The sequence below is a fragment of the Setaria italica genome, chromosome I (genome assembly GCF_000263155.2).
Source record: "Setaria italica strain Yugu1 chromosome I, Setaria_italica_v2.0, whole genome shotgun sequence".
In the NCBI taxonomy this organism is placed as follows: Eukaryota; Viridiplantae; Streptophyta; class Magnoliopsida; order Poales; family Poaceae; genus Setaria; species Setaria italica.
The window spans coordinates 15,756,171-15,827,312 of record NC_028450.1 but is presented as its reverse complement, the minus strand read 5'-3'; the positions used below and the strand labels follow the sequence as shown (position 1 = coordinate 15,827,312).

At 45.5% G+C, this 71,142-nt stretch overlaps 4 protein-coding genes across 5 annotated transcripts; 3 read left to right on the top strand and 1 right to left on the bottom strand.

Moving 5' to 3' along the window:
* Positions 1-15,870: 15,870 nt before the first annotated feature.
* LOC101758839 (prostatic spermine-binding protein-like) lies at positions 15,871-23,294 on the top strand. Its single transcript, XM_004954798.1, has 2 exons — positions 15,871-16,041; positions 22,995-23,294. The coding sequence occupies exons 1-2, from the start codon at positions 15,871-15,873 to the stop codon at positions 23,292-23,294; spliced, it is 471 nt and encodes a 156-aa protein (XP_004954855.1).
* A 3,472-nt stretch (positions 23,295-26,766) lies between these two features.
* On the top strand, positions 26,767-35,530 carry LOC101760730 (general transcription factor IIE subunit 1). Of its 2 annotated transcripts, none has more exons than XM_022823311.1 (10): positions 26,767-26,992; positions 27,122-27,244; positions 27,660-27,780; positions 28,454-28,582; positions 31,432-31,541; positions 31,612-31,795; positions 32,621-32,803; positions 33,557-33,748; positions 33,844-34,030; positions 35,249-35,530. In XM_022823311.1, exons 1-10 carry the CDS (start codon positions 26,967-26,969, stop codon positions 35,332-35,334), a joined length of 1,341 nt encoding a protein of 446 aa, XP_022679046.1. In that variant the 5' UTR covers positions 26,767-26,966; the 3' UTR covers positions 35,335-35,530. The 2 variants fall into 2 exon arrangements, with proteins under 2 accessions (XP_022679046.1, XP_004952368.1); XM_004952311.3 differs by having other exon boundaries at positions 26,769-26,992; positions 35,240-35,530.
* Positions 35,531-44,930: 9,400 nt separating this feature from the next.
* On the top strand, positions 44,931-52,288 carry LOC101759500 (pentatricopeptide repeat-containing protein At3g25210, mitochondrial). The gene is made up of 3 exons (XM_022826391.1): positions 44,931-46,575; positions 47,505-47,646; positions 51,288-52,288. The coding sequence occupies exons 1-3, from the start codon at positions 45,270-45,272 to the stop codon at positions 51,676-51,678; spliced, it is 1,839 nt and encodes a 612-aa protein (XP_022682126.1). The 5' UTR covers positions 44,931-45,269; the 3' UTR covers positions 51,679-52,288.
* Positions 52,289-53,061: 773 nt separating this feature from the next.
* Positions 53,062-67,628, bottom strand: LOC105915068 (fatty-acid-binding protein 3, chloroplastic). The gene is made up of 5 exons (XM_012848728.3): positions 67,308-67,628; positions 65,254-65,352; positions 60,632-60,775; positions 60,342-60,556; positions 53,062-53,546 (listed from the first exon to the last, which is right to left on the bottom strand). Exons 1-5 carry the CDS (start codon positions 67,507-67,509, stop codon positions 53,385-53,387), a joined length of 822 nt encoding a protein of 273 aa, XP_012704182.1. The 5' UTR covers positions 67,510-67,628; the 3' UTR covers positions 53,062-53,384.
* Between the last annotated feature and the right edge of the window lie 3,514 nt (positions 67,629-71,142).

Below are 71,142 nucleotides of genomic sequence, written 5' to 3'. Positions count from 1 at the left end.
TTGATCATGTCCCAGTACGCCCCTTGGTGGGCCGTACAGGGCCTAATCGTGGGCCTGGGATGCATGCCCGACAAGCCCGTGAGTACTTTGTAGTCGAGTCGAATAGTTTCGAGTACTCAGAAGTCGTTACCCGAGTAAATCTTGGTGCTTACTAGGTTGTGATGTCTTCGAGTATTCAAGTATTGTCATGTGGCTGGAAGGTACTCTTCGTCTGCCTTTGCTTCGAGTTACTTTTGCCTTGGAGATATTATATGGTAGCGCGATGACAATCGCACTCCATATGGAGTAGCCCCTGAGCCTTAGTTTGAATTGAAGAATCAGGCTCACGGTCAATCCTGTGTTCGGATGTGACTGAAGATAATACAAAAAATGCAATCTTGAGTGATTGTTCGACAACTGCAAGTTTTATGCTTGGAATACGACGATGTAGTCATGGCTTTGTGAAGCCGCTTTAGTTTTGTGAAGACGAGTTGAGAACTCGATCTGGAGTAGCTGTGGGCAGCTGATGAGTTGTGGTAACTCAGAGAGACTTGATGAAATCAGGTCGAACTAAGCGGAGCACTGGGGCTTCGCAGAGCTGAAGAGCTCGAGTGGCCATGACTAGCTGTCGAGTTGTAATAACTCGAAAAGACTTGATGCAACCAAGTCGACTTGAGAGCAGAGCACTAGGGCTCGCAGAGCTGGAGAGCTCGAGTGGCTGTGAGTAGTTGGATAGAGGCAGTGTCGAGAGGACTCATTTGAAGTAGATTGGGGATGAAGACCCGAGCACATGTCCTATAGTCTGCTATGGGTAGTAGCAGCACAGATGTTGTATATTCCAAGAATTTGGTATTTCTTCGCCTGAGAGTTCCTGTAGTCGGTACGATCCTGGTCCTGTAACCTTGGATACGACGTAGGGACCTTCCCATGGTGAGTTGAGCTTGTGCAGTCTGATGTATCTTGGATACGTTTAAGGACCATGTAGCCTATGTTGAAGGAACGCTCTTTGACATTATGGTCATGATAGCGTCGTAGTCCGTCAAGGTATCTAGCTGATTGAACCAGTGCTGCGCACCTAGCTTCTTCTAGACTGTCGAGGTCTAGGCGTCTCGTTTCTTCTGATATTCTTTCATCATATTGTTCCACTGTGGGAGACTGCCACATGACGTCTGCGGGGAGGATGGCTTCTGAACCATATACAAGGAAGTAGGGGGGGTGCCCAGTAGGTTTGCATGGTTGGGTGCGTAATCCCCAGAGAACATTGGGTAGTTCCTTGAGCCATTTGCCTCCTTTTGTGTTGCCGACGTCATTGAACCTTTTCTTGAGAGCTTCGAGTAATATTTCATTGGTGCGTTCGACTTGGCCATTGGCCCTTGGGTGAGCGACGGAGACGTATCGTACGTTGATACCGCTATTCTCGCAGTATTCTCAAAAGTCATGATTGTTGAAATTGGACCCCAAATCAGTGATGATCCTATTGGGAAAACCATAACGGTGTACGATCTCGTCCAGGAAGTCGAGGACTCGGTCAGCCTTGGGCTAAGTGACAGGTTTGACTTCAATCCACTTGGTAAATTTGTCAATGGCTATGAGTACTCGGTTGAATCCTCCTGGCGCGGTTGCGAGTGGTCTGATCATGTCAAGCCCCCAGCATGCCAATGGCCATGTTGGAGGTATTAAAATGAGCTTGTAGGCGGGGACATGCTGTTGTTTAGCGAAGAACTGAAAGCTTTGGCATCTGCAGACTAGTTGCTTTGCGTCGACAAGTGCCATGAGCCTGTAAAAACCTGCTCTGAAAGCTTTGCCCACAATCGTTCGTGATGAAGCGTGATTACCACAAATTCCTTTGTGTATTTCTTCCAAGATTGCTTGGCCTTCTTCTTGGGAGACACACTTCATGAGTACCCTGGAGGATGCGCTCTTTCTATAGAGCTTGTCACCGACTATAACGTAACTTTTCCCTCATCGTGAAACTTGTTCAGCTTGATTTTTGTCAAAGGGTAGCTTTTGTTCTTTGATGTAGTGGGTGAACGGCAATCTCCAGTCAACTTCAATCATCATGATCTCTCGGTCGGGTTCTAAAGGTTTGATTGTTGCTGGAGTGGCTTGTTCTAGTATGGATGGTTTGTGGAGCTCGTGTACAAAAATTCCTGCTGGAACTTCTACACGAGTTGAGCCCATTTTTGATAATACGTCAGCAGCTACGTTGTTGTCGCAGACAACATGATGAAATTCCAAGCCTGAGAACTTGTTTTTTAACTTGCGGACTTCTTTGCAGTAAACGTCCATGTTTTCCTTGTTTCGATCCCACTCGTCATTGACTTGGTTAATGACGACTAGCGACTCGCTGTATACTAGTAGTCATTTGATTCCAAGGGAGATTGCGAGACGAAGACCGTGTAGCAGCGCTTCGTACTCGGCTTCGTTGTTTGTGACTTCCCAAAAGATTTGAAGGACGTATTTGAGTTGGTCTCCTTTTGGGGAAATTAAGAGTACTCCTGCGTCGGCTCCTTCGAGCTTGAGGGAACCATCGAAGTACATAACCCAGTGCTCTGGCCTCTCGACTGGTGTTGGTACTAGGTTTCTATCCATTCAGCCATGAAGTCAACTAAAGCTTGAGATTTGATAGCTGTTCTTGGTTTGAAGTCTAAAGATAGAGCTCCGAGCTCTACTACCCATTTGGAAATTCTACCCGTGGCATCCCTATTGTGAATAATTTTGCCAAGCGGGAAGTCGGTGATGACTGATATGCTGTGTTCTTGAAAGTAATGTCGCAGCTTCCGTGAGGTGAGCAGAATTGCGTACAACAACTTTTGTATTGGTGGGTACCGCATTTTGGAGTCTGAGAGTACTTCGCTGACGAAGTAAACGGGTCTCTGGACTTTATAAACGTGACCTGGTTCAGTCCGTTCCACTACTACTACGGTGCTGACAACGTGAGTGGTAGCAACTATGTACAGGAGCAAGTCTTCATTTGGGGATGGAGCGGTGAGGATTGGTGGTTTTGACAGAAAGTCCTTGAGTTGTGTCAATGCTTTGTCTACCTCTTTTGTCCATTGAAACTTGTCCTAACGTTTGAGAAGTTTGAAGAAGGGTAGTCCGCGTTCTCCAAGTCTCGAGGTGAATCGATTGAGGGCTGCCATGCAGCCTGTGAGTTTCTGCACATCCTTGATGCCAGCTGGTGCTTGCGTATTTGTGATGGTAGACATTTCTCCTAGTTGGCCTCAATATCGCAATGGCTAATGATGAACCCGAGTAATTTGCTAGAAGGTACACCAAAAATGCATTTGGTAGGGTTAAGTTTCTAGCGGAAAGCTCGCAGGCTTGAGAAGGTTTCCTCCAAATCGATGATTAGATCTTCCTGGTTTCTTGTTTTGATGACTACGTCGTCCACGTAAACTTCTATGTTATGGTGTAATTGCTTCTCGAAGCACATCTGTATAGCGCGCTGATAAGTTGCATCTGCATTTTTTAACCCAAATGACATTGTTTTGTAGCAGAATGCCCTAAATGGAGTGATGACGTTCATGTCACCGCATTGCTTCTTCCTGGGATCTTGAGCGTTCATGTTGCCGCTGATAAGTTGCATCTTCATGTCACCGCATTGCTTCTTCCCGGGATCTTGAGTGTTCATGTTGCCGCTGATATTTGTTGAGCAGGAATTGGGAAGTAATGCGTGGTTCTCCTGATTCGCCGTCATCGTCCTCCATCCGCCGCTTCCCCTTGACATCTTCAGGCACTGCTTGATTTCTGGGGTCTACGGCGCCACTCTTTTTAGCCGATTCGGATGTCAGTACCTTGGTTTGGAGCGAGTTCTTTCCCGTGTCAACCATGTTGGTGGGGAAGGGGTGCTGATCGATCTTCATCGGCTTGGCTGATTTTGTTGGCACTTCAAATTTGAGTCTGCCCTGCTCAATGGCCGTCTGTATCTGCTGCCGGAAGATTTTGCACTCATTAGTGTCATGGGAGGTAGCATTGTGCCACTTGCAATATTTTATTTTCTTCAGCTGTTCGGCAGAAGGAATAGTATGGTACGACGAGAGCTTGATCTGTCCTTCCTGGAGTAGGAGGTCAAAGATTTTATCGGCCTTTGATGTGTCAAATCCGAACGTTTCTGGCTCCTTCTTGCCGAACGGACATGATATTGGCTTCTTTCCTTTAACCCATTCTGCAAGACCGACTTCTGCATCTTCTTCGGCCTCAACCTCTTCTAAGTATGCCACCTTCTTCTGGAAGTTCCTTCGTGGATCGAAAGAACGTACCTCTTGACCAGACAATCAGTGGACGATTTGGCTCAAGCTCTCAAACTCCTGTGAGGTGTACTTTTCTTTGATGTGAGGCAGGAGACCTTGAAAGGCTATATCAGCCAGCTGTGCATCAGTAAGAGCTAGAGAATAGCATTTGTTCCTGATTTCCCGAAACCTCTGCACATATGAGGATATCGGCTCGTCGCTTCTCTGCCTGAGGCTGGTCAAATCGGACAGCTTCATCTCATGTACCCCGGCGTAGAAGTATTTATGAAACTGCCTCTCCAGATCGGCCCATGTAATTATCGAGTTGGGCGGTAAGGTTGTGAACCACTGGAAGGCCGACCCAGACAAGGACGATGAGAAAAGCCGCACCCGTAGAGCATCTTGCGCCGCTGCCTCTCCGCATTGGATGATGAATCTGTTCACATGTTCTACGGTTGAGGTGTCGTCCATCCCCGAAAACTTGGTGAAGTCAGGAACTTTATACCGATGGGGAAACGGCAGTAAGTCGTATGTAGATGGGTACGGCGTCCTATAGGTGTAGGTCTGCGCCTTCGGCTTCAAGCCGAATTGTTCCTGAATCACTTCTGCTATACGTGCTGACCAGTCCGGCTGTTGCTAGTAAATCGTCGGTTGAGGGACTGGTACGTGCTGGTATATCGGCGGCGGGATGACTTGATGCTGAGTGAAAGCATGTGGCATTTGATGTGTTATAGCCAGCTGCGCATTCAGGGTTGGCTGTTTGAATGAACCGCTCGTTTCATCATATAGTACGAGCTATGCTGCTTTGCTCATCTCTGGTGCGACAGGCTGGTACGGTGGCATGGTTGGTCGAGTGGCTGCCTGGAAAGACACCTGGAATTGGGGGCTTCCCTGATTAGCCGATTGATCCTGAACGGCCGTTGCTGATGGTGCCCCCCCAAGGCGCCGGATTAAACGGAGGAAACTACACAGAGGATAGCTGAACGGGATGTGGTTGGAGGTGTTGTGTGCCAGTAAACCCCATAGGGATCGATGATGAGGAAGCGCCTGAACCCCCAACTAGAAATTGGATCGGCTGAGAAGCCGAATTCGGATAACTCTTGTTTGGTGTAATCGGCGGAGCATATGCCGGTCCCTTGTACCCTTGAGATACTCCGCTAGCCAAGGAGCTGATGACGGCATTGTACACCGTATTCGCAAGCACCGGGGATTGATCGATGAAAGCTTGATAAACGGACTACTGAACCATCTCGGACATCTTGTCCGAGTCCTCGGTGATTGTGATCTGGCGAGGAGTTGGAAACGGAGTCTTTTTGATAGTCTCCCCGCTCCTGGTGCGACTGAAGGACTGCAGGCATGCCTTCCGGTAGTATGCTGTCTGCCTCTCTAGTTCTTCCTTCTGGTCATCCCTGAGATCTGTCTCTGTCACTTCGATGACGTTATCTTTGGAGACTTCAGCAGCTTTCGACATGGTGGCGGTTGTATTGGTCCCACCGGGCGTGCCAAAAGTGTGTTGGCGCTAGAAATCACTGATCATATTCCCAGCGTCGGACACACGACCCGGGAGAATCTGCTTCGCTCCTGTTCGGGTGATCGCCCTGGTACGGTTCGGGCGGCGTGCCAGCCAATCTGACCTATTGATTGGCAAGGAAATAAACGTATCAGTTCCCAGGGGTTGCGATCGGCTAAAGTTCCGATCTTGAGAAAAGCTTATCAGCGAATCGGCCGATTTGCAGTAATAACAGGATCGGCTATGGGGCAACCGATTACCAGGCAACGTTTGCAAAGAAAACTACTAGAGTAATCTAAACAACGCTACAGTAGCAACACTAGGAATAGATCTGAATCGACTATGGGGAAAATGGTAAATGGAGTAACAAAATATAAGAAAGCCGAAAGTTCTAATTCCAAGCTGGATAACTAGAGTAAAACTATAACAACAGGTAAAACCTAGAATTCTAGTAACTATCGATAACTGGTGAATAAATCTAAATGAAACGACAGCAATGCGCCCGAAGTTAAAGCTTAGAAATTACTCGATAAATGGAACTTACAAGATCAGCCGGAGGTCAAGTTGATGCAGCCCCGCCAATTCGTACGAACTCGTGAAAAAGGAGAAAAAGTATTGGCGAAGTCGCCTGCTTGAAAGTAAGTACGAGGAAAAAGTAGTTTGTTGTATTGAGTTGATTGTCTTGTTACAGATCCATAAGGGTGGCTATTTATAGCCCCGTACAAATGACTTCTTATCCAACTAGAACTCTATCTCTAAATTTAAACAGAAAAACTTCTTATCCGACTAGAACTCTATCCCCAAATCTAAACAGAAAACGAATATTTACAAGTACGATTCGTACTATCTTCACGCGCTTCATGGCCTGACCACCTCTTCATCTTCATAATCCTGTTTAAGCCCACATCGGCCCAACCATTCCAACCTCCTAATCGGTCGATCACCTCTTTAGCAAGGGGGTAACCGATCAGGACCCACACGTTAAGGGCTTAGACTCATCCCGACCCTGGGCACTAAGGTCGGACGAGGCGGAGATCCTCCTTTGTAGGGGTCGGGCGCGTCCGATCCTAAGCCTCAGGGGTCGGGCGAGGCGGAGATCCTCTCTTGGAGGGTCGGACGCGTCCGATCCCAAACCCTAGGGGTCGGGCGAGGCGGAGATCCTCCCTTGGAAGGTCGGACGCGTTCGATCCCAAGCCTTAGGGGTCAGGCGAGGCGGAGATCCTCTCTTGGAGGGTCGGACGCGTCCGATCCCAAACCCCAGGGGTCGGGCGAGGCGGAGATCCTCCCTTGGAGGGTCGGGCGCGTCCGATCCCAAGCCTTAGGGGTCGGGCGAGGTGGAGATCCTCCCTTGGAGGGTCGGGCGCGTCCGATCCCAAGCCTTAGGGGTCGGGCGAGGCGGAAATCCAAGGATCAATCGGCCGATCCTCGACTGTAGCATCAAATGGCCGATCCTTGACTGTAGCAGCAATCGGCCGATTTCCAATCGTCGCCCTTGTATCTCGCCGCATCTTCCAATCTTTTCTTCTCCTAACGCCGATTTTACACGTGTCAAAATCTGGCGTCAACACATGCTATTCTTTTTATGCAAAGTTAAATCATAGAAAAATATGAAAAATAGATGTCCTTCACCAAAAATCATGGAAACATCACAGAAGTCTCTGTCACACTAGTATAACCCACTGTGAAAATCTCAAGGCCAAACTCTCTGTAGAACTTGAGATAAAAATAGTTTGTTCCCTCAACCTTAGGTTAATGTTTTAATTTTAATAATTTTTGTAGTAATCCAATGAACCCCAAACTTTTACAGTAGCTCAGTCATGTTGGTAAGAAGTCTCTGTAAAATTTTCATCACCAAAGCTGATCATATGCAACTGAAACAAGTTAAGGAAGTTAAACCAAGGGGAAATGAATAAAGACAATTAAGTAATAGAAAGCGCAAAATGGGAAATATTGGAAGAGGTACGGAAAAACATTTAGAGATAGGATAACTTTCCGATCTAAGCTTGACCAACCCTAGGATGGTACTTTTTCTCTTTGGCAGTTAGTAATAACAAACATAATATATGTGTACACAATCACCATCAAATACACCCGAAGATTAAAACACGAAATTACTCATCTAGTATATAATGTTTAATGTTTATCTAAGTGTAGTGGTCGTTGCACTTAATGCGTTTGTTTAACTTGAAATGCATATTGCTTGCAACTCATGAAACTTGAACATTGCATATGCATCTCGTGTAGACGTGAACCTCGCAGACGAAACGTACGAGCTGACGCCTGCCGAGGAGGAAGGATCTACCGAGCTGCACCATACCGAGGCCAAGCAAGAGATTCCCGAAGCTTCCAACAACCCGCTTACTAACCTAGTCCAGGAAGGCAAGCCCCGGAGCATAACCCAGTTTTCTAAATTCATGCAATATCTATGTTAATTATGTTTGTGCATTTACGTTCATAGGAGTTGCTTGAAACCCTAGTTGCATGATCCTAGGTACCTATGTGCAGAATACTAGTATGTTAAGGCGAGTAGTTGCAATGCTAAATAGGGATACGGTAAAAGTTGAGTGATTTCCTATCACTCGCGAGCTATAGGAGTTGTCTATTTACTTATGTTGCAACCATAAGGATTGATGGGTAGGGCTAGGCTATATGTTTTGTTTTGGTGGATGGTTGATTGCCCCATCTATCTAGAAGAAACTGCTAAGGTCAAGATGTGTTAGAACAATGGTCAAGTGCTTGAAAGTACTAAGCTCATACACAGTATGGGATGGGGAAGCCTTGGACTTGATTGGTCTAGGACGTGGGCATACCTACCCACTCTGTCTGGAACTGGGTTCCCCTGCTGCAGCATGTGGGTATAAGTGCAGCCACGGTACGGCGTCGTTCCGAGACCATTGGGGCATTGTATCCAAGAGAAGTGAGACCTAACCACGTGCTGGGGATTGATGGGGACAATTGACATGTGTGGACCCGTCATGGTACGCATCTGTTGTGAGTTTAGGTTCACATTGCAAGGTTAAGAAACTTGATTCGAATCATCTACTGCTCACAGTTTGAAACTACTTGACTGCACTTCTGCACTGAGTAAGAAGAGGAACAAATGTTGATGAATAATACTAATGCTTGAATTAAATTGCTTAATCACATGATTGCTTAGAATAGGTGCTTACCTAGAATGGATAATCAACTAGAACCTGATGCTAAAACTTGAAAGTAAGGACCCACCTAGATGCTTTTGGCAAAACAAACCCCTTAGCCAAAAAGCCTTACATGTCTAAAAGTTGGTGGAGTAGTTAGCACCTGACAGTTAAGTCTTGCTGAGTATTAGTATATTCAGCCTTGCTTGTGGCTATATTTTCAGGTAGTGCTGATTTTGAGGAAATGGTTGCCAGTTTGACTTGGCCAACCCAACTCCCTCCGGGTTGGACGGTCGAGTGGAAACCATCCTCAGACGGCGAGGATCGTGGTGATTGATATCATAGTCGGCTTCGCCATGGTACTATGTATCGATGTTAGATGCATCATGTCTTTTTCCGCTGCTTAAACTCTAAAACAATTTTTACTTTGTGCACTTTTGGACAATGGTTGTGTAATAACTGAAATGGATTCTATGTATTAAGTACTGGAATGTTGTAATCTCTGGACTCACCTTCATGTGAGATGCATTTGTTTCGATCCGAGACAAGTGGTTTATCGGGTATAACCTGACATACTACCATTTTAACTTAATTAAAGTGTCAGTTCGCATGTGAGGCGAAGTTGAGTACACTTTAGCCAGGTTAATCTGGGTGGTTCTGCCACAGTCTCGATGTCACCGTAGATAGAGAGGACACTGTTTGGAGCTAGCATCTTGTGGACGAGGTAGGTGTGCGGAATCGCCATGAACCTCGCGAGCATGGGCCTACCAAAGATGGCATGGTAGGAAGTCTTGAAGTCGGCCACCTCGAAGGTAAGGTGCTCCGTATGGTAGTTGTCAGGCATGCCAAAGGTGACTGCAAAAACAACTCGGCTAATAGGATAGGATCCTTTGCTGGGCACAATGCCATAGAAGGAGTCTTCACAAGGCTGGAGCCGGTCGAAATTAAAGTCCATGCACTTCAGGGTTTTAGTGAAGATGATGTTGAGCCCACTGCCGCCGTCAATCAGCACTTTGGGGAGGAGAGCTCGGTCTATGGTTAGGCAGATCACCAACAGGTAGGACCTGGGATCTAGAATGTGTACCCAGTGATCTTCCCTAGAGAAGGTTATGGGCATCTCTGACCAGCGCAGATACTGGACTGGCCGTATGGAGATGAAGTGCACCTCTCTCTGGTGCAGCCTGTGTTTGCGGTTGCTACAGAACGCCCTAGAGCCACCCACAATGATGTTGACTTGACGGTTCGGTCGCTAGAACTCCTCTGCTCTGGTCGGCGCTGCCGTCGTGGGCGTATGGGTTTGGCTGGTCAAGATGCTATTCTATGTGCTGATCATTGCAGTCATCGTTTTGTCGGTTGTCGCGGTCATAGCAGTCATCACGGCGGCGGTCACAATCATCACAGCGGTGGTCGTGGTCCTCGCAGTAGTGGTCATTGTAGTGACGGTCGCCACGGTCGTCAAGGTCATCACAGCGGTGGTTGCCGCGAAGATTGTCATCCCTGTGGTAGTCGTTGCGGCGAGGTCACTTGTACTCCACCGGGGGGGACAAGCTCTTTCTTGAGGACTATGCAGTCCCAAAGATTGTGATGTGCATCCTTATGGAAGAGGCACGGAGCGTTCAAGATGTCATCAAACTCTTCCTAGAGGAAGGTGGTTGGTCTGGCAGGGTCGGCTTCAACAGTGAGGACCTCGGGGGCCCTTTTTCGAAGTCGGGAAGACTCCGGTCGTGCTTGGTATTCCTCATGGGTTGGCGGATCATGGTTGTCATTCTAGCGATGCTTGCCACCTTGGAGTTGTACTTGCGCCACCTCCTCTATGTCGGCCTAAACATTGAGGAGCTGCATCATCTGCTCGACCATCTTGGGGGCAGCCTCATACAACTTACAGAACATGTTGCGGTTCATTAGGCCGGAGCAGAAGTACCAGATGACGTCGCGGTCCTTGATGCCGGCTAGCCTGTTGCGATTCTCAAAGAAGCGGTTCACGTACTCTCAGAGAGTTTCGTTCTTCCGCTGGTGAACTTGCCCAAGATTTTCCGTGTTTCTAGGTCAGTTGTAGGTAGCCTAGTAGTTCTGGGTGAAAGCCCAAGCAAGCTGACCCTAGGAGTCGATGCTGCTCGGTAGGAGGTTCTCTAGCCATAGGAAAGGGGTGGGACCCATCACCACCACGAAGTAGGCGGCCATCTGGTCATAGGTGCTGTTGGCCGCTTTCACTGCGGTGTTGTATGTTTCGAGCCATATGGTGGGGTCAGAGCGGATGTCGTACTTTTTGTTGATGGCCAGCTTGAATGAGGTAGGCCACTCAATAGCCCTGACGCGGGGAGTGAAGGTGGTAAAGCCATCAATCGCTATGTCATCGTCGTCCTCGAGGTTGTATACGACGGGTGGTGCCCTGGGTCATCCACTGTTGTTCCGCTTGGGTGGGACGTAGGCATCTTTAGGGGCATCGCACATACGATCGTAGTTGGCACGACAGTGCATCTCATCTTCTTAGCGTCGACGGTTCTCCCGTTCTGTGTCACGGTCTAGCCTACCAGGAGCCCCGTAGTCGCGGCTGTACTCAGCGTAGCGGCGGAGCTCGGCTTCTTCTCACTCTTGGTGGTAGTTGTTGAGGTCGGCGCAGAGGTCGCGTAACTCTTCACAAAGGTCATGTTGCCGACCTTGTCTGCCACGGTCCTCGCCATCACCTCTCCTACCATGGTGGCAGTTATCGTGGTTGTTGAGTTGGTGAGCGTTGTTGGTGGGTGGGTTTGCGGGCTGCTCCATCTCATCTTCACGGACGGGCTCCAGCCGACCTCCCACGCGGTTACCGTGATCACCTTGGTGGTGACCTGATCTGCTATGAGCGGATCGGCTTTAGGAGTGCCGAGTAGATATGGACCGGGAGTATGCTAACCAGCTGTGGGCCCGCTCTTCAATCTGGGCATTGGTGATGCGGATACGTGCCCGGATCCGCTGGAGTGGCTCCGAGTCTGGAAGGTTTTTGAAGTTGGCTAAGGCAGCCCCCAGGTTCGCCTAGGGTGTAATGAAGATGTTGTAGCCGGCTTCCTCAAGGTCGGCTTGTAGATTACGGGCGCGCATAGGGCATCTGCGTCTGCCCCGGGCACTATCCTGGTTGGCGTTGTCACCATCGTTGGCGCACGGTGGGTCGGTGTTAGCGGCGGGTCATGGTCGGCGCTGGTCACCTACCGCCTCCGCTCCCGCATCAGCAGTAGGTTGTTGGCATTGCTGGGCGTCGGCTTGCTCTCGTTGGCGCCATACTGCACGGTCCCGATTCTTGATGTTACGACCTACTTCCTGAGAAGAGGTTTCGCCATCCCTGGGTGGATCGTCGGAGGAGACCACGAAGGCTTCATGATTCGGCGTGGTGGAGTTGCTCTCGACGTCGTCTCCACAAGGGTTCGGAGTCAGGACAATGCGGGGGATCTGGAACTTGCCACAGTCCAGAAACTGGGCGGGTACGGGTGGGCCTCCATATTAGATCTAAAAAGACTGTGCGAGTTTCACGAAAAACATGGTACCGAGTTCCTCAGACCAAATGGGACGCGGGAAGGAACCTGCACCGACCTTTTTGGGCGTAGCACCACCTCGGAGATGCCGATGCACTCAGCAATAGTGTTGCTGATGCGATCTAGCCCTGTGATCAGGTCAGAGGGCGTGGGTTGGAAGGTCACAGCAAGGATGTTGGGAATCCTCTCGGAGAGGGAGAGGTCTCCGATCTGCTGGGTGAGCGGCATGATGATCCTCAGGTCGAGGTCTTGTTCTGCTGGCACAGATCCAACGCTTGTTCACACTATTAGTGTGTTTGAGCAGTGACCACTGAGCTAGCGATGGACGCCGAGCTGTTAACGGATGCTGAGTTAACGAAAGAAGCGGCAAAATCGGAATTCACCGGCATGGTCCCGAAACGAAGCTAGATCGGGTTGGTGAGGATGTCCTTCATGCTCTCGGGGAAGATGACGCCAGGGCGAGATGCCATCGAGCTCAATGGGGAGGATCTCACAACCACCCCTACCTAGCGCGCCAACTGTCGGATTTAGTAGCCCGACAGTCCACCAGGGGGTTACCCAAGTGGTTGATTTGTAGGCAGGGAGGATTGCGAGACAAAGAACTCGAAGGTGATCATGAGAACATGAGGGTTTAGATAGGTTCGAGCCTCTAGAGAGTAATACCCTATGTCCTGTATTTTGGTGGATTGTATTGCTTTGCGCTGGTGCGTGGAATAGTTTGATGAGATGCGCTCAGGAGGCGCCCTTGGCCGCCTTATATAGACTGACGACCTAGGGTTACAAGTCAGTTTGAATCTAATCTAGTCGGTTGTTACATGGAAAGCAATCTAAGTCGGATTACAACAAGTATCCCGCAATATCCAGGCTGATTTGAATCGCCCGGCCTCCTTGACTTGTGCTCCAAGTATCTTCATGTCCTTAGCCCGCACGTTCTGGTCGGGTGGGCCCACTTGTCAGGACCGGTCAGTATCCTTGTCGGTGGGGACCCATGGGGTACCCATATCCCTCACTGTGATTCAACATTTAACACTACAAAGGAATTACTGGATGATGGCATCACAGATGACTATACATTTGACACCACTAAATTTGTCATTGAAAATCTAACACAGTTGTCCCAGCTGACGTGCATTAGGTACAAAGGTACAGCTGCAGCAGTTTGCGACTATGTCCTGTCCATTAAAGATGCAAATGCTTTAGTGTAAGTCACACGTATATAAATGACTTCATCACTAATTTGTACAAGTGTCAATTAATTATATCTATATCTACAATATCCATATCCATAATAGATCTATGTCTTGTCATGCAAACATTGTCTTTTAACAGGAAAGAATAGGCTTGGAGTTCAGATCCTTATCCTATAACTTTAAGTTTGAAAAACCTCTAAGACATACTTGATGTCCATAGATCTATGGACGTTGATGTGTTCAACCTAGCAGTGCGCATGCTTGCATGTGATATGGCTACGATGCTGAGGGAACCAAAGAGTCACTTTATGGACTTGCGTTTTACGTAAGTTATCTTCTAATAATAATATTAATTTGCATGCTCATATTATTTATTTGATATTGTTTTATTTTATAATTTTGCCTCTCTACAGTACATTTGCGGTTACATACGCCATCCTTGTAATCGTGTCAAGAATGATCCTAAGTTGCTTGCAAAGTTCTTTGATGATTGGTCTCGCAGTGGGGTTTCGTTTTCTGAATGTCGGCTAGTAAGTTGAATTCAACCTATTATCAGCTAACGTTGAATGGAACACATTTTATGTTAACATCTACCAATGTAGGTTGTGGTGCCTTACTATGCATGCGGAAGTTTCGGCATGGTTGCATTTGACAAACATGCTAAGAATGATATCTATAATTGACCCTTCTCCAGTTCATCACAATCCTGCGTATAATCATCCATCCTACTACTATCTTCTTAGAATACAGAAGATTTCTAGAACGTATGATCGTGCCATGGATGAAATAGATCCCTCTTGGAATGACGACATTTACGGTTGGAACCATATATATCTGTGCCTTGTTCCCAAGACATTTGATAGGTAACAATACAACTTTACCTCATAAGATGAATAAATCATTTTTTAGAGAAGTTTAAATTTAAATGTTTCTCTTAGCTTGCCTAGGTGCTTGACTGGATTTTTAGTAATTGAGCTCATGAACATGTGGGATGGTGAACGGATTCACGGTTTGATCAATGTGGTTAGTACTGACATTTCCTTATCCATCAATCTCCATCTCTACTTAATTTCCTAAGTGCTGATAGCTAATTTTGTTTTTTCCTCATTGAAAGGATTCAAGACTCCTCAGGAAGTGGCTTCTTATTGAAGTCGTAAAATGCAACTTTAATGAGAGCGCAGATAACATACTTGAAGATGTAAGAGTCGCTGTTTGCTCCATAAGGGCCACAGATGTCGAGAAATACATCTAGATGTAATATTATTTGTTTCTATTGCCTGGAAGCATAGCCATGCACAACTATAACTGTTTATTTTCCTAGCATGGCCAATTACTCCTAGATGAACGTCAGTCGATGAACTTGGATATTTGTTGATCCATCTATCAATAATACAATTATTTTTCTCGCTCGGAATTGAGCTTTTGTACTACGATCATTGACAAAACAGATTCAAATAATTGTTGATCCATCTATGAATAACTGGACATGGTATTGCATGTGTAACTCTGATACATACATAATGCCTACCTGATCTTGCATGCAATGAAACTTTGATAATTATAAACAGGATTCATGTAATTGACCAATAGTCATGGCAGCAATCAGTCTATATCTCATATTTCGCTGCTCACAAGTTCAAATACTTATCCACCATTACCTGATCCTACATGCTAGGAAACTTCACAAATTAAGCAGGATCGCATGTAGTTGATCAATAATCGTGGCAGCAATCAGTCTATACCTCTTATCTCGCTGCATACAATTTTAAGTACTACTTAAAAGGAACTTTACGCTCAGAGATCATGTAATTTTATTCACACAAGTCTGTGTTAGTCAAGTAATAAACAAGGTAAGTGAAAGTAAATCACCAATTATATGTTGTATGGAAACCAATATTCGGCATATTACTTCATTGATTGAAAGTAAATCACCAATTCATTGATATGTTTCCTAATCAATCAATCAATTGTATGGTAGGAAACTAATCAATCAATCATATTACAACGCAAAGGAAATTAATCAATCAATTTCGATAGTCAGCTAAAAATGGTTATGGGGCAAACTATATTTAAGATTTGTATACATCCTAATGACGACCAGTTTATTTTTCCCACCAGACACAAACTTACAATGGAGCCGGCTGACAAACCGCCTTCTCCCCCTAAGAGGAGCATCGAAGAGCCGCTTGAGTCTCCCACGGACGGCAGCAACATGCCGACTAATGTAGAGTATCATGAAGAAGAAAGCACCGAGGCAGAGCCAACAAATGAAGAGGATGGTGAATGGGTTCCAGAAGAGGATGAAGAAGAGGACACATGACCGCATCAGAAGAGGAGGAGGAGGATGAGCACGATGATGATTGGGACAATGATGAGGCAGAAGAGGATGAGGACTACCAAGTAGAAGAGGAGGAGGAGGATGGGCAGGATGATGACTGGGATAGTGATAAGGCTGAAGAAGATGAGGACCATCAAGCAAAAGATGAGGTCGAAGAGGATGAGGACGACTATGAAAAAGAAGACAATGAAGAGGAAGACGAGGACAAGCCACGTAAGAAGAGAAGATGTCTAGATCAAGATGGTGTTCAAGAGATGGCTGGAGCGGTGCATGAGCAGCCTCGCAGCGAGAACCAAGGTTCCAATAGCAAGGACAACATGGACAAAACAGCGGTGAAAAAGATTCTTAAGTACTTGAGAAGGACTAAAGATATGTTCCTCGTCTATGGAGGTGAGGAGGAGCTCGTTGTAACAGGTTACACCGATGCTAGTTTCCAAACCGACAGAGCTTTGATGAAGAGAGCCATGATGAGAGTAGCAAAACTCAAGGCACGGAAGATATAGTTGATTAGGGATTATTGGATAATATATTAATTCTTGAATTTCCATTAGTTTGGCTATACTCTGCACGTTTTGTTGAATTTCATTTTTAACTAGTTCGTCAATTTTGGCTAATTCTATGTGCCGTGTCATGATTTGGATAATTGGAATGGATAATTTGCTTTATTTTGCCCCTAAAAATGATGTTTTCTTTTTGAGATTATGATGAGGACACCACGAGTACATCTACACCAGCAGCACCTCAGGCGCCTCCAGTTGCTCATCCACCTCAGGCGCCTACAGTTGCTCATCTAGTTGGGCCAATCACTCGAGCCCGTGCGAGAGAATTAAACTTCATCATGCTGTTAAGGAACGAAGGCCCATCGGAATAAGAAGATGGCCCAACAGGGCAGCCCAGGTGGGGCGCCTAGGGTTGGGCGTCGTGACCCCTTCGGACTCCAGGGGCTGCGCCCCCTTTATTTAGTCCGAGTCCTTTTTGTTTACGACTTGAGTTTTGTTTTACATCTAGCTTTAGCTACTCTTGAACACGCGCAAATACGCGCTGTCCTTGTGATTCAGAACTCCACCTTCGAGTGATATTTAGATTGCTCGCCTCTCTTTCTTGTTCGTTCTTCGATTGCGGACAGGAATCGATCTTCGTGATCAGGCTGATCTCGCACCAGCGAGGTTGGTAACCATCGGGAGTTGGTTCAGCGATTGCATTGGCGCTTCGGGTTCGCTCGTCGTAGTCGGATCGTGAGGGTCTACTTCCACCAAGTCGAATTTATCTCCACTCACCGAAAGATCGGGCACTCCGACTCTATCAAGTGGTATCAGCTTTCCAGGTTGATCGGTGAGTTTTACCGAGTGTTTTTTCCCTTCCTACAGTCCACAAAAACCAAAACAAATTTTTTTCAGGTTAGATCCTTTGTCCCAGCAACCGTTTAGCCTCGCACATTCTTTCAATAAGTGTCTTTGTTGAATTTGTGTGCCTACTCGTTCAATTGTTGCTGGTTACTTGTGTTTACTCTTTTGTTTCTCGTGTTTCATCTAACCCTAGTTTTCGCCGCCGCCGCCGTTCCGCTGCTCGCCAACCCTACCAGCCGCGCCCACCGCACCTCCCCCCGCGACAACCGCGCCGCGCCATCCCACTACTCCGATCGCCCCTCCCCTGTCAAAAAAAAGATCGAAAGCAATCAAAAAAAAAAAGTGCAAAAAAAAAAGAAGGAAAGAAGCCCAAAAAAAAGAAGAAGAAGAATCCAACAGGGAGAAGGAAGGTGATTCGGATTTGTTTCGGTGGCACCTCCCTTTGCGCGCGCCGTGACTCCTCCTGGGTCACGACTCTCTGGTGTTAATTCCCCCCTCCCCCACGTATTCCGTGCCAGCCTTTCACATCCGTATCTCTCTTTCTTGGTCCTTTATTATTCTGAGGTCCGCCTTACTCTAGAGAGAGAGAGAGAGAGTATCTTTTTTTTACCGGAATACCCCTGTCCTTTCGGAAAAAGTGTGTGCCGCAATTGGATATTTGAGATCCTCTGTGTTCATATTATCAGTTTTGGGGCACCCTCTGTGAAAAAAAAAAAACAGAAAAAAAAAAAAGAGGTGCGCCCTCTCCACCTTGCCTCTGTTCTTTCGATTTTTCCTTGTTACCAGCAACTATTGTTACGTGTTTGGCACTATCTTTCAACTTTGCATTATTGTTTGATTGTGCTAATCCTTCATTTGAGTGTAGCCTTCCCAGAACTCCACATAGTTCTACGACGAGCATATTTTGTTTCTCCAGGCAATCGCTCCTCCAATCTTTCGTGAGTTCCACCGGTTGGTTACAGTTCGCCCCTGTGTGCGTGGTAAGAACGGATAAGAATTTGATAACAGCACTAGTGTGAGCGCCTTGTGAGCTGTTACACCCCTATTTTGTCGTCGCTTGTGTTCTTGTCTTTGCGCTAACCATGGCAGATGATGTCGACGCGGGGGCTACCCAGCTGGAGGGCATAGGGGCGCAAGTTGAAGGGCTTGTCACCGACATTCAGACGATTCATGAACGGCTGGACTCGACGATCTCCTCGACGACCGAGCGGTGTGATCAGCTCGACCTTGCACAGACGGCCGCTAAGGCCACACTCGACTCAGTTGTGGCAAGACTCGATGCATTGCACACTACAGTCGCAGAGTTGCAGCAGGGTTATGGTGGTGACTCGGACCAGGACGATGGCGACCGCCGAGGCCGTGCCCGCCGCGTGCCACGCCGCTCCGGTGGTAATGATTCCTTTTCCAAGATTAAATTTAAAATCCCACCTTTTAATGGCAAATATGATCCTGCTGCATATCTTGATTGGGAATTAGAAGTTGAACAGAAATTTTCATGCCATGATATTCTTGCTCATTCTCAAGTTAAAGCTGCTATTAGTGAATTTACTGATTTTGCTTTAATTTGGTGGCGTGAATATAAACACAAACATCCCAATACCATTCCAACCACTTGGGAGCAATTAAAAACTGCTATGCGCCACAGATTTGTGCCTTCTTATTATGCTCGCGATTTGCTTAATAAAATGCAACGTTTTCAGCAAGGTTCCAAATCTGTTGAGGAATATTTCCAGGAATTACAAATAGGAATGATTCGTTCTCCATGGGTGCTTATTCTGATTTTGTTGATTGTGATGTTATTCCCATGGAAGCATGCTCTCTGTTACTTGGGCGACCTTGGCAATATGATACTGATAGCTTGCATCATGGTCGTTCCAATCACTATTCTTTCATGTTTAAGGGTCAGAAAATAATTATACATCCCATGACACCTGAACAAATTCTTAAAGATGATCTTGCTAGAGCTGCTAAAACTGCTAAACAACTTGAACCATCGACATCTCTTAATTCTGAAATCAAGTTGAATGCTCCTGTTTTGCTTGCCACACGTGCTGATTTTGATGAGTTACGCGATGCTCCTTTGCCATGCTATGCCCTTATATGCTCTAGTGTGCTCGTTTCACTTGATGATGCACCATCTTTGGATATTCCCCCTGCGGTTGCTAACATTTTGCAGGAGTACGCTGATGTCTTTCCAAAAGATTTGCCACCGGGACTTCCACCACTTCGTGGCATTGAGCACCAGATCGACCTCATTCCCGGCACCCAGCTTCCGAACCGCGCACCGTACCGTACAAATCCGGATGAGACGAAGGAAATCCAGCGCCAGGTACAGGCGTTGCTTGACAAGGGTTACATTCGTGAGTCTCTTAGCCCTTGCTCCGTTCCTGTGTTACTTGTTCCAAAGAAAGATGGCTCATGGCGTATGTGTGTAGACTGTCGTGCTATTAATAACATTACCATTCGCTACCGATACCCTATACCACGCCTTGATGATATGCTAGATGAGCTTAGTGGTGCCATTATTTTCACTAAGATTGATTTGCGTAGTGGCTACCATCAGATTCGCATGAAATTAGGTGATGAATGGAAAACGGCTTTTAAAACGAAATTTGGGTTATACGAATGGTTAGTTATGCCGTTTGGTTTGACAAATGCTCCCAGCACATTTATGCGTTTGATGAATGAAGTTCTGAGGCCCTTCATAGGATTGTTTGTAGTTGTCTATTTTGATGATATCCTCATTTACAGCAAGTCTATGGAAGAGCATTTAGAACATTTGCGTGCTGTTTTTGATGCATTGCGTGCGGCCCATTTATTTGCTAACCTCGAAAAATGCATGTTTTGCACACAACGTGTCTCGTTTCTTGGCTATGTTGTTACTCCACAGGGCATTGAGGTGGATAGCAGCAAGATTGATGCCATTCGGGAGTGGCCTACACCGACAACGGTTACACAAATTCGAAGCTTTCTTGGCCTTGCAGGTTTCTACCGTCGGTTTGTTCGTGATTTTAGCTCCATTGCAGCGCCTCTACATGAGCTTACAAAGAAGGATGTTCCCTTTGCTTGGAGTGATTCGCAAGAGGTTGCGTTCAGCACCTTGAAAGATAAGTTAACCAATGCTCCTCTCTTGCAGTTGCCTGATTTTACTAAAGTGTTTGAGCTTGAATGCGATGCTAGCGGTATTGGGCTAGGTGCTGTTTTGTTACAAGAAGGAAAACCGGTTGCTTACTTTAGCGAGAAATTAAGTGGTGCTAGCTTGAATTATTCTACTTATGATAAGGAGCTTTATGCTTTAGTGCGCACTTTGCATACTTGGCAGCACTACCTTTGGCATCGCGAGTTTATAATTCATTCTGATCATGAGGCTTTAAAACATATTCGTACCCAAACAAACCTGAACCGTCGTCATGCTAAATGGGTAGAATTCATTGAGTCTTTCCCTTACATTATTAAACACAAGAGCGGGAAGGAAAATGTCATTGCTGATGCTTTGTCTCGTCGTTATACCATGCTGTCACAGTTAGATTTTAAAATCTTTGGCTTGCAAACTGTGAAGGATCAATATGTGGATGATGCTGATTTTAAAGATGCTTTCGCCCACTGTATTCATGGCAAACCATGGGGCAAATTTCACATACAGGACGGGTTCCTGTTTCGCGCTAACAAGCTGTGTGTTCCAGCTAGCTCGGTTCGTCGTTTGTTGTTACAGGAAGCGCATGGAGGCGGTCTCATGGGGCACTTTGGCGTCTACAAGACGCATGAAGTGCTGGCTGCCCACTTCTTTTGGCCCCGGATGCGCGCTGATGTTGAGCGCCTTGTTGCCCGCTGCACTACTTGCCAGAAAGCTAAGTCACGATTAAACAACCATGGTTTGTACATGCCTTTGCCTGTTCCTACTTCCCCTTGGCTTGATATTTCTATGGACTTTGTTTTGGGATTGCCTAGAACTAAGAAGGGGAGGGACAGTATTTTTGTGGTTGTTGATCGTTTCTCCAAAATGGCTCATTTTATACCTTGTCATAAGACTGATGATGCTAGCACTGTTGCTGAATTGTTCTTTCGCGAGATTATTCGTTTGCATGGTATTCCAAATACAATAGTCTCTGATCGTGATGCTAAGTTTCTCAGTCATTTTTGGAGATCACTATGGAATAAAATGGGAACTAAATTGCTGTTTAGCACCACTTGTCACCCTCAGACTGATGGACAAACTGAGGTGGTTAATCGAACCTTGTCCACTATGCTTAGGGCTGTTTTAGATAAACACTTGAAACGTTGGGAAGATTGCTTGCCTCATGTTGAGTTTGCTTATAATCATGCAACGCATTCTTCTACAAAGATGTGTCCTTTTCAAGTTGTTTATGGTTATATTCCTCGGGCGCCTATTGATTTGTTTGCACTTGATGCCGAGGACACCCCACACATAGATGCCGCTGCACATGTTGATCAAATGATTAGCTTGCATGAGCAAACTAAACAAAACATTGCTGCTGCTAATGCTAAATATCAGGTTGCGGGTAGTAAAGGGAGAAAACATGTTACTTTTGCACCGGGTGATCTGGTTTGGTTGCATTTGAGGAAGGATCGTTTTCCTACCTTACGTCGTTCTAAATTGATGCCACGTGCTGCTGGTCCTTTTCAAGTGCTAACCAAGATTAATGATAATGCTTATATCCTTGACCTGCCTGCGGAGTTTGGTGTTTCCACGAGTTTTAATGTTGCAGATTTGAAACCGTATGTGGGCGAAGATGAGGAGTTGCCGTCGAGGACGACTTCAGTTCAAGAAGGGGAGGATGATGAGGACACCACGAGTACATCTACACCAGCAGCACCTCAGGCGCCTCCAGTTGCTCATCCACCTCAGGCGCCTACAGTTGCTCATCTAGTTGGGCCAATCACTCGAGCCCGTGCGAGAGAATTAAACTTCATCATGCTGTTAAGGAACGAAGGCCCATCGGAATAAGAAGATGGCCCAACAGGGCAGCCCAGGTGGGGCGCCTAGGGTTGGGCGTCGTGACCCCTTCGGACTCCAGGGGCTGCGCCCCCTTTATTTAGTCCGAGTCCTTTTTGTTTACGACTTGAGTTTTGTTTTACATCTAGCTTTAGCTACTCTTGAACACGCGCAAATACGCGCTGTCCTTGTGATTCAGAACTCCACCTTCGAGTGATATTTAGATTGCTCGCCTCTCTTTCTTGTTCGTTCTTCGATTGCGGACAGGAATCGATCTTCGTGATCAGGCTGATCTCGCACCAGCGAGGTTGGTAACCATCGGGAGTTGGTTCAGCGATTGCATTGGCGCTTCGGGTTCGCTCGTCGTAGTCGGATCGTGAGGGTCTACTTCCACCAAGTCGAATTTATCTCCACTCACCGAAAGATCGGGCACTCCGACTCTATCAGATTAATAACCATATATAAGTCAATATTATATCCAAGATCTGATGTGTTTTTAGCAGTCCCACGTGTTCAGAAAGAACCGTATTGTGCAGTTGCCAGAAGCCACGAAAGGGCCACGTGAATCATTGGAACGAAACAACGCAGCTTCTGGTCATGCCGTTTCACCATTAATAAATATGCCATCGTACTACTGCGCCGATTCATAACCACAACATTTCCTTCTTGATTGTTCCATTCCTGAACTGCACCATTCTTTGCAGTGTAGGAGATGTAGAGCCTCACACGTACAACAACAATGTCAACCCCGCCAGATTCCCCGATTGATCCTTCAGGGTTGTGGCCTCCCAAGCTTTCGCAGATTGTCTCGGATGATGAGGAGAAGAACACTATCATAGTGTCATCTGATAGTGAGCGTGGGTCCTCAGCCGACGAATTCTATGGTGTCAAAAGTGATGAAGACATCAGCGAAGGTGTCGACAATGATAGCGACGACAGCAACAACGATGGCGAAGACGATGACAGCGACGATGGTGAAGACGATGACAGCGATGATGGTGAAGATGATGATAGCGATGACAGCGGACCACCTAGCAAACACCGTCGTGTGGACGGCTCGAGTGAGAATGGTGGAGGTCCCGGCTACGACGACACCGCGTAATCTCCTAGCCGACCTTCCAAAGGTTGTGATATATTGTATTAATTACAATCTTCTTTGTAAATAGGTTGTCTATCTGTAGTTGGAATGTTTATGAACATCGAGCATAATTACTTACATGTATTAACCGTTGTTTATGGAACATGTAATCATGAATGGCTATACTCTGCGTGTTTTGTTGAATTTCATTTTTAACTACTATTTCATCGATTTTGGCTAATTCTATGTGCCGTGTCATGATTTGGATAATTGGAATGGACAATTTACTTTATTTTGCCCCTAAAAATGATGTTTCCTTTTTTAGACTAAAAATGATGTTTCCTTTTTTAGATTAATAATCATATATAAGTTAGTATTATATCCAAGAATCTGATGTCTTTTTAGCAGCCACATGTGTTAAGAAGGAAAGCATGCACGAGACAGATCAAGTGAATCAATTAAATAAAGGAAATTAACTAACATGTTGCGGCCAACACAAAATCATACGCAGCAATTAGAGATGGATCCGCATGCATGCAAAGAAGGAAAGAATATAATATTTTGCGACAATTAGGTGTGAGCAATATGGCGTGCTAGTAAACTTGGCAAGTGCAAACATGGAAAAGAAAGAAGGCGTGCTGGTCAGCAGGCAAAAATCCGAGCAGCAATGGACAATTGTTTTATTACCATAAACCTTATACCCGATTATATATATGTGAGTCCTATGCTATCGAGGCACTTGCTAGCCCACTCATGCCCGTTTGGTTTTCTGAGTGCCAAAGCACTGAAAGTTGTGCCGTCCATTCATTGATGCTCTCGCGCGAGAATCCAGGATGGTGAAAAGTACTCCGCGCGTCAATTCAATTGTCTAGTTTAGTTTTTATATGTTTATATATATACTCATAGACATAGATTATAGAGGTAGAAGCCATTTTAAGGACCTGATTTTTTCAAATTAGTTTAACATGTTATTTCAGTTATGTTGTTTTCCTGTTGCTCTGGATGCCCTATCTTCCCATAGAATTTTCTTATTATCTTCCAAATCATGGTAGTGCCTGAACACTCATGATGTATTTCATCTGATATTTAATTGATCTTTCTTCTTTGACTATTGTAAACCTGATTACTCACACACGTGCACATCCACTACATCAACATCTGTTATATATTTATTCAAAACAATTCTGGTGATTTCATGAATCTGGTGACTGCGATGGCTCTACCTCATGGGATTGAGGTGGATGTAGTAGCGGTGGTAGCATTTGTTGGTCCAACGGACTATAAATTACTTTATCCATATGTAGCAAGGGAGATCAGTTTGACGGACACAAAGTTAGTTTTATTTAGTTACACAATTATCTAAATAAGAGCATGTCTTATTCTATAATTTTGTATAACCCATCTACATTATAAACCATCTTTGTTAAAGTACACTAGCATTACCATTTGGTGGTCCATCAAAATGATGTCGACGGGCATAAACAATTTCTTGTAGTAGATGTCCACAACCACATTGCAATGGTTGCTAAGGTTGTTGTAGACTAGAATATGCGTAAGTACCAACGTTCCATCTATTTTGTTGTGAATTATGTTTATTTTAACTTGTCATGTGTTTTGATGTTATCATGATCTCCAATTATAGGGTGCCTGGCGGGAATTGGATTCACTACAATCACTTTTTTGAAACTGCAGATGTTAGAAATTCTTACGCATGGACTTCGAGGTTCAAAATGCGTTAAAGAGGCGGTGGCCACTCGATCTAACTATATTAGGGTGTGTTTGGTTGGGCTTTCCAATCTGCTTTTATTTTTGCAAAAGCCAAAAGCCAACCAAAGAGTCTAAAAGCCACAGCTGCTTTAGGCCAAAAGCTGCTTTTGCTCTAGTACAAAACCAAAAGCACCTTCCCCTTGCTTTCAGCTTACTTTGGGGCAAAAAATTACCCGCCTGCCACTGATTATGAAGATACCGGTTTGTTTCCCCATTCTATTTCTCTAACTCCCGCACCAGCGCACCTGTTCGCCTCCTCCCGCCGCCCCCGGCTGCCCGTTTTGATATGCTGTAGTAGTAACGTAGTCTAAAAACATCTCTACGTCAACCCATGAAGATGCTTTTTGACAAGAATTCAAGGTCATGTCAAATTATCATGATATTAGACACGCTGCTTACAGCATCATTAGTTTTATAAACACAAAATTTAGCACGCTATTTAAATCGTCTTAAAATGACACGAAGTTAGACACGCTTTAAAGCATCATTAGCCTCTAGACATCTGTAGCCACATAAATATGTTTTTTTTGACATGATTATTAAAACATACCAAATTGATACAAGTTAGACATGCTTTCAACCGTGAATAGCATGTAGACATGTTATAAAGCGTATCAAACAACCGTCAATAGGCATGTAAAGATGAATTTTGATGCGAAACGGAAAACATCCCAAAATGACACATTCATTCGGAATAAGAGGACCTAATATTTGTAATTATTGAAGGATCGAGGAACAATATATTTGAATTAGTAAAACACGCAAGTACTATATAACCTTTATACTTTTATATAATCTAATATTTGTAATATTGGCAGGATGACACTATAGTTTAATTGGTATTGGAGGCTCAAAAAATATATTAACATTAGCTGTGTAACGGAATAAAAAATATTAAAAAGTGAAATAAAAAATGGTACCTCACAAGATCAAGCCGTGATCTCTGAATTAGAGACCTACAACCTAACCATTGAGCTAAGTTCATTAGATCCTAATTAAAATTATTTTTTAGGATGTCAATTTGTGCACAAATATGAGAATTCAATGTTTTTTTAACTCTTCGAGCCATGAAATCTATTTGTAATTTGCGGTTAAATTGCTCCTCTAGAACTCGTAGTACATACTTTGATACACCGCCCTTGCAGTTTGATATAAAATATGACAGATTCTTTAAAGTATCTGTATGACTGTATGACTATATGTTTAGGTCAAGTGAAGAAGACCACAAATGCATCCACGTTTTGTAGCCCGATCTGATAATTATCCAAATGTTTCATTTTTTCAAAGTTTCAATTCCCGTATCTAAACTTTTGTAAAACAGTGAAGAACAATCTACGCGTCCAACTGCTCGTACATGTGGTAGTGTCAATTAATCAATGTAGTTTGTTTCCTTTAATAAATATCTGAATTTGGATTGTTATTAGTTATATGTTATTTCAGTTTTAATTTCGATAATAATATATATACATGGTCTTGTATACCATCCTTTTTATATCACGTACGTGCACGTCCACTAGTTTTAATATAGATTAAAAACATCTATTAGCCTACGTCCCAGAAGATATCTATAGGTCGACAAAAGTGATCAATTGGTGTGCGATGATTCTTTTTCTGCAGTTTGTAAAGTACAAATATATTTAACATATATGCTAGTTAGTAAAAATTCGAATAGAAACTGATCTCTAAATTCCGCCAACAAAACGGCCTCGTGCTCCTCATAGAGAGAGAGAGAACTAGATCAGGAACGGAACCGCTTGCTTTGCCGGAGGATCACAGCCAACGTAAGGCGGCGGAGCCAGGCGGCAGGCGCACAAAGCAGGAGCCAGGAGGGGCGAGGGCACGGTCGGCAGATCCAGGTGGCAACACAAAATTCCCTGATTGCCCCGGCCCCTACAACCAGCACGCCGACGCGTCGGCGAAGCCCTCGCCATGGCGTCCCTCGAGCCCTTCAATCGGTAAGCCTCGACCCCGGCCCCTCCCTCCCACGGAACCCTAGCCATTGCCGCACGGCGCCCGCCGCCCGCTGGTTTGATTCGTTGTGTCGCTGACCTCCGCGGGCTTTTGATTGGTTTGTGCCGAGGCAGGGTGGTGAGGCTGACGGCGCGCGCCTTCTACGACGACATCTCCATGAAGGGAGACAACCAGCCCAAGTCCTCCCGGGGTGACAACCGCGGCGTTGCCGTCGTCATCCTCGACGCCCTCACCAAGTATCAGACTTTGCTCCTTCTATCTTTTGAGTGAATTTGGTGTCCATGAAAACTCTAGCATGTGTGTCTGGCTTGTTTATTTGTTACTTGTATTCTTCTAGGGTTTGTAATTTGGTTGCTAGCCAAAGCCGACAGGACCAAATTCGTGTAATTCCTGAGAAAGTTGGCTACCAAATATTGCAAAATTTAATTGTCATAACTCATATGCCTATAATTTGAGTATTTGACCACGAAAAAGAAAAAAAACGGTAGCACAAGTTGGTCTATACAATCAAAACGCCACGTTTGCATCTCCACCCTGCTTTCGTCTCCCTCCCAACACACTTGGTCTATGCGTCCACTGTAGCAACCCTGGTTTAGAGTTTGTTGGACCTGTTAATTTATGCAAATAAAAAATTTCTGCCTACTCCATCAGAAAGCAATGGTTCCGCGAGGAAGATTTGGCTAAAGCATTGAAGCTCCACTCAAAACAGCTGCGGCGCATTCTCCGTTTCTTTGAAGAAGAGAAACTAATCACAAGATATCATCGAAAGGAGGTTAGATTTTTCTTTTATTGATCTGTTGGTGCAGTTGCATTGCTAATGTTCTGAATTCCTGCAATAGATAGAGACAACTTTGCACACCAGCGGGATTAAAATATGCTTGTTGTTCATTTACTTATTAAATGTTGCTAAGCTGACTCGCTGGAGAAATTTTCATAGGGAAAATTTGTTTTGTAGCACAGAAAGATTGCCACTTCTGGAAATTATCATTGAAAGATCACCACCAGAAGTGGCAATCCATTCTGGAAAATAGCACCAGAGTGCATGTGGTGAGATAACCAAGGGCATTTTGGTCCAAGTTAACAGTCCTGATGGCAAATTCTAACAGAGTGCTATTTCCCGTAATGTTTGATATTTTAGTGGTATTTTACGACGATTTTTTTATGGCATTTTCCAAATGTGACTATCTTTCAGTGCTACATAAACATATTTTCCATTTTCATATGAGGCTGAACAGATAACTACTGAATTTAGGTGGCCATAAGTTTATTGACCTAAATTGTCTGTCATGAAGTTGATTATTAACTGAAGGCTATCCCAATTGCATGCCAACATGTATCAATAGTTATGTTTGTTGATATCTGAAAGCGTGCATGCTGGCGCATGTTGCCAGTTGCTGCGTTTCCTTTTCTTCTGTTTGATTTTGTGTTTTTCTTTGTTGCTGCAGTCCACAAAAGGAGCGAAAGGATGTAATGCTGCTGCTTCAGCTGCCAGTGATGATCAACCAGTAACTAAGGAGAGACAAGAGAAAGTAAAGATCCACACACATTCGTACTGTTGCTTGGATTATGCTCAGGTTAGTCATCTCTTTTTTCTCGAACAGCGCAGGAGAACTGCGTGTCATACTGTCATTTCATTAAGAAGAGGGAAAAAAATGTACAAAGGAGAGATTGGAAAGCCTCTCCCTAACTCACCCAACACACATCCAGATAGAAAATAAAATTACATTCACACCACGCTCTAGTATTTAAGCCACCATGACCAGCCCATCTCTTTACTCACAGAGAGTCCGGGGTAAGCGACCGAATGAGGAGCTCATGAAGTGCAGAGGCACAAGCCATGCACCACAATCTGCTCCCATTTGCCACTATTTGCAACACCACTTGAACATTTGGGCCTGCCCATTCAAACACACATGCATTTCGGTGCTTCCAAAGATCCCAGGCTACTAGAATAATTAGAGAGTTGAGACCTTTCCGTAGTTCCTTGGGAACACTTCTGTTTTTTCTTGAATATGCAGGAGAGCTGCATATCATTGCTAATGTAGATACCTGACCATGTAAGTCGCCATTAGTGCTGATCTGGGACATGTTGCCATAAGACAAGGTTATCAACCAATTCCCGTATGTGCAGGATACTCAACAACCTTGTACAGTCAGAGCTCCTTTGATATCTGCCACTCATATTCAGAGCTTGGTCTACAGTTTGCTGTCTGATATTCTTTTGGAGACGAACTTGATTAAGTTGGAGCCATCTCAGTGATTGTTAATTATGCCCTGCAGCCACCAATCTGACCAAAACTTAGATAGTGTTTGGTTCGAGAATGTAAACGCAAACGGTAATGAAATCGAATTACACCGGGACTGTAAACGATGTATCGGATTGCAGTCTTTGTTTGGTTCTGGTCTGTAATGGAATCAGATAGCTCTTGCGTTGCGTGCTAGGCGGATTTCAGCCTGATCTAATCATGCATGAGACCATTGGGGAAGGACGGATGTGTTGGACATGCATGCATGGATGCTGATGACGCAGGATATGAAATGGACAAGGGGCCAAGGGGGGCAGTTGGGCAGAAGAAACGATGCTGGGAATCAATTACGCTCGATTAGGAGCGGTATTGGTCTCTCTACTAGCCGGTATCTGATTATGCGGGATGTGATTGCGCAAGCGCTGAAACAAACACGTAACAACGCAATCGGATACCGTGTGTAATCAGGTTACGTTACATTTGACCCAACCAAACACTATCTTAGTTGTTTCTCCATTGCCAACATTAGATTCCACTGCCGCTCCAAATAGAGCATGAGGATTGTGTGGGACTTGAACAGGTAGCCCAGCCCAGGGACGGGAAGCATCTGTTTTTTCCAGCCATAACCATCGAATACGCAATGCCCATCCCAAAGTTTCAAGGTTGTGTATGCGGTATGCCCAGCGGCCCAACCCCCTGTACTGAAGAGGCTGACGAACTTGTTCCCAAGAGACAAGGCAATTGCCACCGTTTTCCTCTTCTGGACCCTTTAGTAGAAAGCTTCTACGCCGTTTATCAATAGCTTTGATCACCCACTTGGGTAAACCTATTGCAATCATGGTGTAAAGGGGAATGGCAGTTAAAACAACAAGACTACAATCAAATGACCAGCCCTTTTCATGAGGGAGGCTTTCCATCATGGGAGGTTATCAGCTTCCTTGTCGAACAAAGGTAGTAACTCGACCTTAGTAGGCTTGCGGATTGTGTGTGGAAGACCCATGTATTTCCTTTACCAGTTACCTCACATGTTAGCAACTCAGATATGATCACCATGGGTAACTCTTATGACATGTTTGTCCTGGGGCCTGACACATGACCAAAAAACTTCCAACAACTCCTTGGTAAGGCATGGAAACCTAAGACATGATTTCTTGTATAAATACAAGAGCCAGTATTTTTTTTTTAAAAAAAGGCAATGTTTCTATGGTGCTGTACATATAGAAAGTATCTTCTTTTATAATCTGTAGATAAACTGCCTAAATACATTCAGTTTATATACTTTGATAATGCATCATGTTTCTTCTCTTTCATGCCTTAGCAAAATGACTTTTTGATTGGCCATGATTGCAAAGAGGGTGAAGTTTATAGTATTATGTTATCATGAGAGTGATATATTATAGTCTTGTAGGAAAATGTTTCACCTCTATTATTTCATAAAAGTCTTCCTTTTAAAAGAAGGCTTAATTTACTAGCCTTATGCTGGGTGCTAGGGGGTGAGTGTGAAAAGATATATCAGAGTCATGCATAAAAAAAGCTAGTGTGCTTTGACATATTTCATCCTGTTTTAGTTCATGCATCTATAATGTTCAGTTAATAATTATCCAAGTATGGGCCACCATTTTATTTTTCTTTGCATTTTTACTACTTGCTTTCATATATATATTTATTTATTTGACGACTTCATATATTTAAAATTTTAGAAAGTACTGCAGTAGCCTATTCTTACCTGGAACCTACATTGCCGCATGTGATTGTTGTGAATATTGGATAGCTGAACTCAAGTCTGCGTCCTTCATTTTTCTTGTTGTACACTTATTAGAGAACTAGAGTGCGCAAAATGGTATGTAAATGTTCTTTTTCTTGTGACTACATACAATTGATGACTTTATATAATACTCTTTTGGACATGTATGCTGGTGATATTGTTTATATTTCTCTTGTTTCTGTTCCTCTCTAACCTGAAATTCCTTTTGTTTTTGGTCAATACCGAAACTTCTGTTTGTGATTGCCGCAGGGTAGTCATGATTTACATATTCATTCATTGGTCGATATTTACTGTGTATGAAGCTTTATGATTATTTATAACAACTTGTCCCATTCATCATTCTTCTACATTTTTCTGTTCCATAATCCAATGTAAATTATATTTGATGGGTGTATGTCTTCTGAAAACACAGCTCTGTGATGTCGTAAGGTACCGCATACACCGAATGAAGAAAAAATTGAAGGATGAATTGGACAGCAGAAATACAATTCAACACTATATATGTCCTAGCTGTAATAAAAGGTAGTAGGTATTCATCTAGTTTATTCATGATAGAAAACTGGGATGCTCAGCTAACATTATCTTTGATCAGATACTCATCCTTTGATGCATTACAACTGGTAAGCTACATCGATGAGTACTTCCATTGTGAAAGTTGCAATGGTGAACTGGTTGCAGAGAGTGCCAAGCTAGCTTCTGAGGAAATGGGAGATGGCATTGACAATGTAAGAAAGTGTAGGCATGAGAAGTTGAAGGGCATGCTCCAAAGAGTTGATGTTAGTATTCTATTCTTTGTAGAACTCTTAACACCCGAAATTTATATTCATAGTCCAAATATCATGAAAGGGGGAAATGTAGAGTTTTTGAGATGCTAACTTAACTGCTATGAAGAGGTAGCTGCATAGAATTAAAATATTTTCTTTTGAAACTATTGGTTGAATTTATCAGTGCTGCATGAGATTTTACTCTTAGTTTTTCCACTACATATGCCTATTGCCTTCCGGAACCAGAATATTGTTTACACAAATGCATTATTTGCACACCAGCACACATATAGTTGCACCAGTGCAACTAAAATACCCACTTGGCCACTTGTAAGACAAATGCAACACTAAATACACGAAGGCATGCCCTGTCAGTGTTGTGAATGTCACCAACTTTGCTATAATCTCTAGAGGTTATATACATTCTTCAAAGTCGACATTAACAGTAAGCATAATATATATCTGACCGTTGTTCTAAGAATATTTGCTTTGTTGCTTTGCTTATGAAATCCATCATATTATGTCCTTGGCTGTGCTTACATTCCAATGGAATTCCATTCATCTCTTGCAATTCCAATATGGTCACGAAATATTTTGACTGGTATGAGTAGATGTGCTTGTATGAGAAATTCGTAAATTAGTCTATTTGGTAATAACACTTTATTCTGTCCTTTTAGCGGGAAAAAAATGTCATGTTCGATGTGCAACTCTTTAGAGGTGGTTTTGTATACTGATATATCAGTAAGTGTCTCAGAATCTTGGTGATCTTAGGAATTAGAAATCTGGGATTTGTAATGTATACTGTTTTTCTAATTATTCAGATCCGTTCCACTTTAGGAGCAATTGAAGCCATTGATTACGCAACTTGATAGAGTGAAGAATTTGCCAGCACCTGAATTTGGAAGTCTAAAATCATTGGAAAGAGCAATTCTTGGTGCTTTTACAAATTGTGACATTGGTGCATCTGATTCATCTAGGAACTCACAGGGGCCGTATGGTATGCTAATCAGAAAGACAGAGGTAAGACTCATAGCACTGGATCTTAGTTGAGTCATATGCACATACATAATTATGATTTATCTCAGACCCTTGTCAACATTCTGATAAACTTCTCAGTTTATGTGTGTGTGTAAATATAGGGCATATCTTTACCCACCTGACAGCTTGCCTCACCAAACTTGTTGTATAACACAGATGCAACTTTTTTATATATAAATTCTCACCCTCCCACCTGCCACCTCATGGAGTACGAAATCATTTCATGATTCAAATTTCAAAATGCAATGTCTCTTGAACTAAGTCCGATTCAAACCTCTTGAAGCTTATTGTTGGAAAATATGTGCCGAACAAAGTGAGACCCATGAAGGCTACCTTTTGAGTTTTGACGAAGTTTTTGAAAAAAAAAAACTTGTAGTTGCAATGTATGCCAAGTGAGTTGGAACTGCCGATGGTAACTGATTACAATCAGTTTAACAGTGATGACAAGGTATAAAAAACCTGCTATTAGTGATATTAAAAATAGTAATACTACGCATCTATATGTTTAACATAAATTTGTAACTTGTTAAAAAAACAAGATCCAACTTAGGAGGAATTAGGGGGTTTGCTTTAAGAAGAAGAAATGGTTGACCAAATTTGAGTTTAAGAGCACTTGAACCTGGGTGGTTGGGACTTGGTGCGCAATCACACCTCCCATCCCAACCAGTTGATATAGTCAATTACTTTTTAAACATACTTTTGCCTGATCTGTCAAGTATCTGTTTCATTTTTCAGGTTGAATTTGAAATTATTGATGGTGTAAAAGAAGGTGCTGAATCTGGTAAAAATGGCACAGAGTTGAAAGTCTTACCTCCATGGCTGAATCTTGAAAAAAAACAAATGGGAGAGACCTGCATATTGGAACTGGTTGAAACAACAGAAGATAAAAATGACCAAAATCAGGACCCAAAAGATAAGAGTATACAGGTCAGCTTGGGAATCAACATAAACTTGATTCAGAAGTAAAAGTAATGTTTTTACTATCATGATTTTTTTTTTGTTTTTTCTTTTCTATCCTGCAGGAAGAATATGTAAAGGCTTATTATGAGGCCTTGATGAAAAAGCAGGAAGTGGAAGATGCAAAAGGGATAATGCAGGAGGAAGATGAGAAAGTTGTTTCTGATTCTCAATCTGAACGACAGTTGGGCAAGAAATACAAATGGCAGGATGCGGAAGAGGGTACTGAATGGGAAGAGGAGCAACCTGCAGGTTTTCTTTTGCTTATTTATTTATTTATTTATTTATTATTATATATTTTTTTGCGAAAGTACAATTATTATAGATGAAGCCTTGTATGGCTGGTAAATTGAATCCTCTATATTTTCCAACTAATCTTCAAACTATACCTGAGTTAGAACATGGCACACCCACCAATTTGGTTATAGTATGCATTGGGAAATCCAAGTATTAAACAGAGTTGGGAAATATGGCACACCCACCAATTCAAAAGATAAGTTCAACTGCCTCTTTGCTAAATGCCAATATAAAAATATGAGCCATATTTTCTCGTTGCTTTTGATCTCTTCTCCTGACCATGTGTCTCTATGGCATCAAACATCATTTGACTTCAATATAGTAACTATTGAAGGCTACCAATGTCATTTCATCAGCTACGTGTTTTGAAAAGAATTAATCTTTGAAATCCAAGTTTTTTTTTATGTCTTTGAGACAACATCGTTTAGACGTTGGCTAATTCCATGGCTTGGCTTTAGAAATGTCATTACCACGTGTGAGAATAGTTCTTGGCCTTGCTCTAGAAGTTGTCTTTTTATATTCATCGTTTGTTTTATTATAGATTTAATAATGTATAAATGCATGTAGAAGATCCTGGGACTAAAGAAAACAATTTCTAAACTTTTCCAGACACATGTGAAATTCAGAATAACATTCAACCTGATAGGGGGGAGGTAGCAGTATTGGTTCTCATCTTGGCATGTATTTACATATACATTCGAAAGGCAAGGATATTATATACAGTATATCCCTCATGTCTAAGGGGGCGTTTGGTTCCCTTTGCTTATTTTTAGCGTCACGTCAAATGTTTAGATATTAATTAGGAGTATTAAACGTAGGCTATTTACAAAACCCATTACATAAGTGGAGGTTAAACGGCGAGACGAACCTATTAAGCCTAATTAATCCATCATTAGCAAATGTTTACTGTAGCAACACATTGTCAAATCATGGACTAATTAGGTTTAATAGATTCGTCTCGCCGTTTAGCCTCCGCTTATGTAATGGATTTTGTAAATAGCCTACGTTTAATACTTCTAATTAGTATCTAAACATTCGATGTGATTGGTGCTTAAAAATAAGCAACCGAACCAAACCAGGCCTAAATCTCCAGTTGCATGACCTGTATGTACCATTGAAGATTGTGCATCCGCTACTGTGTCTAATCTGTGTAAACTCGTGTAGGAAATGCAGCAGAGACATACAAGTCGGCAGATTTTAGTGTGGATGTCCAAGAATCTGGTGATGGTGAAGATGGTATTGTCTGGGAAGAGGGTTAAACCTTGAATAGATGGTGTGACCACTTTGATTGCTCTTGAATTCATCGAGCTAATTGCTTATCCGAAAGGATGGTGAAAGGTTGCTTTGCTGTAATATTGTTAGAAAAAGACAATTGACACGGTTAATATGAGAAACCGGGCCCAAAAATCACATAACTACAATGTTTTTTGGCGGGAGAGAACCGGCAAAACTACACATGTACACAGCTTTCTGCCACTAAAAGCTGGCAACACCACGGCTTGAGTACAATTATGTCGGAACAACTAGCTGCTCCTAGCAACTCATGGGTCATGACACAATAAGCAGCTATGCATCACCACTTGCTCTGAACATAAACACAGCACGACTAACCCTACTATCAGACATTCAGACTGCACGACAACTGGTTGTGGAATGGCACGTAGAGCACAGTTGACAACTCAATGAGAAGCAGAGAGACAGCATAACTTGGTCATTACTGTCGTCTGTCGAGCTTGCCGCCTCGTGCAAGCAGCTTTGACTCGCAACAAGGGGCCATCAAAATAGGCCATCCAGGGCACCGAGCAACATTGACAGTACGAGAGAAAACTTTAAAGGCCATGCCGGGAGATAAGACGCACCGGTGCAACTGTCGCCTGTCCAGCACGGACTAGATCTTCACCCTGAAGGGTCTCGCAAGGTGAGACAGGAGACTCCTTTTTTTTGAGAGAGAACAGGAGGGGTACAAGACCCCTACTGATTATATGTTATGAAAAAAAAGGCCTACTGATTATATATTATGAAAAAAAAGGTACAAATATTTAAGGTTACAAACGAAAGATCGATTATATATTATGAAAAAAAAGGCCTACTGATTATATATTATGAAAAAAAAGGTACAAATATTTAAGGTTACAAACGAAAGATCTTAAGGGAACACTAAAAGTTACAACATCAAGAGGATCCACATCTCCATTAATTGTATCATCCTGGGTCGCGCCCTGTGGAGGAGCAAGGTGAATTCAGAGATAAACGTCTCTTTGCAGCTTTGAGGAGTTGGATCAACTGCATTAAAAATCCAATTGTTTCTTGTGGTCCAAATGCTTCATGTCATCATTATAATTATTTCCATGTAGAAAGGACTCCCAGCTTTTGATTTGTGTGATGATATTGCTTTGTGATCTCGAAGGAATGTAATTGGCCCAATGATATTCCAGCAGGCTTTAGCAAAGTTACATCTAAAGAATAAATGATTGATGGTTTCCCTTCGTCGGAGAATGCATAATTCGCACGTGTAAGAGTCAAGTTCCATTTGTCTTGTTCTTAGAAGGTCTCTTGTACTAATCCTGTCCTTTATTAGTAGTCAAAAGAAAACCTTATGCTTCCATAGCCAACGGTAAACTGGATGAACTGTTGTTTGCCCAATAATGGTTTTGTAAGCTTTCCCTATTGAGAAAAGGCCAGATCCCCAGATGTATGACCATCTATCGCCGTTTGTTTCAAGGTTCATGGAGGTTAGGCGTTGTTGTAGGAGTTCAAACTGGTCAAAGGCCTGCGATGAAAGTGGCAAGAAGAAGTTCTGGATTAATTGGGGTTCAAGAAGGACAGCTTTGCATGTTTCGTTTGGGTTCTTGGCAAACGAGAGAAGTTCCGGATATTCTTGAGACGGGATGATTCCATTCCAAACGTTGTGCCAGAATAGAATAGTGGAACCATCAGCTATATCGGCCGATGCAATTCTTTTGTATTTGTCCAACAGTTTAACAATATCCTTCCACCAGAAGGAATCTTTACTTTGTTGTCCCGGTTTCTATAATAATTATCCAAAAAAAGCTTAACCCATGGTACGTCAGCCTTTCAGCTCGTTCGGCAGCGCTTAAAGCCGCTGCTGCGGCTGCTGGCTGCCGCAGCCGCTGCTGTAGCGCTGCAGCTGCTGCTGCTGCCGCCGCTAAGCCTGGTAGTAACGGCCGTTTGGCCCGCCGGGTGTGCGTGCTCACGGGCCGTTTGGGCCACATTAGTTCCAAGGTTAAATTTAGTCCAGTTGCAACTGAACTTTATGCAGGAAACCAATTAAGCAAACCGAATTTGCGTACTCTTTTTTACAAAATGAAACAATTAAAAGGTGTGGGACTACAAATAATAATAGAATTGTTCATACTTGTAAAATATAAGGTTGTTAGAAAAACAGAAATTAAATTGTTCCTGTACCGAAACGAGCGAGGGAGCGGTAACAACTTATCCTTACCAATTTCCAAAGTGGTTTCCGTACTAATACGCTACTACGTTCGAAAATAAATTTTGTAGCGGTAAATGCAACTACAGTATCTAAATGGTGGGCGGCAAACATAACAAACACACTCGAGCTTACGAACATACACACAACATATTACAAATTCGTACATACAAATTACAACATGATTTACACACATACATCCCGCGGCTACATCAACGAGATTCCCGCCGCAATCCAATCTCGGACACTGCCCATATCAGGTGTAGCATTAGCTGCCACCCATTCGGACACCGCATAGTCCGGTTCTCGCGCCCTGGACGATCCTGTAGAACTCTCATTGGCAACGTCCAACAAATAATTATGCAGTGCAAAGCAAGCAATAACAATCTTGGTTTGTCATTCTCTCGAATATAGTGGCACTTCCCGCAGAATGTGCCACCTCGATTTCAGGACACCGAAGGCGCGTTCCACCACATTCCTAAGATTGGAATGGTGAAAATTAAATTTCTCCTCCAATGTGTCGGCCTCCCTTCTGCTAAACTCCTCGAGGTGATACCTGATATTTCTATATGGGCCCAGATACCCTTCGCGAACGGCGTACCCCGAGTCGACCAAATAATAGCGGCCTGCAGGTAATCACAAAAAATCAACATTAGTGCACCACATTTTCTTGATTAATCTACATGTGCCACTCTTATAAGTCACATACCTGCAGGTGGATGTGGGTACGTCCGTGCCGACATACAGTCACGCAAAACCGCCATGTCGTGACACGAGCCTGCCATGCCAGCTCCTACGTACGTGAAACGCATGTCCATATCGCATATGGCTAGCACGTTGAAGCTTGTGAATCCTTTTCTGTTTAGGAAATCCAAACGGGACTCACGGCCGACAATTACTGGAATGTGCGTACCGTCAAGAGCACCTATGCACCCATCAAAGAACGGTGCATATTGGGTCAGCTTGTGATTGACCGTAGAGTACGCTCTATCCTTTGGAGCGATGACTTGCTGGGCAAACGAATACATTACATTCGCCACATGCGCCATCTTCCTACTCACTGTGTCCAGACTCCGGTCAAACCTTTCTCTAATCTGCCGGCACGCCTGCTGTGTCGCACATGCCCACATAAACATAGCTAACGCCTCAACGGATTCTACCCCTTGCGACGTTTTCAACCCATGGTTGCTAACCAACATGTCGTGCAACTGAAGGAACGTGTCGGGATACATACGAAAATTGTCGTAGCACCACCTCCGGTCCCGGAGGTTCAGCTCCACCCACTGCCGACCAGTCAGGCGTGGCAGCTCAACTGGCAAGTCAACAGGTCGGTTCCGTCTAGCACGATTTATGCTGCGAAGCTCCGCATATGCGGCTGCAGCTCCTCCTAAACATCTCATATCAAACACGGAGTTGCTGTCGCTGCCGGTGTCACTGTTGTGTTCCTCTGGAGCACTCATACTTGAAATACCTGTCGAAAATGAAAACACAGCTTATAAGACAAGGTGAACAACGTTATGTATACTGAGAGCAGGTACAACTAGTTTGCAAAAAAATTGAACGTAACTTAACTTCAAAGTAACTTAGCAACATAACTTATACGTGCAACTGAACAGATACAACTAACTAATAGAATTGGTCAACAGTCAGATACACCAGAACATAAACAACCACTAACATACCAGAGAAAGGTTCAACGATTATTAACTTAAAAATGTTCAACTCAGCGCACATAGAAAGGTTGAACCTCATCTAAAAATTACAGAAGCTAAATTCATTGTTCAACACAACACAAGTGCAACTAAGCTAACAAATAACCAGGCCACCATCACTTCTTGTGCATCATGTTCCAGTAGAAATTGATCCAACTCAATCGGGCATCTTTTGTGTCTAACCCTATGAATGTGGTCCGACACTCCGAACTCTGCCCACAAGAAAACATGGCCTGGTTGTGAAGCTCCGACCCCTGCTCTATACCATCTTCTTTTAGGATCTCAAGACAACGATTTAGTTGTTCATGGGCACTCGGCGCACGTAGCAGGCTCCGCTTGGCCACACTCTCAGATAGGTCCCTAATGTACTGCTCCAAGTTGTCACTTCTTTTTTTGGTGGGACTGTCCACTGAGTACTCTCGGACCGGCCTTTTTGACTTGGCACGAGCACTGACACGAGCACTACTAGCAGGGGCGGGGTCGTCCTCCAAGTCCACGAAATTGCCCTCAGTCCCCATGCTAGGTGTGCCCTCACGAATCCCTCCGGCCGACAGCAATGTGCCCCTATCTTGGGGTTCGTGGCCATACAACTCGAACAGCAGGTCCAGGAAAGGTGGAGGCTTCACAGATTGCGGCTGTGACCTCCCCTGGGTGTCCTGCAAAGTCCCATAAAAGTAAAATATCAGCATCGGAAATTTAATAAATTACAAGTATGACGATCAGTAAGTTAGGGACGTCGCAAAGTCCGTACCTGTTGGTCCTGCTCCCAATACGTGGCATCAGCAGACACCCCACCAGTTTGTGTGTCGCGCCCTAAACCAGTTGAGGATTCCAATTGCCGCCAGCCGAAGAATTGCCTCCTCAAGTTGTTGAGCTTGTTCTGCAGCTGCTTCGTTCCCAGCTGCAATCCAGTTGCTGCCCTGAACCTGGAGTGGACATTCCTCCATCCCAACTTAGTGAGGCATCTATCGCTCCAGTTTAGCTGGTTCTTTTGTTCAATGCACAACTCCAGCAAAATTTTTGTCGTGGGCTCATCCCAGCTGGCACGGTTATTCATCTGAGCACAGAGTAGCTGCAATTATATGGCACCGATCTATGGACAACTACGACCTACGTACACAACTAAGCAATGGAAAATAAAGAATTTGTTACTTGCCTTAGCAGCTGTTTTGTGGTGTTTGTGGCGAAAATTGTACGGGCACACGGGGGGGGGGGGGAAGAGCAGGAACCAGTCGATGAGGATGCTAGTGTGGGCACCCTTGAATCTGCCTCAGATTTGTGGTCCTTGCACCCTTCCTCCTCAAGCCTGAAATGTGACAAAAATAAATCAGAAGGGCATATTTCACATATATGGGTCTAAGTACATTCTAAACATGTAGGACAGAATATGCTCTACTGCCAAAGGGAAACTTTAAAAAACTGATACAGATTAGGACTCTTAAAGTATGGAATATTGGAATATGCTCAAGTCATGATAATATATTTCAGAACACAAGCAGGACTAGGTCTAAGCTGTACGTGCTCATAGGGTAAGTGTAGCCGTCTTCAGCTGCCAATGATGATGATTTGATTAAATCAAAAGGGAAGCAAAGATTCTTTGATGAAGCAGATGTAGGAAATTAAAAAAATAAGGCACAAAATCATCACAATAAGGTGGCTAACGACCTGCACTTGAAGAAAAAAAATGTAGTCACCTAAAGTCTAAAACGAACAACCTACTCCTACTGCAGTCCCAGCTGTGTAGACTGAGTCAAAAGAACCACTGGGATTGGACCAAATGCTGGGTCTACAATTAGCATTTGAATGTGAAGCTACTAAAAATGCATCTGGAAGACATATTTGTACTGATTAAATGTGCCTTGCACATCTAGGATGCATAAAGATATGGCATACCAATAAATTCAAGACACAAAGAGAAATCTAGCAGAGGTAAATGTAGTGAAAACTAGAATCAGGAATTCAGGATAAAGGACAGAACCTAACACTTCATCGAGAAAGGCATCAGAACTACGGACTTTAGCCCTTTACTGAAATAAACACATATTGACACTTCTTGGTTGAAGGTAATTCAGGTTATCTATCAAATTTATCCACATTTCATCCATCATTTAGATGGCTGCCCCTTTGATTTCATACAATTGTCACAAAAAAAATGTCCACTCCAATCTCAATAATGACCTACAGCTTCAGTCTGCCTCTCAGATCCAAGTAAAAATCAGGAAGTGCATGTTATCAGGACCTTTTTTGTTTAGCTGACATTCCAGGAGCTAACAAGTAACTAATGTCTACTCCAACTAAGTGTCGAAGACATTGTCAATTCATACTGCATATATACTTATGTCAGCAAACTATGAAGTACTCTAGTATGTCACACGGAAACAGGAAGAACAAAGTATATGCCTCAGAAACCAGGGGATAAATTAAATCAACCATTGAAGCTATAAACTGATGTTTCACTTTCAGATACACTAGCTGTAAAGAATAACCCATGAAATAACCTCAATCCTAGTTTGAGGCCTTCCTTTTATCACAATGGGCAACAATACGCAATAAGGTATGTACTTGACCAGATCTTGTATGTAGTGAAATGTCTAACAGGTTTCATTCATTCACTAGGGGCTCAGGGGATGGGGTAGCATCCATACCTGTGAGCGGAGGTGATGCAGGGGGCGACGGCGCGGGAGAGGGTCCGTCCACCCGACGGCCCACCGGCGGCGGCAGCGCATGCGCCGGCTCGGAGCCGCGGCGGCGGATCCGGAGGGACGGGCGGCGGTGGATCCGGACGGCCCACCGGCGGCGGCAGCGCGTGCGCCGGCTCGGAGCCGCGGCAGCGGATCCGGAGGGACGGGCGGTGGCGGATCCGGACGGAGGGACGGAGGGGGCGCGAGGCAGCGAGGGAGCGGCGGAGCGAGCGCGAGGCACCGAGGGAGCGCGCGGCAGCGAGGGAGCGGCGGGCGAGCGCGACGGAGCGTGGGCGCCGAGGGCCCGCCGGCGGCGCAGACCGGGCGGAAGGGACGGAGCGGGGAGCGGAGGGAGCCACGGCGGCGGATCTGAGCGAGGCACGGTGGGGAGCAAGTGACGGAGGGGGCGAGAGGAGGGAGGCACTGGCGCGTCGGTGCGTCGGTGCGGCGTTAGCTAGACACCAACGGATTCCGCTCGTGACTAGCAGCGGAAGCCATCCGAACGGCTTCCGCTGATAAGCCGCAGCCGGAAAAAGAAGCCGCAGCCGCTTTAAGCGGTGCCGAACGAGGTGTTTGTGTAAAATTTGTGCAAGAACTTAAGTAGCGGTGCCTCGTTGTGGGTGTTTATGTTGAGAACTCCTAACCCCCCCCTGTTTTTTGGGGATACACACCATTGGCCATGCTGCTTTCGATGGTTTACGGGATGTTAGGTCTGATCCCCTCCAAAGGCAATGCTTCCTATATTTATCCAACTGCGCTATGACACCCTTATGTAACTTACCGGTGGAGGTATGAAAGACAGCCTAGGATGATAGAACCGAATTTACCATTTCCAATTTCCCTCCTTGGCTCAGCATTAAGAATGTGGCTCCTAGCCTCTTTTCAATTTTGTGGATGAGAGGGAGGAAGCTCTCGAGTTTGGGTTTGACTAATCCCAGTGGTATCCCCAAATAAGTGAAGGGAAATGATCCTTTTTGACAGTCAAATACTGCTGCTAAGTGCTCCAGCCGTTCTTCTGAGATATTTAGCGGCACCATGACTGATTTAGAGTAATTAACTTTGAGACTTGTTGAAGCAGCAAATACATTTAGGAGATCTTTAAGAATTAACAACTGCCTGGGACAGGCTTCCAAGATGAGTAGAGTATCATCAGCATACTGGACGATTGGGAAGTCTGTCCTTGCTGTATAGGGAGGTTAATATTGCCTTGATCCTTTTCTCTATTGGTAATTGACTGCAAGAGATCTGCTGCAAGGACAAATAACAGTGGGGACAGTGGATCTCCTTGCCTTACCCCTCTTCTACAGTGGAAGACCTTCCCTGGTACCCCATTGTGAAGAACCGAGGAGGTAGCTGACCCTAGGATTTGTTTGATCCATTGGAGCCATTTGTTTCCAAAGCCTTTGTGCTTCATGATTTGCAGAATGGTCTCATGTTCAATTTTGTCAAAGGCCTTTTCAAAATCTACCTTTAAGATGACCAGTTGATGCTTGGATGACTTGCATATGTGAAGGTACTCAAAGGCCCAGGCTAAACAGTCTTGGATTGTCCTAGTTTTGATGAACCCATACTGATTTTTGTGGATGAGCCTGATGATGACATGTTGTAGTCTTTGGGCCAGCAGCTTTGTGAGAAGTTTAATCGTTGAGTTCAGAAGGGAAATGGGTATGAAATCCCCAATCGAAGAAGGGTTGTCTATCTTTGGTATTAGAGAAATGTGCGATGCATTTATACTTTGAAGGCAAAGGTTACCCTCATAGAAGTCCTCCACCAGTTTGTAGAAGTCATGTGAGATGAGAGGCCAACTTTTCTTGAGAAATTCACCATTGAACCCATCAGGCCCTGGCGATTTGTCGTTAGGTAGCTCTGATATAACTTTGTCCATTTCTTCCTTAGTGAAGGGCTCCTCCAGCCATTGTAGGCTATCATCTGCTTGCAATAGCTCTTGTAAAGCAAAGTACATGTGTGTATAGTATGTTGTACCCATTCTATCTTTGAAAGCAGTCCACAAGAGTTTAGCTTTATCCTCATGATCAGTTAGCGATACGCCCGAAGTTAAAGCTTAGATATTACTCGATAAACGGAACTTACAGAATCGGCCGGAGATCAGGATGATGCAGCCCTGCCAACCCGCACGAACTCGTGAAAAAGAGAAAAGTAATAGCGAAGTCGCCTGCTTGAAAGTAAGTACAAGGAAAAAGTAGCTTGTTGTATTGATTGGTTGATGATTACAGATTTATAAAGGTAGCTATTTATAGTCCCGTACAGATGACTTCTTAACCGAACTAAAATTCTATCCTAATTCAAACAGAAAACAAATATCTACAAGCACGATTCGTGCTAAGTTGGTTATTCCACGCTTCATGGGCCGATCTCCCCCTCATCCTTTTACTCCTTTCCAAGCCCATACAGGCCCAACTAACCCATCCTCCTAATCGGCCGATTCCTTATCGGCTCAAGGCAACCGATTAGGACTCCGGCATGTCCGACCCGAAGCGAGACAGAAGTCACCGGCCGATCTCGCACTGTAGCACCATTCGACCGATTCCCAACTGTGCTTCTTGGCGCCGATTTTACTAGTGACGAAATCTGACGTCAACAATAAGAATAAAAAGATATTTAAAGTTTTATTAATTATCGGAGAATCAAGTTGAACCATACTACTCCCTTCCCTTCATTTCAAATTATAGGTCGTTTTACCTTTTCTAAATACATAAATTTTTGTTATGTGTTTAGATATGACCTATATTTAAGTATATAGAAAATTTACATATTTCGAAAAGTCAAATTGAGAAAATATAAAATAACTACGCTCCTCATTTCAAATTATAATAGATTTATAGATATGAATTTAGAAAAGTTACAACGAAACGATTATTGGACCTGCAATGTGCGGTTGGACGTTGTACGGTGCAGAAACTGTCGCGGGTGCGACCGTGCGAGGGCCCGTGGGATCGACGGAGCGGACACCGACTGCTCGGGTCTGCACGGATCTCCACGCAAATCACGCGGCTCCAACGTCGCGTCCTCCGCCCTCATCCAGCGCCGCCGTCCGTGCGGCCGCCGCCACCTCCGCCACGGCGGCAGCCGCCGTCCCCCTCAAGTTGGACACAATTACACGCCGCTATTCCCCTCCCTACTGCTCAGCTCCTCCTGTGCGGGCGCATGGCCTCCTCCGCCTCCACCCTCCTCGTCCTTCCCTCGCCGTCGTCCTCATCATCTCGCGACGAATCCGACGAGGCCATTCCCCTCCCGCCCACGCCCGTGCTGGTCCCGGAGGAATCTTCCCGGATCCCACAGCCGCAGCAGCAGTTGTGGCAGTAAAACGGGAGAACGACTGCAGCTTGGCAATGAAGGCGCTGGCGCGAGCGGTTCAGCGCTGCCGTTTCGTTCCCCAGTACCTCACCCAAACGCAAATCCTACCACGGCGCCGCCGCCACCTCCACTCCCACCGCCACAGCGGCCGCCGCCGTCCCCCTTCGTTGGTGACCATCGCGCGCGCAGTCGCACTCCTTCCCACCGCTCGGCTCCTCCTGCGCGGGCGCATGCTTTCCTCCGCTTCTGCCGCCGCCGCCCTCCTGCCCTTCCCGCCCCCATCTTCCTCCGACGAATCCGACGACGCCAAGACCCTCCGGTCCCAGCCCGTGCTGGAGCCGGAGGTTGCCTCCCCGCCCCCGCAGCAGCAGCAGCTGCGGCAGTGGCTGGAGCTGGAGCGCGACTGCAACATGGCAATGAAGGCGCTGGCGTGCGTAGGAGACGTCGATCAGGTGGTCAACCTCTTCGCCGAGCTCATGCTCTCCGCTTCAAGCGCCGGCGTTGTGCCTAGCGTGCTCTGCTACAACACGCTCCTCAACGCGCTCGTGGAGGATGGCCGCGCGGCAGAGACCCGCAAAGTGTTCGACGAAATGCTCGCAACGGGCGTGGCGCCCAACGTGTCATCCTTCAACATACTCGTCAAGCTGTATGCGTGGCGGACTGTGGAGTTCCATCTCGCGTACAAGGAGATCCATGGGATGCGGGTGCACAAGCTGGAGCCTGACGTTAGCACCTACTCCACGCTCGTCACGGGGCTGTGCCAGGTGGGGAAGCTTGACGAGGCGTGGGGCGTGCTTGATTGGATGTTACAGGAGGGGTGCTGCCCGATGGTGCACACGTATACGCCCATTGTTCAGGGTTATTGTCGTGAGGGCCGTATCGAGGAGGCTAGGAAGCTGATTGACTTTATGGAGGATTCTGGTTGTCCTCCCAATGCTGTCACTTACAATGTTCTGATCAGGGCACTGTGTGATGATGCCAGATTTGATGAAGTCAAGCAGGTGTTAGCAGAGATTAAAATGAAGGGCCAGAAGCCCAATACAGTTACCTATAATATATATATGGATGCTCTTAGCAAGAAAGGTATGGCTAAGGAAGCACTTCAGCAGTTCGAGGACATGCAAGGTGAAGGGTTGTATCCTACAGCTTTTACTTTGAGTATTATTTTAAATTGCCTTTGCTGTAACTCGAGGTTTTCACAAGCCATTTCCTTACTGGAGAGGAGCACAGAGTTAAATTGGTGTGCTGCTGTTGCTGCATACAACACTGTGATGAGCAGACTATGTGACACGGACAGATGCTCAGCTGTTCTGGAGCTCTTGGTAGACATGATCAAGAAAGGTATCATACCAAACACACGTACGTATAACATTTTGATTCAAAGTCTTTGCATGGACGGGAAGCTTTCTGTAGCCAAGAATCTGGTCTATAATCAAAGGTTTCATGCAAATGTTGTGACCTACAATACACTCATCCATTGGTTTTACTACAGTGGAATAGTTAGTGAGGCAGAGTACTTGTTTGCATACATGACAAAAGTAGCGAATATTGCTCCAGATGAAGTCACTTATACCATAATGGTTGATGGATTATGCAGACAAGGAAAATTTGATCAGGCTACTGATTTTTTTAAAGAATCTCTCAAGAATAGATTGTCAAAGGATCTTCTTACTGCCCTTATAAACAGGCTTGCTCGCAGTAATAGAATTGGGAACATCCTTGTTGCATTCGAAGAAATTGAAAGACAAGGTTTTGTCCGTGATTACATGATATTTTCCGATACAATTAGATCATTCTGTAGGGTTGGTTTTCGTCAGCACACAAATATTTTTGATCTGCAATTTCTTCTGGATGGAATTTTTGGGCCTGGCAAGGAAGTATACCCAGCCCATAGTGGTCGAGGAAAGACATAAATGATCATAGGCAAGATGGAAACCGGTAAATACCTCTTTCAAATTTGTTGTCAAATACATCTCAGTATCTGACTAGTGCTAAGCGCTTCCAGATGGATTCAACATTTATTTGTCCTACACTGAAGTACAGTTCTGTTTGAGAGACATTTCTGTGAACTTTGAAAAATTGAAGACAAGTCTTAAAGTAAGACTATTAGAGTGGAATAGTGACCAGTGGAGTGGTCATGATTTGCCCTTAAAGTGGTTCAACTTTTTGTCCAACATAAAATTCTGTATATAAAGAAATTCTTCAATGTACTTAATTTGGAAATTTATTAGCTCCATTTAAATGCTAACTATTCTTGCTTACAATTGCAGATGAACGTCAGTTCACTTCGCGAGGTACTGCCAGGAATATGCAGTTATATCATTTGTGTCGGTATGCAGAGTGTGGGAATTCAGAGACAAAAAGGACAAAAATGAGATCAAACACCTTGATCTTGTTCTTATTGATCGAAAGGTAAACAATAATTCATCTAATATTCAGCTATTACTGAACATAAATGCAGTTTGAATGGTCAATGTTAACATGATATTGACCAACTACTAAAATGAAGCAATAGGCTGAAGTTGCCCCTACCCCGGATAAGTTACTAGATCATCGGAAATTTCTTTCCTATGATGGTTCAGTTAACATTTCATTGTTCAGAGGATACTGGTAGTTTTCCTTCTCATTTATAGACATGGTTTTATAAGATGCTACCTCCGCCCTTAAATGTGAACTAATTTGCTTGTCCTTAACGTCATGTATTTAAGAAGGGAAGGAGTAATAATCTGCACATTATACAAATGATAAAGGATTAGAGACGAACCACATATCTCTATATTTTCACTTTTTCAGAGGAAATCGTGTATATTACTTTTATGTAACAGGCTGAACTTGTGTATCTGAAATTTGACAAGCCATAATCTGAAATGCTAAACTTCTATTTCTGCAATTTAACATGATATATACTCTAGAACTTCTGTTTTAAATGTAATATTAAGTCCAATACAGCTTTTGCTGTTTTGCATTTTTCATTTTCAGTTTTTAACATTGGAAAAAGTCCATTTACTCCCCTCATCAATCCACTTTGTCCACTTAACCCCTGAACAAAATTTAGGTTCAATTTACTCCCTCGAACTATTTCAATGAGATCTCTCTTTTTTATTTCTTCACGTACAAGTTGAATTTGAATTTCAAATTTTTTAGGTGACCTATAACATGATGCTCTAAGTTAGAAAACACATTAGAATTTTTTTATGATTACTTTTCATGTAATTTGTATCTCTAATATCAATTTCATATTAAATATTCCTAACCATGAGAATAACCATGAAAAATTCTTAGTATTTTTTTTTAACCTAAGGCATCATGTTCTCTATCCACTCAAAAAATTTGAACTTAAAACTCAATTCGCGCATGGAGAAACAAAAAAGGAAAAAAGTCAGTAGGGGGTAGATTGGACCAACCAAAATGGTTTGGGGGAGTAAATCGGGCCTAAATTTTGTTCAGAGGGTTAAGAGGACAAAGTAAATTGGTGAGGGGAGTAAAATGAAATTTTTTCTTTTAAAACTTTACTCCCCTCACCAATCTCTTTTTCCTTTAAACTTTTAATCCGAAACTCAAAATTTCTGGTTCTGAATTTAGCATGCTATGATCTCAATTCCCTTACCTGCAGGGTGATTCTATGTATGCGGGCTTGCTGAGATACCACTTGACGCAATACCATTGCTAGAGCCACATCTAGAAGAGGGAATCTAGAAGAGGGAAAAATCGCATAAACCAGGAGATAGAGCTGTCAAAAACCCTTATATGATCAGATTGAACAGGAGATCAAAGATTGCCAAAGCCAGAGATGAACCGTTAGACTCTCCAAAATAAACACTCATTTATTCACTTTCCTAACCTACATGAATACACAGGCAAAACAGATTGGATTCTGGTAATTGTCTAAATTATGAAATTTCATATAAAAAAGTAGTTATGCATGCTAATCACTTGAATGGCACATAATCATTTGTACTCATATTCTTAAATGTCTTATGTTTATCTGTCCAGATGTGATTGGGAAAGTCGTCACTGTTTCAAATGCAGCAAGGGTCTCTACAAGCACAGGAATTTTTGAGGCCAAAAAGAATTGTGCATCTACAAGATCTAAGGCATACTAAACCAATTGGACGAGCCTCTACATATAGTAATACCCTATATTCATTAATGTAGGCATGCAGAAAATAATAATTTGAGCTCCACCCCACTTTTAGCGAAGCACATGTTACACAGCTAACTATGTTTATAATATATAGTGAAGAAATATACCAATGTAGTTATGTAGACAACCATGTACATTCAGTATGAAGTACATGGTATCCTACTAACCTGAAAACTTCCTCATGAGGTTAGCAGCAGCTATAGAAAACAACTAGACTAATACTAAACCATGGATAAGCTTCAATCCACCACTTACCTATTTTCCTGTAACAAATCTAATTGTATTAGCACAAGAAAATTGAAAGGATACCATGTGCCTGGTCATACTTGTCACAAATTTTAGTATGAAGTCTATGTCCTGTGTTTTGTTGAAGAGAAGCAAATTGGTCAAAGTTTTTCCAATTGTGGGTTATGTGATATATTAGATTTAATAACATCCATGTGACTTAATGCTTATATGGATGTACACAATTGTGAGTGGTAATATAATGAGATTGTGCTGTTACATTCCATTTCCATGTTCTTTGTATGTTTCCATATAAGTGGCATGCTTCATGTGAGCCGCTTGTATGAAAGTTCATTTTTCTCGAATATGCAGGAGAACTGCGTATCATTGCATTAAGATAGAAGAAAGGCCAAAGTAGAAACTATATGAGGCAAAAACCCTAAACCCTAACTCCATATGTAGAAACTATTTGGGATCTTTTTTTTGTCAGATTCAAGGCAGTGGTTACTTACCATGGTTGATGTGTTCCAAAGATCTTCATGTACATCAATTGATGTTTTATCCACTTGATAATACTGCTCAAACCAGTTCACATGTTGTTCATGACATGATGGGTTAGCTGTACTAATTAGCTCTTTTTGGAAAAGAATCACAATAGCGCCAAAGATTTTTGGGTCTTAGTTTACCCTTGGGCCATCATGGTGACATGGTCTTATGTTTACTTCTATGACAATTCAATAGTTCTTTACACTGCTGAAATTTGCCACTTAATAAACTTGCTTCTTTGGTTTTGTTTACTGCCATTCTTTTAAATAGTGTCTATTTTATGCACTTTGTCATACATACATTTCGATTGCAGGAGCATGTTGTTGACTTTTTTATGTATCATAAGGAACAATGATACACCATATTTGTTGCACAATAGGGTTAAGTTTTCTAGGAAAGCTTGGTGTTGTTCACATCATTTTTCTGGCATCGTTTATGCTTATTAGCCTTGCTATTTTCGCCAAAATGTTCAATGTATAGTAATCTTTAACTCTTCTTTTCAGACAATATATTTTGAATTGTACAGGATAAGCATTAAGGGACCAACAGTGTGCTTTTTACTTGTCATAATATTGCCCAAGTAAATTTGAGTAACATTATTTCATGGTTCCCTTGAGTTGTTATGTCCGTCTACTATATTACCTTAATGAGAAATATGCATGATCTTTTTTGGGTGAGATGAATCATGTATTCTTTTTCTTTTTCCTTTTTCAGAGGCCAAATGCTCTGTTCTTAGGTGCTTGCTTGATGGTACTGTCAAGCTGAACAATCTGATGGTTATAACAAAATAACTTGAAACTATGGTGCAAAGATGACCCTGACATGGATAATATTACTGTACCAGTATGTGAATCTCCATGTCTATAATGGCTGGCCACTTTACACGAGAAATATCAATACAATAGTCATCTCTAAGCACTTGCAAAGGTGCAAGCCGCTACCAGTAATAAGGCAATAACAATTTACTGACTACAGGAGGTCCCTTAGAGTTGTGGTTGTCCTGGCAGTCGTCTTTTTGCCCTGATAATAATCAACTTTTATTTTTGAGACATCTAGAAATGAATGCTATTCAACACTGAGATCTCAAAGTAATACAATTCGTTACCTTGGACTCATATTTGCTTGCTCTGCTTATCAGGTGGTCTGCTCTTTTCTGGGAGCTGCTCTGCAGGGGCCGGCCATGCTCATCATACAGTATGAGCCCACTGAACCGTGGCAACTCGCACCGTGTCCCCATGAGTATCCTCCGCTGCCACAATGGCGTCCTCCTCGGCGTCATTGGAGTCCTGCACCCCTCTGCTGATGCTGCCGCTCCCCTACCATCAGCCGTCATGCCCCTGGACACCGGTGGTCTTACCTCGTCAGCTGCCATTGGCTCCACTGCGACGCTTCTGGTGCTTCCGCATGGGATCCTGGGGGGCTTAGGCGCACGAAGCCTCATAGTCAGCACGTCTTTGCAATCGTACCTGCACTTCTCATGCTTCCTGCTGTCCGCTCCGCCAGGTTTCTGTAACCCCGAGCGGCCATAGCTGTGTGGGTGGAACACCAGTGCCTCTGGCTTGGACAGCCTGCCATCGTTCCTGATGACGAAGAGCGCCTTGGGCGTGCCACGCCTGGGCTCGGGCTGTTCCCTCTTGGCCTTCCATGGCAACATGGATGCGCAGAGTCCCATGGGCGCTGTAGATTCAGGAATATGGTAATATGGAGAAGACAATTATGCAGAAGGCACGCGTTGGGAGTTTGGAGTGGGAATTCAGAAGAAACTGTCTTGTTCGCAGGTCCTTTGTATTGGTTTTTGTTTCATGGAGCAAGGAAGCAGAGCAAGATGACTAATGAGAGTGAGCTAGCTGGGGAAGTAAAGGAAGGTAGATTCAGCTATTTGGGCTTTCTTTTCCTTCCGTGCATAGGAGTATGTATCCCAAGCCTTGCTAAAGAATAAGTAAATTTGGGGGCGGAACGAATTGCTTCCCTACCATTTCTTGGAATTGCGGCGTAGGTTGCCGCCTGTGCGAGGCCATACGTGTTTACATGGAGGGCTCCACAGCCGCCTGGTTCGATCCATGTGCCTTCCTTGCATGGGACGTCAGATGGGTAGTATTTCTTTCCCAAAGTATTTTCTTGGTGGGCTGAGGCCAGTTACTACCTTTTATGACAAGAAAAAGGAATTACCAACGATTTTAAAATGGGAAGAAATATTGGGAAGAGTCACTCTTCCATGAGTAACATTTTTGCCATCTAATGATAAAATGTCCCCCTTTTTGTTTAAGAGGAAGCAGGGTCTAGGTCTAATAAGATCTAGGTTTGCAATGACCGTCCATAAGCACTGGGGCAAACAATCTCCAACGTATTGGAATCTGGTGCTCACGTGGACAAACTATACGTCTCGTTGTCGCGGGCAACTGCAACGAGCAATCTCAAAGTACTTGTTGCGCGGAGAAATGAGATTATCCATATCCAACTCTTTCAGCCAAACCACAATCAAGAACTCTTGCGCCGACAGAAATCATACAAGGGAAGAATTTACTAAGAACACACGCACACAAGGACTGAATGTCACATGATCGAAGCCTAGAAGGACTGAATTTAAAGCCGGCTGATGGGCCGGGCCAAAGACCGTAATTTTTCTTTGTTCAGATCTGCTAGAAACTTTCCAGTCATAAGTCATAACATCCAAACTCGCCATAGGTTGCAGATTTCTTCTTTATAGTCAGGACTTAAAAAACTCACATGACAACTCATAAAACTCATGTGACAACGTTCCAAGTTGTCAACAAAGCCTAGTCCCAAGTAGATTGGGGAATGTTCCAAGTTGCCAACAAAGCCTAGTCTCAAGTAGATTGGGGTGGGCAAATTGAATGATGAAAATGTAAGGAGGACCGGTAAGCAGACTGTTGTCAACGCAATGGCAAAAATATACATACGAACTGTCTCAGAATTAAATTAGTTTCCTGTATCAAAGAGGCTATTAATCATGGGTACCCGGACGCGTTTCTCGGGAATAAGAGGGACTACTCATCCGCACCTAGGGATACAAGTTATACATATTTTGGATCATTGGGTCGATAAAAAATATTGATAAAATGCACTAGAATGGCATTCTGTGTAAATAATTTGGGAGGGAAAATAAAATAGAGTGACATGCCATCGTAATTTTATCAGCTGACAACAAACTATTGGGTACTTGCATCCCTATCCGTACCCATCAACCACGTATAGGCAGACCATGACTTTACTGTCACTTTGTAAGAAGAGCTTCCAGCAACTGAGCAGTAGATGATCTCAGCGAAGGCGACACGGGAGAATTACCAAAGAAGCCATCGTATAGAGCATAATTAACAGTAGCAGATTTTATCTCTGCATCGACTTGACTTAGATCTTGATTTTCTGAAATGGAGATCTACAACAACAGAAGTTAAAAGGTATCAAACTCGTGTTCTCTGTCTACATAAAATCTCTACAGGTCATTTTTTTGGACTTTTATAAGTCTTCTTAAATGCAATGGTTAAATCAATGTCTGGCTAATAAGTAATAACTTACAAAACTAAATAAATCTACTAAACTAAAAAAATCAAGTAGCAAACAGCATCATCATGAAAAGAACTGCAGATCTCTAGTTAAGCTTGGATTAAATTCGAGCTATTTGTCAAGCTCAAGTAAACATCGAGCTCTACCATTTTGAAAGTTTGGCTCTAGTGAAACCAATAAGATATACATCCTGGTAGGTTAAAATATAGTCAAACCAATAAAATTTACATCCTGGTAGATTGAAATATAGATTATTGTGCACATAAAATTGGTGACACTGTGTCTGCCATTTTTGATTAATGCAATTTATCAGTTCTTGTACCAGTAGTGAACTATGTTAGGATCTGAACTGTAACTCTCATCGAGAGGATGGCACTAGGAAGAGTTGGAGCAATTTTCTGGGTTTTCTTTCCACAATACCATGTCCAACCAAGGGTTGGGGATACATATTTATAGCTGGCCAAGCAGCCAACCAGCCAAGCATCAAGGCATATGCTAGTCTAAGATGCCTTTTTGATGCTGTCCTATCTAGTCTAAGATGCCTAGGACTGTCCTACCCTAAAAGTAGTCAACAAAAGTGGTGCTGCAGCAAGCATATGCTGCAGCCCCACTGTCCTCCTTCAGTCAACAAAGGACTAGCAGTATCTACAGCAGCCCCACTGTCCTCCTCCAGTCAACAAGGAGGACAGCAGTCCCACTGTCCAGCAACCCCACAAGAAAGCCAAGACTTATCCAGCATTCTCCCCCTAAGCCTTGTGCGTCGTCTTGTGGGAACGTTGGACCATCCCGGTCCGGGAACAGAGCTCAAGGAACTTGATCCTCCCAAGGGGCTTGGTGAGTAGGTCCGCAAGCTGATCCTTGGTGTTGATGTAGCTCGCCTTGATACTTCCTTCCTCCAAGCAGCCTCGGATGAAGTGGTACCTCACCCGGATGTGCTTGCTCCGCTCATGGAAAACGGGATTCTTTGCCAGGGCCAGAGCGGACTTGCTGTCCACCCTGAGCTCCACCGCTGTAGTGTCTCTGCCAAGGAGATCACCGAGCAGTCGGGCAAGCCAAAGCGCCTGAGTCGAAGCAGTGGAGGCCGCTATGTACTCGGCCTCGCAGCTGGACAGCGCCACCACCTACTGCTTGACCGACTGCCAGCTAACGAGGCACTTGCCGAGGAAGAAGAGAATCCCGCTCGTGCTCTTGCTGGTGTCGATGTCGCCGGCGTGGTCGCTGTCGCTGTACCCGACGAAGTGTGCCGCCCCGGGACACCTCGGGTAGAAGAGACCGTGGTCGAGGGTCCCCGCCACGTAGCGGACGATCCTCTTCACGGCCTGCTGGTGCTCCATCGTCGGTCGCTGCATGAACCGACTGACGTAGCCGACGGAGAATTCCAAGTCCGGCCGTGTGTGGGCGAGATAGCGAAGGCTCCCCACAAGACGCCGGTACTGCGTAGCGTCTACCTCCTCCGTCGTGCTGTTGCGGCTCAGCTTCAACCTCTCCTCCATCGGAGTGAGAGCTGGGTTGTAGTCGGTGAGCCCGGCTAGCTCCACGACGCGCTTGGCGTAGGCGGTCTGTCGAAGCATGATCCCGGAATCATCCTGGTGCACCTCGATCCCCAGGTAGAAGGAGAGAGGCCCCAGGTCACTCATCTGGAAGGTGGCCTTCATTTCTTCCTTGAACGCCGCCACCTCCGCATCCTTGGTGCCGGTGATCACCAAGTCGTCGACGTAAACACCCACCAGCAGGGCATTTGCTCCATTGCCCCGCCGGTAGATGGCCGCCTCGTGCGGGCTTTGCTCGAAGCCCATCCCTTTGAGCGTGGAATCCAACTTGGCATTCCACGCCCTCGGAGCCTGCCGCAGGCCATAGAGGGCCTTGCGCAAGCGCAGCACCTTGCCCTCCTTGCCGGGGGTCGCAAAACTCGGCGGCTGGTGTACGTAGACCTCCTCCTTCAAGTCGCCGTTAAGAAACGCCGACTTAACGTCCATGTGATGAACGCGCCAGCCTTCCTGGGCGGCCAGCGCAAGGAGGAGTCGCACGGACTCCATCCGTGCCACGGGGGCGAAAGCATCGTCGAAGTCGATCCCCTCTTGCTGCACGAACCCGCGTGGCACCAAGCGAGCCTTGTGCTTGACGATGGCACCGGCTTCATCCCTCTTCAGCTTGAACACCCACTTAAGGGTGATCGCGCGGTGACCACGAGGGAGGTCAGCAAGCTCCCAGGTGCGGTTCTTCTCAACCGCGTCCATCTCCGACTGCATCGCAGCGCGCCATGCCGCGTCTCTCGGCCTCCGCGAAAGACCGAGGTTCGCCATCGTCGCATGCAAGGTGCAACTGTACCTCCAGGTCGCGAGGCACCAGTCCCGGCACCGGCTGGTCGCCGAGGAGGTCTTCCATCGTACGGTACCGCAACTGCTCGCCGTCGTGGTACGCGTCGATGCGCTCCTCATCATGAGAGAGCGGAGTGGCGAACTCCACCGGGCTGTGCTCGACATGAGCTGGTGCTGGAGTAGACGTGCCCGGAGGAGTGGCCGTCGGTGCTGGAGTACGTGGCGTCGCCGGCTGTGGTGGTGCCGGCGAGAAGCTCGTCGCAGCTGAAGTCGCGGCTGGAGAGCGTGGCACTGCCGGAGTAGCAGGCGTCGGAGTCGGTGGAGGTTCGGGGACCGGGGTAGGCACGCTCGATGAAGAAGAGTTGCCTACTCCCCCAGCTCCCTCGAAGTGGACGTACTCGACGGTGAAGTCGTCGTACGTCAGAGTCGAACCGTCATCCACCGCCTTGTCCCATGCCCATCCTCGCCCTTCGTCGAACACAACATCGCGCGCTGTGCGCACACGCTGCGTCTCCGGGTCGAGAATGCGGTAGGCCTTCGAGCCCTCCGCGTAACCGATGAACACTCCTGGAGTACTCCTGTTGTCAAGCTTGCCGATGTGGCCAAGCTCCTTGGCAAACGCGAGGCAGCCGAAGACCCGCAGGTGGGACACCGCCGGCTTGCGCCCATGCCAAGCCTCGTATGGCGTCCTGCCGTCGAGCGCCTTGGTGGGCGAGCGGTTGAGGATATAGACGGCCGTCACTACCGCCTCTCCCCAGAGAATAGCCAGCATCCCCCTCTGCTTGAGGAGGGCCCGAGTCATCCCCACAACCGTCTGGTTGCGCCGCTCAACGACGCCGTTCTGCTGCGGGCTGTACGGCGTGGAGTAGTGGCGCTGAATGCCCTCATCAGCGCAGTACGACGCGAACTCAGCCGCCGTGAATTCGCCGCCGTTGTCGGTGCGCAGCACGCGCAGCTTGCGGCCACACTCCGCCTCCGCAGCAGCCTGCGTGCGCCTGATGGCGGTCGCAGCCTCCCCCTTGCTGCCGAGGATCATCACCCACATGTAGCGGGAGAGATCGTCGACGAGCAGCAAGAAGTAGCGTCGTCCTCCGGGTGTGGCCGGTGTCACCGGGCCACACAAGTCCCCGTGCACGAGCTCGAGCCGCTCCTTGGCTCGGAAGCTCGCCTGCTGGGGAAATGGGAGCCGCCTCTGCTTTGTCAACACACAGACATCGCAGAACTGCTCCACGTGATCAAGACATGGTAGGCCTCGCACCATCTCCTTGGCACTGAGTCGCTTCAGGGCCTCGAAATGAAGGTGCCCGAAGCGCTCGTGCCACTGCCACGCCCTGTCGTCCCGACGAGCAGCAAGGCAGAAGGGTTGTGCCACCTGCACATTAAGGATGTAGAGGCGATTTGCGCCTCTGGTTACCTTGGCAAGGAGGCGACGACGGCGGTCCCAAATCCTCATGACTCCGTCGTCGATCACCACGCGCGAGCCGTTCTCTTCCAACTGTCCCAAGCTGATGATAGAGTTCCTCAGCGCGGGGATGTAGTACACTCCGGTGAGCAGCCTGTGCTCTCCAGACTCGGCGGTGAAGATGACGGAGCCGACGCCCTTGATCTCTACGCCGGAGGCATCCCCAAACTTGACGGTGCCTCGGATGCTAGAGTCAAGCTCGGTGAAGAACTCTCGCCGACCGGTCATGTGCTGGGTAGCGCCGGTGTCGAGGCACCACCCCTCAGTCCTATCGTTGCTGGAGCCGTCGCCGAGGAAGGCGTGTGCCCTCGGCTCGTCAAGGTGGAAGAGAACCGCTGCGGCCGATGCCGCTGGAGTTAGCTCGATGCTTGCATGTGCCAGGAGCAGAGCTGGCTCCTCCTCCTCCGCTAGTGCGACGTGAGCCTGGCCGCGTCTTGGCTGTCGACAGTCCTTGGCCCAATGGCCAAGCCTGCCACAGTTGCGGCACGTGTCGTCTCGTGGCGGCTTGTGCTCGCCGGCGGCACCACCCTGGGCGCCTCCTCGTGCACCGCCAGCACCACCCTGGGCGCCTCCTCGCGCACCGCCCTCGGCACCTCGTCGAGCCTTGGGCGCCTTGCGTGGCTTGCCGCGCCTGCGGCCGCCTGTCGAGGAAGAAGGCTCCCCCTTCTTCCGATCACCCTGGCGGGCCTCCCATTGCTCCTGAGTGAAATGGAGCTTCCCGTCGATGATGACGGGCCCTGAGGGAGGCTGTGGCTCGTCGCTGTCGACGACCTTGAGGCGACCTATCGCCTCCTCGATCGACATCCTGGAGAGGTCCAGTAGAGACTCGATCGAGCGAGCGATCTGCTTGTACTTCTCGGGTACGCAGCGGAGGAGCTTCTCGACAGCTCTCTCCTCGCCGTAGGTGTCGTCGCCGTACTGCACCATCTTCTGCAACAGAGTGTTGAGACGGAGAGCAAAGTCATCAACGTCCTCACCTGGCTTGAAGGCCAGGTTCTCCCACTCCTTGCGAAGTGCTTGCAGTGTGGACTTGCGGGCGCGATCGCTACCGATGCGTGCCGCAGCGACGGCGTCCCAAGCCTCCTTGGCAGTTCGCTTCTGGGAAAGCGAGAACTGCATCTCGGGCGGGACTGCAGCGATGAGGGCGTCCAGCGCCCGTCGATCCTCATCGTAGTCGACGTCGCCGTACCGGACTGCCTCCCACATGTGCCGCACCTGGAGCCTCACCCTCATCACCGCGGCCCACTCGACGTAGTTGGTCTTGGTGAGGGTAGGCCACCCACCACCGGGGCCAACTTCCCTGACAACAGCATGGGCCCCGTGGCAAGCCATGACGACGGTCCGGGGAGGGAGAGCCACGCTGCCTGTAAGGGCCGCGCTCTCCGTCGACCCGGCCGCCGTGCCGTCGATCGAACTCCATCTCCGCCTCCAGCTGGGCAGCCCTCTCCCGCAATCGCTGGACCTCCAGTGCGACGTCGATGTGCGGGTCGCCCTGGAAGTCGCGGTCACCATGTCCGCTAGGAACACGGTCGTCGCGCGTGCACGCCCATCGAGGCTGCCGCCGCCGCGCCCGCGGGGGTGCTCGGCTGCCCACTGCGCCGCCCGCTCCTGTGCCGCCTCCCTTGCTTGCACGAGCTCTACGTCGGTACCGCCATCGGCAGAGGTAGCGCTGCTGATGCTACCGCCACGTAGAGTCTCGAGCTCCGCTGCCGCCGCACGTGCGGCATCTGCCGCCGCCGCCGCTTCCGCTTCCGCCCTTGCTGCAGCCAGCTCCGCCGCCGCCAGCCTCGACGCCCTTGCCGCCGCCGCAGCGATCTCCGCCGCCACTCGGGTACGCTCCTCTGCCGCAGCGAGCTCGGCCTCCTGCCGACGTCGTGCGCTCGAGGCGACCGAGTGCTGAGACTGTCCTGCGGACATAGCGCGCTACCGGGGGGCTGCGTGGGGAAGAGGCTGCTTCCGACGAGCTGCCGCTCGTCTGCGTGGAGGGAGAGGAGTGAGCAGGGACAGCCGGTGCTTCTGCTACCGGCTGGGGACGAAAGGTGGCTGGGGAGGGTTGTGAGCAGGAGATGTTCAAGCTACAGGATAATACGGCTCTGATACTAGTTGTTAGGATCTGAACTGTAACTCTCACGAGAGGATGGCACTAGGAAGAGTTGGGGCAATTTTCTGGGTTTTCTTTCCACAATACCATGTCCAACCAAGGGTTGGGGATACATATTTATAGCTGGCCAAGCAGCCAACCAGCCAAGCATCAAGGCATATGCTAGTCTAAGATGCCTTTTTGATGCTGTCCTATCTAGTCTAAGATGCCTAGGACTGTCCTACCCTAAAAGTAGTCAACAAAAGTGGTGCTGCAGCAAGCATATGCTGCAGCCCCACTGTCCTCCTTCAGTCAACAAAGGACTAGCAGTATCTACAGCAGCCCCACTGTCCTCCTCCAGTCAACAAGGAGGACAGCAGTCCCACTGTCCAGCAACCCCACAAGAAAGCCAAGACTTATCCAGCAAACTAAACAAATTTACATCTGACCGAAAGAAGTTAGTTGGTCATTTGCATTTCATCATATCCAATTGTGCTAGTGCTACCATCTATTGCCAGAGGTGATGAAATTGGCCTCATTACCACGATGCACCTTGGATAGTGTTCTGACAGATTATCAGTAGTTCAACATAGGTAAATGTGAGCTCTAACCTAAGGACATCAAGCCCTAAAGAAGAATTGCTAACTCTTGTATGATCACAGTGTATTCACTGTGGCATCGTGGGATAATTGCCTCTTGACCTTGTAGCTCTAAATAGTTTATGAAATATTATATTTTAGACTTCTAGAAATTTAACATCATGGACATGGAGAATTCATAAGATTCACAGAATTGACTGTAACTCACCAGCATTCTTGAGGGTTCAAGCCAAGTTAAATATATGCTTGTGCCCTGTTTGAGATTGCGCCCAAGAAAGGTATTCTGGAACGTTGATAAGGAAGATGCTTCCTCAGCATTTGGGTTTTTTATTTGGCGAGCAATGACATCATTCAGAGCATTCACAAAGGTCTTGCCATCAACATCTCTAACAAGGATAATACTCAATGATTTCACAACCGGTGCTGCACAATAAAATACTAACATTAGCACAAATTATGCTTTCTTAAATCGTTTTGGCACTGTTAGTTGTATCTTACCTTTGAAAATGGAATTGAAAACAGAGTTAGAATCAAAGCTCTCAATACCAATCTTTTCTTTCCACTGCGCAGTGTCAATGCCAAGTGAGTAATCCACATAGAATGCTGCAGCATATACTTTGACAAAGAACTTATCTCTGTAACCTAGAAGTGACTAAAAATCAAATTGTGAACTGTAAACAATATAATACACGCATACATTAAATTAAAAAATATATTTCTACAGATATATGGTGTGGCCATGATATTAAGAGCAGAACCGATAACTTTGATTGTCGCCAGCTGCTAATGGGTCCCCACCTCCGACCCACACACACCCAAAACTGTAGCATGAGTGAGCTGGCCAAAGAAGATACGAGAGATGAAGAGGCTTCTGACTTCTTTGTTTGTTGCTTAAGAAAATCAGATTGTTAAGTGTCTTTTTAGCAAGATCCAGTCTAGCCTAGCAAACAAGCAAAGAGATAGCCTTGCTGAGGTTTAATTGTGTAAGCAATCTAACAAAACAAATCGAACTAATCGAAACAAGCATAGAGATACCATTGACAATGCTGTCCCCACATAACATTACATATGAACAAAAAATCTTTCCAGAATACTTCCATTTTCATTTTATAAATAGTACTGTAGTTTCAACTCCTCCTAGCCTTTATTGAAGGCAAAAAGTGGGTGCCAAGGCTCCATCTCTAGTCAAGTGTCCCTGGTCAGCTCCTAGAAATTCTTCCAAATGAATTTTTTTATTACGTTTAGAAAAGTTCATGACTCCATGGCACAGTAACCGTTCGGCTTTCACCCTCACATCACCTAAAATGGCAAACCGGATTTCTATGGATTGTCTCCAAAGGATTAGCTCTGACAGCTAGAACCAATCATGTGGGATTAAACACAAATTCCCACTACTGCAAGCCCTCACGTACTTCTCATTTGGGTAATGTATCAAAAAGGTAAAGCAAAAACTTGTTCTGGTGCACTTTATTCTATAGATCATCCTGCAAAAAAAGGTCATTTCTCTCTCTGAAACAGTGTGAAGATTTGGATAAGCTTGACATGCACAATTTCACAGTTCTATTGGCATGTGTTTGTGTGGGGTCTGTCAAGGGTTTCTACATGTTTACCTCTTCGTCTTAATATAAAGATATGCAACTCTCTTTTCGAGAAAAAAAAACTGTTTAGCACTTCTAAAGTTCATTCCAACTGTTTTGGGTCCAAAATATAAGAACTTTTCACATTTTCCAAGTCCTAATTTTTACTCTTAATTTATATTGTAGTATGTGAAATAACTTTTTCTTTAAAAAAATAAGGACATAATGGACATATTTCATAAAAATTAAAGCTACTTGTGGAATTACTACTCCGAGGGTGTGTCCGATGCAGCATATTTGAAAGATTCCATGACCCTGGAACCCTGTTTTGATATGTTGAGGTTACGATATCTCAAAAACAACACTTAAACTGAGTAATAACATAAAGCCCACCTTATTAGATTCAATAATTCCATGAGTTAGAGGCTTAAAGTTCAACTTATACCTGAGGTTTCCATTCTGAATACTCTTTAAATTGGCATATACTACCCAATTTTTCTCAACATACCATGTTTTTGGAAATTGAAAACTTTTGTTGAATTTACTCACTCCAACAAACTAAAAATTAATTGAGCAATTAATGCAAAAAATCTGATAAAGGCCACTCTGACAAACTAACACGTTTTCTACTCTAGCTAATTTCTTTGCTCATGTGGCCACTCAGTTCGGTGCTAAGATAAAGGCAGTCCAGTGCGAGAACGGGCGCGAGTTTGACAACTCAAGCACCCGCACGTTCTTCCTCACCCATGGCATGCACCTGCGCATGCCATGTCCCTACACATCCTCCCAGAACGGTAAAGCTGGGCGCATCATTAGATCCACTAACAATATTATCCGCTCCCTGTTGTTCTAGGCCATCATGCCGCCATCCTACTAGGCTGAGGCCCTCACGACTGCCACATACTTCCTCAACATCCTCCCTACAAAGACGCTTCAGTTTGCGACACCGCACTTTGCACTTCATGGGAAACTGCCATGCGTCTTCGGGTGCTCCTGTTACCCGAACCTGTCCGCCACAGCAAGCCACAAACTCCCCCCCAGGTCCACTCTTTGCGTTTTCCTTGGCTACTCTCCCCACCACAAAGGATACCGCTGCCTTGGCAGCACGTCCAACCGTGTCATCATCTCTCGTCATGTCATTTTCGACGAGACAGCTTTTCCCTTTGTGGGACAATCGCCCTCTCCATCAGCTGACGACTTTGGTTTCCTGGATGAGTTTACTAACACTATGCTGGCCCCCATAGGACCATCACAATTTCTTCTGCCTGCAGGACCTCCCGACGCTGCCCCTACCGCATAGCCACGTGCGGCCAGTGCCTCACCAGCTGACGTGGCCTCCACCAGTCATCAGCCGGCCCTCGCCGACCCTCTGCTGGCGCCAGCACTCTCTAGACATCTGCCGGCCATAGTCGGGCAGGAGGTGACCACGCTACCACCTGCCAGCCCAGCTACCGGCTAGCCGGTGCCCAAGTCACCAAACGCCAGCCCTCTGGCACCTGCCGGCCCACTGGTGACCCCCCTGCGCCACCACTACACTCGCCGCCCTCCGGCGGCCCCGACGCCCCCTCCTGTGCCCGCCTCAGCACACCCTGTGCCCGTGGCCCCAGCGCTCCCTGTTGCGCCTGCCCCGGCGCACCCTGCGCCCGCTGCTCTGCCTCTGCTGCCTCGAGGGGCCGTGCCGGTTTCCCCAGTGAGGAACCAGCACACCATGACGATGCATGCCAAGCGCGGTTTCCGTCTTCCGGCCCTGTACCACGCCGCCCCGCTGTCGCCTGTGCTGAAGTCCTTCCACAGCACCCTCGCCGACCCCAATTGGCAGGCTGCTATGGAGGAAGAGCATGCCGCCCTCTTACAGAACCACACATGGGATTTGGTTCCCCATCCCCCTCGCGCCAACATCGTCACTGGTAAATGGATCTTTAAGCACAAGTTCCTATCTGATGGTTCACTCGAACGATACAAGGCTCGGTGGGTTCTTCGTGGTTTTACTCAGCGGCCAGGCGTTGATTTTGAGGAGACTTTCAACCCTGTTGTGAAGCCTGCCACAGTCCATACCGTTCTGTCACTGGCTCTCTCTCACGGCTAGCTCATTCATCAGCTCGATGTGAAGAATGCATTTCTTCATGGCACCTTGTCGGAGACCGTCTACTGTGCTCAACCTGCAGGTTTCGAGGATCCGCCCATCCTGACTTTGTCTGTCAATTGAACAGGTCCCTATATGGCCTCAAGCAGGCACCTTGGGCATGGTACAGTCATTTTGCAGCTTACCTGGTGACCCTTGGCTTCGTGGAGGCCAAGTCAGATACTTCGCTGTTTGTCTACAGCCATGGCTCTGATCTGATTTATCTGTTTCTCTACGTTGATGATATTGTGCTTACAGCCTCCTCCCCCGACCTTCTTCGGCACACCATTCTGGCTCTGCAGCAGGAGTTTTCCATGAAGGGTCTTGGGGAGCTACATCGCTTCTTGGGGATGCAGGTTCAGCAAAGTGGCACTGGTCTTCTCTCCCAGCGTATATGATCGACATCCTCGACCGTGCTGGTATGACGGATTGCAAGCCTTGCTCAACTCCGATGGATACTAATCCTAAGCTAGTGGTTGATGGTCCACCTGTTAAGGATGCGTCTGGTTTTCGCAGTATCGCTGGTGCCCTGCAGTATCTGACTTTCACCAGGCTTGACATCGCCTATGCTGTTCAGCAGGTTTGCTTGTTCATGCACGATCCACGTGAACCACACTTGGCTGCTTTGAAGCGGATTCTTCGGTACATTCAAGGCACTTTGGATCTTGGCTTACTACTGCGCTTGTCTCCCAGTGCTGAGTTGCTTGTGTATTCCGACAATGACTGGGCCGGTTGCCCAGAGACCCGGAAATCCACTTCTGGCTATGCGGTTTTCCTCGGTGACAACCTGGTGTCCTGGTCTTCGAAACGCCAGAACACGGTGTCCCGTTCTAGTGCTGAAGCTGAGTACCGCGTCGTTGCTAATGGTGTTGCTGAAGCTGCATGGCTGCGCCAACTTCTGGTTGAGCTTCATGCTCCCCCTCGGCGCGCCTCCTTGGTCTACTACGACAACATCAGTGCTGTCTACATGTCCTCCAATCCGGTTCAACACTAGCGCACCAAACACACTGAGATTGATCTTCATTTTGTTTGGGAGCGTGTCGCCACTGGTGTTGTTCGTGTCATGCATGTGCCAACATCTTCGCAATATGCTGACATCTTCACCAAAGGCCTTCCTTCCTCGGTGTTTTAATTCAGGTCTAGTCTGAATGTCCAACGACTCGACGATCAGACTGCGGGGGGGTGTTAGACAGCTTGATTGTATAGGCCAACCCTATGGGCCTTGGCGCTGGGCGCACAGGCCCATTGCCATGCGCCGCCCCTAGGGTTTAGGTAGGTGTCCTATTAGGCTAGGATCTCCTGATTGGTGATGTTCCTATAAACCTTGGAGACCCTAGCCTATATATGTAACCTCGGTGCTTTGCATCAATACATCTACTATTCCCAAGCCATATTACTTTCAATATGGCAGAAAAATGTACCTGTGCCAAGTATAACCAAAGAGCCTGTGTAGCCTGGAACTATTAACTCCTGAGGAAACTTCACATTTGTTGAGCCCTCTGTAACAAAAACATCACCAACTACAGACAGAAAGAAACTGAGCCATTATAATACTAAAGATAATTGAAGAGAAAAAAATCAAACAACATTTGAATAGAATAAATCATTACAGATAAACTTAAATTATAGTGCATAAAACAATTGACATTACAAGGACTGCATTTAATCAATAACAATATGTCATCTAAATCATGTATATTCATGTCTAATGTGAAGACAAATAGGCCAACTATTTTGGATATTTCTATAAGTGTATACTTTACAATTTACATGGCACTAAGCTCAGGTCCAGGTGTCCAGCGGTCTGCATGTTTTAGGGGAACAGGAGAAGCAGGTGTTCCAGCGATCTGAATGTGGCCATAATGATTAGTACTTAATGGTGTGAGCCCAGATACCAAGGAACAAAAATTATATGAACTACATGCATTGCTAGCTAACATGTGAAAGCAAACAAAAGAAAGAAACAGTAACGAGGTATCATTCTCAAATTGAACACTCCTCCACCACCTTAAAATTATTTTGATTTTTGCATCCCTTGCCTAGGACACAGGTTGCTGGCATTAATTATCTAGCATCAGAGAGACGAGCTTTATTAAAAAAGAAAAGGGGGGCAAACCCCAACGTTCTTTGGACGCCAGTTGTGGCTGCTGGGAATCGATCCATGACAGGTAGGCTACCACCCGTGGTGCCTTACCACCACACTACGCCAACGTTGGCTCATCAGAGAGACGAGCTGAAATGTGGAAGAAATTACAAACACATTACTCAAAGCCAGTTTGGAACACTGACAAGAAAATGGTACACACCAGAAGTTCTATGGTTGGCACAAATGAGTGCCACATGTCAGGTGAGCTGGCACTCCTGATTCCCTGAGTGCTTATAAGTTGAATAAAAGGTCTCCAAAGGCAGATCATCATGATAAAGTATCTGAACTGGCTTTGGCTAGTATACCATAAATACCATGTTAAATACCATAATAAGTATGATGACACGCTAGTATACACAAATAGAAATACCCAGGAATAATTGGTCCACATGTCTTCACATTAGACATGATATTTTTTTTCAAGACGAGGCTCAACCCCCATTTCCAATTATGCAACAGAAATTCAAGAAGTTCAGGATACAGACTCAAGCAAGAGGGTGAAGAAGCCTAGACCATCTACACCTCATTGAAGCAAGATGGCCTAAACAGAGAGAAAGACACCCAGAATTCCTCATTTTAGACATGATGTACACGGTTCAAATTACATTGTTCTTTGTTGTATTAGGTTATCAATCATGGTATATGCAAAACAGACGAATGATTGTAATAACTGACCATGGTAACCTAATATCACAAGAGCAAATCATTAATGATGACCATTGCATATACAAAAGAGTTCTTTGTCATGGAATTCCTGTCTCCTGATATGTTGATCATCATGATAAGCTAAATACCATGTTCTGAACTCCTGATATTATTTTTCTCTATTAATTGGATGCCCATTTCATCCATGTTGGCAATGCATCACAAGTACTAATTCTGCTGTCCTTAGGGAAAACGAACATTGTGGTCAGATTAGTGTGCAGGTTTTGTGACCCCCACTGAACCTTTATTTTCTAAGCAAACTGTCAGTCCATATACCAGCCATTTTTGCCGATTGCCTCCTAATAACTTCATATAATTATCTTGAGATCCGATGACGCCTAAGAGAGCCCCAATTATTGGAGGGCCGTTGTACAACACAAAATCACAACGAATAGAGCTGCAATTCAGTCAATTCCTTCCAAATTCCACAACAATTTATTCAAACATAAGCTTGTACTCTCTCTCAAACATTCCGTTATCCAACAAAAGAAACTACATTAACGCAATTTTGAAACATAAGAGACCAAACTGAATTTCGCAACTAGTTCAGACTGCACATTGCAGGAAAAATTAGGCAGCAAAACTTGGGGCGAAAACAACGAGACAATTAACAGGAAACCTCACCTGAACTGCCCCCAGCCGCAAGAGCGACCGGCAGCCGCCGTGCGCCGCCACGCGTGTAGCGGCAGGCTAATCCGCACGCGGAGCGCACCTGCGCGCCACCGAGCGGATGGTGGCGTATGCAGGCCCGACGACAGGAGCCCGCGGTGTCCCTCGTCAATGCCGGGGATGCCCACGCGGAAGGAACGGCTGAAGCCAAGCTCATCCTACGGCGGCGCTGCCCGCCTGGCGATCCGAGACTGGATTACTGGACTGTGGAGGTGGAGTGGGGGACTGGAGAGCGCTGGTGCCACGCAAGGCGATGCACATGGGCATCGCCGCATGGGCTTATCCGCCTCCATCCAGTTCACGGGGCGTGTATCACTGACAGTAACAGACGGAGCTACAGATTTGCAAGGGGACCCATCAGCGCGTTTTTAACATGGACTGCTTGATCTTGGTGAAATCAGATAGAATATGGTTGGACAAAATTCGTATAGCATTTTCCCATATTTCTATCTAAATAAAAATACGACTCTAAATACATTCACTTTTTTCTCCTTAGACAAATTAAATTTAAAGTTTAAATTTTGTGAGTTTTTTTAGAAAATGGATGAGGTTCCGGCCTATACGACCGTGTTTACAATATCTTCAGCTTACAACCTGATCACGAATAAAATGGTAAATAGTACCCAAGTGAAGGAAGAAATCAAAAGCAAAATCTATTATTACTTCTGCATCCATTCTTAGCAAATATATCCAAATCGACCATATCCAGTGCCTTGCTTGCTAAGAGGTCAGTCTCTCTTGCATCCTCACGTTGTAATAGGGACCAAAATCGTAATCAATATGCTCCCCTGAAGATAGCCTGCATAAAAGAGGTAAACCGTTTTTTCTCAAAAACCAAATAATTACGCGTACGCTAAATTGCCCACATAAGAGCTGCCACACCCAAAAAAATCAAATGTCGTTCTTTCTTGCTTATGCCTATTAACCTTATACACTTTGGTAGGGTTAACTCAGTAGCTATATTAATAACTCTCCAAATGATGTTAGCTTGTTGACACTTAAAGAAGAGATGCTTAATTGTTTCATTACTATCACAGAAGCAACATTTTTTTGCTCGTGGACCATATTCTTTTAGTAAAATTATCCTTTGTTAAAATAACACCTTTTAGTAAAATTATCCTTCGTTAAAATAACACCTCGTTGGAAGTACCAAAGGAATATATATAAGATATTGGTACATAGACTGCATAATGAAACTACCATGTCTATGTGTTTGCGCTAAAAATCGGCCGATGATCCTCAGCGTCGGACATACGACCCGGGAGAATTTGCTTAACTACTGTTCGGGTTATCGCCCTGGTGCGGTCCGCACGGCGTGCCAGTCAATCTAACCTGTTAATTGATAAGGAAATAAAAATTGATAAGGAAATAAAAGTGTTACATTCCAGGGATTCCGATCAGCTAGAGTTCGGATCTGTCTTCAGAAGTATATCGGCGAATCTGGCGATTTACTGTAGCAGTAACCAGCTATAAAACAACCGATACCGCGTAGCGATCGTAAAGGAAAGCTACTAGAGCAAACTAAACAACGCTAGAGAAACAACACTTGGGATAGATCTAATCGGTTGTATGATAATAAAGAAGGAAAGCAATAAAAGTCGACAATTCGTATCTCAAGCTGGATAATTGGTGATAAAAACTAAAATAACAGGCAGAACCTACGATTCTAGTTATTATCGATAACTGATGAATAAATCTAAATGAAACAACAGCGACGCGCCTGAAGTTAAAGCTTAGATATTACTCGGTAAACGGAACTTACAGAATCGGCCGGAGATCGTATCGATGCAGCCCTACCAACCCGTACGAACTCGTAAAAAGAAAAGTATTTTGGCGAAGTCGCCGACTTGAAAGTAAAAGTACGAGGAAAAAGTAGATTGGTTGTATTGATTGATGTGTTGTCTTTACAAACCTCTAGAGATGGCTATTTATAGCCTATTACAACTGATTTCCTAACCGACTAGGATCTATCTCTAATTTTAAATGATAAAAATATTTACAAACACAACTCGTATCGGAGTTGGTTATCATATCCACGGGCCAACCTTCTTCTTTAGCTAATTTTTTCTCCGGCCCACTTTAAGGCCCACACTGGCTAAGCCGCTCCAGCTCGCAATCGGCCAATCCTTGCTAACCCCTTTTGTCAATCGGCCAAAATACTGTACCTTCAATCGGCCGATTCCCAACCGTAGCTTTTAGCTTGCCGCATCGGACAATCCTTTTCTCCCTTGACGCCGATTCCAAACACGTGTCGAAATTTGGCGTCAACACATGCCCCCCAGTTTTGAAATAAAACATTACTTTTGCTTCGAAATTCTTTTTAATCTTAACTTTCTCTCCGAGACAAGCGCGGCAAAGACTCCTTTCTATTTTGCAACCTTTTTCCAGATAATTGCAATCTTTTCGAACTGAGCGCCTAAGGCAACCGCTCCTCCGAAATTCGTGTAGACGGTGTGGTAAAAATCCCGCCTTTACCCCTTCTCTCGAACCGTCCTTAAATACAAGCATTCTCTGGCGCTTCTCCACGAGCTCAGAAATTCTCATTTATTCGGCGAATCATCTTCCATCACATTCCGACGCCCTTTCACCTCCCGGTCGTAACCTTCCGGCGGTCCTTTTCTCATCTTCACCCCGCTTCATCCTTTCTGATGACGGCTCCATCAGCGACCATGAGCTTTATTCCGGAGGTAAATATATGAAGCTTTACCCTTTTACCTTTCACCGCTCATGCGCTTTTTAGATCTATTCTCAATTTCCCTTTTTTACCTTCCTTAGGCGGTCAGGCAGCAATCACTATCCGCATTTCTGATGCACCTGGTCTTATCGGCCTAGGTCCTATGGGGAATCCAGATCCCACCGATTTGATCAACCTAGAAACCCATAGGATTCCCTTTAAGCAGTCACCCATGGATTTGAACTAGTGGATGGGCGCATTCAGATTTTGGCCGAACGAAACTGTTGGCTGGAAAGAATGGTTCCAAAGAATGTCCAACTCCAAAAGAGTTCTTTGGGACGAACTGAAAATTGACCAATGTATAAATCTGTCTTTGTCCCAAATGGAGAAGAATGAACCCTGGTGATGGCGGCCTCTTACTTCTGGTCCGACGCACTCAATGCGTTTCTTTTTGGACATGGACCCATCACCCCCACTTTGGCAGACATCCTGATATTGACCGGCCTCGACATCTCTTCTCCCGATTCACCTTTTGATTTTCTGGTCAAGCCGACCCATCGGCTGGAGACAAAAGGAATCGACAGGTGGAAAGGATACATTGATAAAAACATGAAGATTGGGCCAATCGGCGACAGAGAATATACGGCCTTCCTGACGATGTGGTTAGAGAAGCACTTCTTTTGCGGCAAAGCAGTCGGCCCTTCTTCTAATACACAAGCTTTGGCCGAAGCCCTGGCAAGAGGATCCACTGTCCCTCTAGGAAAACACTTGCTAGGATCGGCTGACCATATGATGAATCAGATCACCGTCAAGCTGTCAACCGGAGAGCCGATTGGTAACCCTAGTGGTCCCTGGTGGTTTATCACCCTCTGGCTCAATTTATACATGAGTAAGGTTTTCCAGCAGCAAGTGGAGACCAAAACATTTCCCAATATTGAGTCAGAGGAAAACCCAACAGTACTACGATGGTGCACTTCTTTTGGTGAGGCGGCATCAGCTTTTCCTGGCAGCAAATTTACTCCTACCAAAATAGCCGAGTATTTCAGATGCTTTTATAACAGCTTCAGTGAAGAAACCACAAGCTGGTATCCATACCAAAGAGCTGAACCACTCTTT

Excerpts from the sequence above, each read along its gene's own strand:
- LOC101759500 (XM_022826391.1), top strand. The coding sequence starts at position 45,270 with ATGAAGGCGCTGGCGCGAGCGGTTCAGCGCTGCCGTTTCGTTCCCCAG. Across the intron at positions 46,576-47,504 it reads GGTAGACATGATCAAGAAAG|ATGAACGTCAGTTCACTTCG; the intron begins GTATCATACCAA and ends TTACAATTGCAG. Across the intron at positions 47,647-51,287 it reads TTGTTCTTATTGATCGAAAG|GTGGTCTGCTCTTTTCTGGG; the intron begins GTAAACAATAAT and ends TCTGCTTATCAG.
- LOC101760730 (XM_004952311.3), top strand. The coding sequence starts at position 26,967 with ATGGCGTCCCTCGAGCCCTTCAATCG. Across the intron at positions 26,993-27,121 it reads TCCCTCGAGCCCTTCAATCG|GGTGGTGAGGCTGACGGCGC; the intron begins GTAAGCCTCGAC and ends GTGCCGAGGCAG. Across the intron at positions 33,749-33,843 it reads CAAAAGATAAGAGTATACAG|GAAGAATATGTAAAGGCTTA; the intron begins GTCAGCTTGGGA and ends TCTATCCTGCAG.
- LOC101758839 (XM_004954798.1), top strand. The coding sequence starts at position 15,871 with ATGACCGCATCAGAAGAGGAGGAGGAGGATGAGCACGATGATGATTGG. Across the intron at positions 16,042-22,994 it reads ACCATCAAGCAAAAGATGAG|ATTGTCTCGGATGATGAGGA; the intron begins GTCGAAGAGGAT and ends AAGCTTTCGCAG.
- LOC105915068 (XM_012848728.3), bottom strand. The coding sequence starts at position 67,509 with ATGAGCTTGGCTTCAGCCGTTCCTTCCGCGTGGGCATCCCCGGCATTG. Across the intron at positions 65,353-67,307 it reads TGCGGCTGGGGGCAGTTCAG|TTGGTGATGTTTTTGTTACA; the intron begins GTGAGGTTTCCT and ends TTCTGTCTGTAG. Across the intron at positions 53,547-60,341 it reads TTGAACCCTCAAGAATGCTG|ATCTCCATTTCAGAAAATCA; the intron begins GTGAGTTACAGT and ends CTGTTGTTGTAG.